The sequence below is a fragment of the Diadema antillarum genome, unplaced genomic scaffold (assembly GCF_040938485.1).
Source record: "Diadema antillarum isolate AM-2024a unplaced genomic scaffold, OU_Dant_1.0 seq00000857_RagTag, whole genome shotgun sequence".
NCBI lineage: Eukaryota > Metazoa > Echinodermata > Echinoidea > Diadematoida > Diadematidae > Diadema > Diadema antillarum.
The window spans coordinates 148,211-220,299 of NW_027271728.1; the positions used below are offsets into that span (position 1 = coordinate 148,211).

General features: G+C 39.6%; 2 pseudogenes; both read right to left on the reverse strand.

Annotated features, from left to right (window-relative positions):
- Positions 1-2,585: 2,585 nt before the first annotated feature.
- Positions 2,586-10,398, reverse strand: LOC139740519 (uncharacterized; annotated as a pseudogene).
- Positions 10,399-24,196: 13,798 nt separating this feature from the next.
- On the reverse strand, positions 24,197-30,121 carry LOC139740520 (uncharacterized; annotated as a pseudogene).
- Between the last annotated feature and the right edge of the window lie 41,968 nt (positions 30,122-72,089).

Sequence of the window (72,089 nt, forward strand, 5' to 3'; positions counted from 1 at the left end):
GCGCACCGGTTGCTATGTGAGGCTGTATCTTAGCAACCAATTGACCTTGGGGCAAAATATTTTGGGATTTTCCGTCAGACACTTTGGGGAACATTTGGTGCGATTTTAAAGAAAATTGGAGGGGGTCGGGTGACAAGCACTGGATGATTTGACATGGATTGACCCATAAAAGAAAATCATTAAGATCTAGGCTTATGTCAACAAAATGGCATACATAGCAGCTATGAAAGGCATGATGGATATGAATGACATTTACTGTATGAATTTGAAATAAAATATATCCATGCACAGATTGATTATTAGTCCACATTATCGTTGTTCTGAGTGTGATTGTTATGTGCTGAAGGCTTTGGTTGATGTAATAAGTTTAAATAATAATCAAAAGCTCTTTTTCGATCAGATTCTTTTTTTTGAACAGTGGTAAATTGTTCTTGTGCGCCCATATCAGGATTCCAGTACTTGTCCCCAGGTAAGGTGGTCATGGCACTGCCTCTCCAAAATCAAAAGAATTGAACAACAGATGGGTTGCAGTGCCAGAGTGCACATATCGTCAATGTCATTATTTGGTAGCATCAAGACATCACTCTCACATTTTATTGATAAACCTCGTGAAGAAAGTGCAACACTGGCCACACTTGACAGGATGCAGATAAAACCTCTCTTAAGACCTCCCCAGTATTGTGTTGCTTGTAATCTTGGTACTTGGAGAATATTTTCTTGAATGCTGACACTGCTTGTACCAATGAGGTGTGATCTTCTGCTTTGTAAACCATGACAATGGTGTCTAAGGTTGGAATCGTATGCTCATCTTGGCTGTTGTATTTTTCAAAGAGGGGAGAATGCACAGGGAACTGCACAGCTGCATTGATGTAGCCCAAGTTCCCAATGTATGGGATTCCCTGAATGTAAAATGTAGGATAGACAACACAAATAATAATAATTAAAAAAAAAAGATTTCTGGTCTCTTGAAGATGGCAATCATCTCCTCTTGAATATTAACACGATGAAAATAAACATTCAAATCCTCAAGACTTGATGACTGCCTCATCTGTTTTCCACCTATTTGACTGTTATTTGGAGCTGAGGATGAACTCGGTACATTCATCAGAATCTGAACAGGTTTCCTGTTGCACACGGGTGATCTGCAAAGTCTCTACAGATGAATTATCAGGATCACGATGCCCAATATTGCTCGTCGGCAATCCTGAAAGAGCATCTGAGTCTGATGACAAAGAGAGATCATCCAGGATGATGGCTTCATCAAAACTATCACATGTTGCTCCCAAACCATGAGGGTAAGGGATGGTATTGTCCAAGTGAGATGGAATGATACTACATTCCTCTATCACTTTCACTTCACTTTGGATGTCTTGTTCGTGGATCTCATTCGATACGGAGCTTTCTTGTGAACTACTGTCCTACCATTCTTCTTTCTTGTATTTCTTTGTACAGAGACACAATCTTAACATTTTCACTTTTGTGTTGTCATAGTGTTCACCAGCGGTCAATCATCCAACTTCCGCATCTGTGAAGTCTTGAATTGTCAGTTCAAATTCTTCTAGACAACCCTTCTTTGAGCTTCCCATAGGAAAGAACAATCCCTTTGACAAATTTTCTATCAGCTTATTAGCTCCATGTTATTTGTTCACTCTTAATTGGGGCTATCCCCTCTGTTCTCGCTATGGACCTATTTGAAACATTCACGTGAGTAATCATACTCCCTCTATCGTACTTCTACTCTCATACTTCTACTTTCCTGTCCTTTTTTGATGCATTCACATTTCCCTTCCAGGAAGTCGATGGTTGTTCATCAGGTTCAGGCCTCAGAAATGAGATGCTTCAGAAGACTGCTTTGCATCCCTTACAAAGATCACATAACCAATGAGGAAGTCAAAAATAGAATAAGGCCTAGCCATTGGTTCTTGTGAAGATCTTCTCACCACCATCAAGAGACGTAAACTAAAATGGTTCGGCCACGTAACTAGAAGAGATGGGCTTGTCAAGACAGTGCTCCAGGGAACAGTCAGAGGAGGAAGGAAGAGAGGAAGACAGAAGAAGAGATGGGAAGACAGAAGAAGAGATGGGAAGACAACATCACAGAATGGACAAGACTGAAGCTGAGCGAAGCGGTCACACATGCGAAGGACATGGAAGGATGGAAAGGACTGGTTGCTAGGTCATGTGTAGCGCCCCAACGGCAACCGCCATGAGGCAGCGTGAGCGTGATTTCCCTTCCAGAAAGTGGATGGTTGTTCATCAGGTTCATGCTCGACTGACTTTCCATTTCTACTTTTTCACCAATCTATTTTCATAACCCATTATTTTCTCTTTTTTATGTTTTGCTGGTAAGCTGCTGGCTTCTCAATTGCTGCAGATCCCCAGCAGACTTATTTTTCCTGAACAGTAAATCCATAGTCATCTAGTCATTTCTGCTAGATACCGAAAACAGATGAGGTGATAGCAAATGGGAGATGGTATACATAAATCATAATAAAGAGTACATGTGCCTGCTGTGTCAATGAGCTGCAGCTTCTTCCCAACTCTGGTAATCTCTTGAATTGCCAGTGGTGTCTAGTAGACATTCAGGATATCTAGTTGTTTTTTCTTAGTGGTCCATGTGTGCATAAAACAGTGCCCTGTCAGGTGGAGGTAGCTTGAGCGCGGCATACAGGGTACTCATTCTGTGCCAGTTCTTGATGGCGTTTAGTTTGTCTTTACACTCTACACCAGTATTTTTGAGCTTTCTTTTCTTCTACCACCTCCCATCTCTTTGCTGATGCTTGCAGTGCCTCCCACTTCTTTCCCTTGATTTGTTTTTTTCTCGCAGAGTATTGAGCCAGAAGCTCATCAGAGCGCTGTCGAGCAGCCTTCATATACTCGGTGCGTTGTTCTTTTGGGAGTCCATCCAACCATCGTGGTGTTTGATTATTTGTCCACATTATTGTTTCAAGAGTGATGAGTTTAGCGGATGTTTTTTTTTTTTTTTTTTTTTTCTGATGGGAAGATCCAGCTGTGCGAAATCCCTTTCTCCAATGAAATTTGTACTTTGAACATTATGGTATGCTTGCTTCACACTGTCGGCAACATCCCAATACTTCCCTCCTGGCAGTTGAGCTTTCCATTGCCTCTGAAGTATCAGTATCACTGCACATGAGATCGGCTCAAGAGCTTGGACTGTGATCATCTCAGACTGTGCATCACATGTCTCCAGAAGTTTCTGGGATATGATGTCAGTCACATCAATTGCAAATGGACTGTCACAGTGAAGAATTGAAGATGCATCTTCCTTCCAATCATTCAACTTTGTCTGCAAGATTGTAAAAGTGAACTGGCTATTTCTTCTGCAGTATCTCTTATTAATTGATCAAGGGATGGCATGAATGAAGACTGTGCCCTTGTAAAGTGTTCTTCTTTGATAAACTTGATAATGTCCTAATTTTACCCAGTTGGATGAAGTCCAGGCGACCTGCAACTCTTGGAGTTCTAGTACTCAGTAAATGTTTTGCACTCCTTAATAGCAGCTGACATTCGCTCCTTGAGTTGAAGGTGTTGTAACTGTTATGGATTGGAAGCATTAAAGTTAAAGAGCAAGTATTTGTGCACAGAAATTCAGCGGAGTGTTGATTCTCCTCTGACAGTGATGCTGGATGCCTAAATACCTAATTTCAGAGCTTTCCATGAATCCCATGTACGGGATCTTCCTTGCTCCAGTGGCAAAAGTCATTAGATCCTCCAGATGTCCAGCATCTACAAAACAAAAATGACATATTACATGATTTAAAATAAAAGATATTGCCATGAGTGACATGCTAATTTCATTTGTCCAAGCCCAGTTCTTGTGGCTTCTTACAAGGTCAATGTACAGTTGTGCTCAAAAGTTAGTGAACCCCACCATAAAATGCACTCCTTCATATTGGTTGAGCGTTGAATGCAGACAACAACACTACAATGTTCAGTGAGTCAGAAATTACAAACTTTATTGAATGAAATATAGTAGAAACTGCACATGCTGATCCTGTGTTACTCGAATTGTCAGACAACTCAAAGGAAAAAAAAATCATATTTTTCTCCATAGACTTACATACGATATTAAGTAGCTGTTTTAGCAAATTTTTTGAACATCAAATATTCGCCCAACTCGATGAAAAAACAGAACAGTTAAGTAGAAAAAAAGCATGTGATTCACATCTTATCCGTAAAATTTTGTGAACCCCCCCCCCCCGAAAGAACAAAAGGTCGAAAAACAGAAATACATAAATAATTCATAAAACAGTAGAATACAAAAATAAACACAAAACATGTGTATATCCTTTTGGATGCCAACTGGTTCATTCTGGTACTCAGTAAATGTTGTGCAGTCCTTACTAGCAGCTAGCATTCTCTCCTTGAACATGTTGTAACTGTTTAAGATTGGGAGCATCAAAGTGAGAAAACATGTATTCGCATATTATGGAAATTCAGCTGAATGTCGATTCTCTTCTTCTAATGATGCTGGATGCCTAAAACCTATTTTAGGGCTTTCCATGAATCCCAGATATGGGATCCTTCTTGCTCCAGTGACAAAAGACATTAGATCCTCTATCTCCATCATCTACAAAAGAAAAATTACATAGGATGGAAAAAAAACTAATTTAATTTGTGCAACTCCCATCTCAAGATTCTTTGTCCCCAAAAATGAAGAGACGGGGGAAAAAGGTAAAACATGTGTTTGAGGTATTCATTCATTAATTTATTTTGCTTCAACACGTTTGAATAGTCTATTATGGAAGGCTGATTATAGTTAGGAGAAATGCAAACCTATGAATCCATTATAAAATGAACACGATGTGAAACATAGTTTTATGTTTGAACATGCACACATTTATGTTCAAAGCCAAAACTACCAGATCAGGAAAGCCAAAATTTAATTCCACTACAAGATCAGCAGATCTCATTTTTTTTTTCCTGCAGTTGTGTTTTCTAAAGGATGGCCTTTCTGTGCTCTGATATTTAATTTGATTGACCAACAACAGCAAACTCATTGATCATTGAAATTTGCTCGAAATTAAAGCAATCACACACTTTTAGTAATTTCCGATGTACATAATTTTGATGTAAAAGACTGAAAAAGACGCCCTCTCCACCACCATTCTGCACCTGCTCAAAAGGTAGTTGATGTTGACCTCAGCTGATGTCAATCTCCCCGTATCTGGATATCCCTTCATTAGCCAGGACCGAAGGGGATACGCTGGGTTCCCAATGATGAATAGGGGTATGGCTACTCATGCGATCAACTGCCTTTCCTGTAGAGCAGTGAAAATTAAGAGGTAGAAAGCATACTGACTGCCATGTGTGGGATTCACTGGTGTAGATGATGCTGGTAGATTTGTCACAAGATCAGTTTCCTCCAAATCTAACAAAGGCAACAGTTCTGGTGGATCCTCATCGACAACAATAACATCCTCAATTTGAATGGCTGCATTTCTCTCATGGGAAGTACTTGCCACATCTGAAACAGCAGATATTACATCTGGTAGTTCTGATGAGGAATCAACCTTCTCTGATGAGGCTAGCAAATAGCACCTGAGATGCTTCAGGCCCAGACACTGTACTTCTTGGTGAACGGATTCGTCTTCCTTTATACGCCGAGTGCCAGTGACATCCGTGGCTAAATAAAAACCGATAGTTAAGTGGCGGCCGCCAGATAATTAAGTGGTGGCCGCCAGTTAACTCTACTGAAATTGTTATCCTTGCGTGGCACGAATGGGCTTCCGTATAACTGTCATAAATGGGGAGCATAAAAGTGAGGGAACATGTAATCGCACACAGAAATTTAGCTGAATGTCGATTCTCTTCTTCTAATTGATGCTGGATGCCTAAAACCTATTTCAGGGCTTTCCATGAATCCCAGGCATGAAGATGAAGATTGGATCATCTTTGCCCTGCACTGCTAACTTCTGATTCTATATGACGTATCTGCTCATGCCCAATTGCAGAAGAATATGATGATACTTGCCAGTGGTCATCTTCCGCCATTCCAATCTGAAGATGGGACGAAAAGTCTCAGTCAGGACGTACAAGCTGCCTCTATGTGAAGATTGTGGGGCAGTAATAATCAATTGCAGCTAGTTCGTTTTCAGTTCTTACTGTGATCCCCACGCAAATCGCATGCACCCAATAATCGTCACATCCTCTCTCATCGCATCCAATCCATTCTCCACTCAGAATTTTATTTTTTTCTTCTGAAAGCGACGTCTTTCCCAGTCGCAAAAAACAACATTGCACTTGCGACACCTGTTTCTAAGTGATTTCTTTGGAGCCGGGGATAGGGTTTTCTTTTTCCCAGGTAGATTTACGACTTTGCTCGTTGGGTATTGTTTTGTCGGGGTTCCTGAAATGGGAATGACTTGGGTAGGGGCAGGAGCAGAGGTTGGAATGGGGCGGGGGATAGGGTGAGGATGAGGTTGAGTGGCTGGTATTGTAGCAACTGTCCTTCTCTTTGTGGTATGAAATTCAGTGCATTTACCACTAGGGGATGTAATTCTGAATGCAATCTTGCACCTCGGTTGCATATAATGGAGCTCTTTCATCTAAAAATGAAGTAAGATGAAAATGAGAAATATTAATTATTGCTGCGGATCCCCAGCAAGCTTATTTTTCCTGAATGTCGGTAAATTTCTTTACAGCAGTAGTCATAGTCGTTTCTGCTAGATACCAAAAACTGAAAAGGTGATAGCAAATGGAAGATTGATATATACATTAATCATAGTATTTATACATGTGTCTGCTGTGCCAAAGAGCTGCAGATTCTTCCCAACTCTGATAATCTCTTGAATTGCCAGTGGTGTCTAGTAGACATTTAGGATATTTAGTTTTTTTCTGAGTGGTCCATGTGTGCATAAAACAGTGCCCTGTCAGGTGGAGATAGCTTGAGCGCGGCATACAGGGTACTCATTCTGTGCCAGTTCTTGATGGCATTCAGTTTGTCTTTACACTCTACACCAGTGTCGTTGCATGCTTTGGTCAAAGCATGCCAGCCACTGTTGTGTTCTTGGGAAATGCTGATGCTGGCAAACACATGGATTGTCAGGACGAACTATAGAGCAGTAGCTCTGGCTTCTGGATTGCAGAGCTTTTTCCTTGACTGCACAGTGTCCTCAGGAAACAGTACTGAGAAATGATGGTTGTTACCTTTCCTCATCTGATAACAGAAAAGTCATCTCTTGAGTGGGTCTTGCAATAGATCTTTCTCTTTGTAGATCCATGATTGCCTCTCTGATATCTTGAATCAACAAAGGTCTCCTCCATGCCTGGCATTGAATAAAGTCAATCTGTCTTCTGTTTCCATATGTCTGATAACATGTTTTTAATTGTTGGAGATGTCATCTCTTGAGTGAGTCGTGCAATAGGTCTGCTTTCTCTTTGTCGATATGTTCCCCTCTCTGCATCTTGCCTGTCTGATATCTTGAGTTAACAAGGCTCTCTCCCATGCCTGGCATTGAATAATGTAAGTCAGACACCTTTTCCCATGTCTGATAATTAATATGTTTTTAATTGTTAGAGAAGTCTCTCTCGAGTGAGTCTTGCAATAGATCTGCTTTCTCCTTGTCGATCCATGTTCCCCTCTCTGCATCTTGCCTGTCTGATATCTTGAGTTGGCAAGGCTCTCTCCCATGCCTGGCATTGAATATTGTAAGTCTGGCACACCTGTCTGTTGTCACAGCCTAGTTTGGCAAAATTATGATTGTCCCAGAATAAGAGATCGTCTTCATGGGTAGTTCCATTGGCTTCCCAAGTTCTTCTTGCCTGTTGCTATTCAGTGAGTAATCAGCATCCCCAAATAGAAAGTTCTGATTGAGTTCAAGAACACTGACAATCTGTTGATTTCATCTACCTTTTCAGCAAGGTTGTCTGAAAGGTATCTTGTCTATATGAATGTGATCTTGCAAGCCTTCTTTACCAGGTAAAAAAATGCCCTCCTTCAAACTGGGCTTTCAACTCTTTCTACAGCTATCACTGATGTATTCTCTGAAGTACTGTTACTAATGATAGTGAAATGTGTGCGACAAAACATGTTATTTACATTACCTTCTTTCAATTTCTTACCATCATGTGTAGAATGTACAAACACGCCTAATAATCTGATGGAAAGATCTGGAAAATCACACGATCCGAATGCAGTTTGATATTATCCCTCACAAGAGTCCAGTCTGGTTTATTAATTCACCTTTTCACAGTGAGTGGAGAAAAAACTGTTGGGAAAGTATGTGATCAGTGAAGACTCTTACTTCATACATCGGCATTGAGGTGAGACATTGGTTAATAATTCGTTCGCTCTTTTTAAGAAAGAAGGCGAGAGGGCTGGAGATGGCAGCCATCATCCTAGCAGAAAAGAGAGAATAAGAGGAAAGGATAGGAATAGACGATTCTAGAGTAAATGTATTGGCAACTGGGAACTCTGCAGTTGACGTAGTGCCCAGTGCCTGAATTTTAGTAATTAATTGATATTAGGATATGCCTCAAACCTGTTGCAAACATGAGCAGGTTGCCCAGGCGCTTTTCATCTGCAATGAATTCACTATGTGCATATCCGTTGAAAGTATTCAGATGTGAATCCAGGAAGGTTGTTTGTGAAGTGTGTATAGTGGTACAATGTTTTCTGGTGTGGTAATGAAAGTAAGCCAGACTCTCGTAAAAGCTTGTATGCAGATGTGGACTTAGCATGAAGCGATATCAGTGCATAATCGTAATATGGCTGGGTGCCATCTCATGCCTTTTAAATTTCTTTCATTGAAATTTATCTGCTCTTCCCAAAGGAGTCGCTGGGGGGAATTTCTGGGGAACTCCTTTTCCAAGTTCTCCTTCTGCTGACTTTTGCAAATGTTTCATTCTCCACTTCATTAACTGCTGGAGCTTCCATATTGAACTTCTTTTTATTTGTGTTTTCAATCTTCGAAGCTTTTGTTTTAGAGATTTCCCACTCTTTTTTTCCTATCTCAGACATTTGCTTAGATTTTTTTTTTTTCATGTAACGGATGTTTGCTTTCGGTACTGGAGAATGAATGGTTTCCCATCTTTTGCAGAGCTTTGCTAAGTCTAATCTGTAAATGCGGCAAGCATTGCATCGCGAATTGGTGTTGGTCAGAATGGGGCAGCTTTTGTGTCTAATTATACTCCCACCCACACACAGTGTGAAGGGGGGTATATAGGAATCACTCTGAGGTCTAGATGGCTCAATGCAAATATGTGATGGTGATCAACTGAAATGAGTTAGAATAAAGTCTATAAGTTTTTCAGATACAACTCCAAACAAGTGCAAACAAGTAAAAACAATGAAAATACATGTCACAGAAATTGATATTTTCCTCAAAAAGCAAGAAAGGAATCTTTGGTCAAGGATGTGGATAAGTTTGAAAATTCCAACAAAAGGTGCGTACAGCTGTTAGATGTATCAAGGGTTTTTCTGGCTTTCATTGCTCTCGAGATCTCATTATCAAAATATATAGGCCTAAATATCAACATCTGCAGCACCTTGGTTTTATGATGTCAGAATACATGGTGCCCTCTCGGCAAAGTTCATTATTTGCTTCAAAAAAACATCTAGAAACAAACAATATTTACTGAATGTTTTGTCAAAATATGCAAGAAATTCACAAAATCATGTTAAATTTAACTTTTAGTGAACACCATCAAAATGTTAACTGTGAGAGCAATTTTATCTACGCAGTAAAAAATAGGTTCTACCAACCTCATCAAAGCCTGACATTGTGAACTCGCGGTACCCTTGGGTAAGGTTGTGGGTGATTTTACCGCCCCCCCCCCCCCAAAAAAAAAAAAAAGAGAAATCTTAGATCACTTTGAGTACTCTTCTCCATCCGGAGGAATTGCATGGTTGTTTGGACCAAAGGTATTACCCTTCTGATTAGCCTGACAATCCTCTAATTCATTGGATGGTGTTGGGGCTCTGTTAAGTTGTACACTAGTATGTAGAATGCCATTAGTCTGGTGAAGAAGAGATGAAATGCTAGTTCCACTTATATTAGAAGCTGGGAGTATGAAGTTAGACATAGATGGGTTTGTGGTGGAGTGAGCAGGGTTAGTGACATGGGCAGGTGGGAGAAAAGATGAAGGGTTGAAGGCAGGTTGGTTGGTGGCAGGAGGGAGAAGAGATGAAGGTTTGATGGCATGTGGGTTGATGGCAGGTGGGTTGATGGCAGGTGGGTTGATGGCAGGTGGGTTGATGGCAGGTGGGTTGATGGCAGGTAGGTTGATGGCAGGTGGGTTGATGGCAAATGGGTTGATGGCAGGTGGGTTGATGGCAGGTGGGTTGATGGCAGGTGGGTTGGTGGCAGGTGGGTTGATGGCAGATGGGTTGGTGGCAGGTGGGTTGATGGCAGGAGGGAGAAGAGATGAAGGCATGTGGCATGTGGGTTGTCGGATGTCGGGTTATTGGACTGTCAGAACAAACTATAGAGCAGAAGCCCTGCTTCTGGATGGCAGAGCTTTTTCATTGACTGCACAGTGTCCTCGGGAAACAGTACTGAGAAATGATGATTGTTAGTGTCCTCGTCTGATGACAGAAAAGTCATCTCTCAAGGGGGTCTTGCTTTCTCCTTGTCGATCCATGTTCCCCTCTCAGCATCTTGCCTGTCTGATATCTTGAGGTGACAAGGCTCTTCCGCATGCTTGGCATTGAATAATATAAGTGAGACACCTTTTCCCATGTCTGATAATTAATATGTTTTTTTATTGTTAGTGAAGTCTCTCCAGCGAGTCTTGCAATAGATCTGCTTTCTCAACGCCAAGGAAATCAATCATTTATTTATTTCATTAAAATCATGTACCAGTAATCAAAAAATATTTACCTGATAGAGATGAGTGATCATGGCTTGATATCCATGAAGAAAATTCGTCATGGCACGCTCGAGGTGAGGTAGCCATCGGGTTCCACCAACATGTGTCGAGATAGCTGAACGGTCTCCATGAGCCTCGGCAGCGACTTTGAGTGAGCTCCTATTCTTTGAACTGTTCTTGTAGAAGAGGTACAGGTTTAGGAACAGTGTGTTCACAGTGTTACACAGATTTACTCGTTTCATGGCATCTTTAAATGCCAGTTCTAGGCGATGGGCAGAACAATGAACAGCCTGCAGTTCGCGGTTGAGTTCTTTCATGGGAAGAATGAAAAAAGGCAAACATACAATGGAATGAGATACGGAAGGTGAATTTTCACCATTAAACATTGTATTTTATTCCTTACATATACTCTTCCAATAAAACATTTTAGAAAATTTGAAGAATGCTAAAGCTGTCCTGAGGCTGTTTTAATTCACATATACATGTTCCTGTTCTAAAATGCAGCATCCTGTCCTACTAATCCTATTCTTCAAGATTGATGAATGTGTCGATTCTAGTTGCCAGTGAACGAAAAGTGTTTTCTTCAAATCCAAGATGTCTTGAGGACACAGGAATTGGTGGAGAGGGGAAGATGGCAAAGATCCCAGTTCTCCGAATCCAGTCTTGCTCCGGTTTGTCTGGCCAAGAGTACTTGTTATCACCCTTATTGAGTAAGAAGTTGATATGTGCATCTTCTCCTTTCAGCTCCAGGACTTCTCCGACCCACCACGTCTTACCATATACAACGGCAACAAAATCCCCAGTTTGAAGGTCCTGAGTTTGGCGATAAGCTGTATATATGAATAAAGATAAAATATCTAAAATTATAAAGTAACAATGCTTTTGCAAAATAGAAGAAAACTGTCACCAGAGCGTTTCCTACCCGATTAAGCGGAGTACCCGATTAACAGAAGAACACGTCTCACTCACAATTGACACACCGTAATAATTGTGAGTACATGCATTTTACACTGCACCAAACCTACACTGTGTGCTTAACACGCGTGCTTGCACGGCACATTACACATACCTTACTTTCTCAGTCATGAACAATAATTTACACTCTTTTTATGGATAGATAAATCTTCAGAAAACTTTGTCGTTTGACTATAGACTCTTCGCTAACATGCAGGCGTTTTCCGAAATGAACACATCTCTTTGCGTATACACTAGTCACGTAGAACGTCGGGTTTTCGAGAAGTGACCGGGGAAAAGCAAAATTATGGAGCTGGTGCATGGCCTGATTTTCGTTGCAGGCTTCTCGTATTGCGAATGTTGCTGCGGAGCTAGGGATGAGCGCAAGTGTGTTCAATTCCTGTCTGTCTATGCAGTTGTGAGTGCCAGCTACATTTGTAATGTTCGTTTAGGTGTGACAAGTCGGTATACTGGTACATGTGTTTTCATGTTTAATCACTCCCAAATTGATCGGTCTTCTCTGCAAATTGAGCAGAAAATGCGATTAGCCGCGGAAAATTTGACATTCCTAATTTCCTAAAGTGTTATTTCTGAGATAAAATGTGGGTAGAAATTAGATTAGAAGACAATTATTTACCCGTTTATGCGGAGAGGCAACCCGATTATCAGGTAGTTTTAATGTGCATTGGAACTGATTTTGAATTTACTACCCAATTAAACGGAGTACCCGTTTAAGCGATACCCGATTACGCGGAGAGTACTGTATTTTGTTATAAAAAATATCAGTAGTCAATAAACAATACAAAACAAAGGAAATAAATTTGTTGGGACCGGAAAAATTAGTTTGCTATATCAGATCTCTTTATATCGAGTTTCCACTGTACCTCAAATTTATATCGGGTTGTATATTAATGGCATTATTTGAATTGTATTTTGAAGGGTGCCCTCTGCGATTAAATGGTCATTTTTAAACTTAGAAACACTAGCGAAGTAAACTTCATGTGCAAATTTTGCCGTTTGTAAGATAGACAGAGACTAGTGTCATTAGTAGTAACTTGTATGGTTGAGGGCCCCTAGTTTCGGTAAACTAGCGATTGTCAGCCTCCTTAGTGAAATATTTTATTTTCTAAATGACCTAAAATTTAGCTCAGAATGTGCTATAAATCCTGCATATTGACATCGTGTTGTCACACTCTCGATGAGGTCATCCCATACGGAAATATCGTTGAGAATAGCGTGCGACGTTCTTCTGCATGCGCCTGTCCTTGTGGAACCTTGTTCTCAGCAAACTATCTCACCAATAAATTATGTTTGGTTTATGTGGTGATAACTCAGTAAGGAAGTCTTATACTACAGCAAGAAGTCATACTAGTCTAGACTCGATACTACTAAAGGGCGCTGATGTCGTCGTTTACCACCAGACTTCCATGTAATCAACTACATGTATTTACTGACATAAAAAGACACGAGTGGGACTAAAGATGCAATATCATTACGAATTACTTTACTCGCGCCGATTGTGGTTTTTTTTTAATGAAATATTCTTCGAGGCTCTGCCCACACAATTTCGTTAACTGTGGGTATAATCTACGAAATATCGATCATAAAGTGTAATATAAGTACGATACGATCATGTCAGAACATGAGAAAGATAGCTAGCCTACCTTGTCAAAAGCGACACGTCGTTTAACAGCGGCCCACGAAACACAAAAGCGGCTTGAGCTGTTCTAACCGGTCGTCTGCAAGCCGATCGCACTCGTCACATTCAAGTCACATCATCCGGAAACCCGGGCAATGTGACGTCAACTCGTGAGCATACGTCATTTGCCGAATGGATCGTGGAGAATTGTTCCCATCGTAACTTTTTCCACGGACACGAAGAAAATATACAAGCACCTTATTCCTCCGTATTTTCCAAAAGCAGTCAAACGCGATTGTTTCTTTTCACAGTTTTAAAGATCCATTGACAACAAACATATATAAGACATTTCTTGCCATGTTTCTCTCGTATTTCTGCAGTTTTCCACTCGCAAATATTTAATCCTCATTACCATTTCGCGGATGCGAAATGTTACGATAGTAACATGATCTCATAAGAGGTAATTTTCCAAGAAAAACCTCTTCATTGGGGAATTGTCTATTAGTGCCGACTATGAGAGTTAATAATGTGAATAAATACACAACTCATTTTTCTTTACTGTAAATTGTATTTATTTAATATTCAAACAACACAAACAATGTTTTGATGTCACAAAAGAAACACAAAAATTACAAAAAAATAGCATTTTTAATCATCAAAAAACGGGATTTTCATAAAGTCTCAACTATGCCCTTTTGATAATATATTCTATCACTCCTCATTAATCAGACAATGTGGATATTAGATTAAAATAACTTTTGTTGGGACCTCTGAAAACAGATACATAACATGATGAACAGTACTGCCCATTGTGTACCCAACTTCATGGAATGACCCTATGATATTTAAATAGAATATAATAAAATCTATACTTGCAAAAAGTGGTGCAGGTTTCTTGGCATGTCAATCAATGGTTTGCACTTAAACAGTACAAAACTTCTTAAAGGGACTGTACAGTACTGGTTGAGGTAGGGATTCATGTTTTGATCATTCCTAAGTGAGATAATGAAAAGCCTCTTATGAAATATGAAAGAGCATGTAATTTTAAGAAGGATTCAATGTTTATTTGATGAAAATTGGTTTTCAAATGGCTGAGATATCAAAAAAAGTGTCAATAATAAAAGGCGACATGCCCCAACTTTATTAGGATCTCTTTGTTTCACCTTGTTTTTGGATATCTCAGCCATTTCAAAACCGATTTTCATAAACTTCTGATACCCCTTAGAACTGCATGCTCTTTGACATCTCATAGAGTGGTTTCTGAATATCTTGCAAAATGTTAAAAGCTAAATCTACACCTCGACCAGAACTGTACACACCCTTTAAGTTACAATGTATAAAACTTTGTTTTATATGATGCTTTATCACGCTTGTCTATGCCTGCACCAAGTTCAACCTGACTATCATCGCTTCAAAGGGGACTTGCGTAAACAAACCCCCGCTGTGAAATGTCATAAAATTCAATAAGGGAAAAGTAAAGATTCTGACAGCCCTCTTGACGAGGGTTTACAGGTGGAAACCATCAACTTTCCTCGTTGAATGTCCATTTTTGTAGTAGGTCCATGGTTGTAGCCACGAGAGCTTCTGTGAGGACTGGGGCAAAGTGTTCTGTGAGGGTCCTGACTTCCTCGCTTCCGAAGTCTAGTGCAGTGATCAAAATAAATTTTACATTAAAAAATGTTGTAAAATGAAAGTTTACTTACAAAAAAAAGTAACATTATAACTACACTGTTTTGAATTCCTCCCAAATAATACACTACAGAGAGAAAGGGTATCACTTAGGCTTTAAATTTTTATTCATTGGAAATTCAGACTTTTGTCTGTCAAATAAACAAGGTGAAAGTATAGATTTTAGAGAGAGTAAGGGTCTCTCCCTTGAAAACCCCATCCTCACCGAAAGTCTGGAGATTTGGTGTCATCTTCCTGTTTCAATGGAAAGAACAAAATTTGAAGGAATGATTTGTTAATGGTTCACAATTTTAACAAAAAATAATATTTCTCCTTATAAATGTTAAACTAAGGTAAAACCAGGTCAAAGATTAAATCTGATATCCAAGAGTCACATTAGCTGCATTCAACATTGTGATGGAGTGACTTTAGGAGAAATTGAAAAACTTTCATATTTAAAGACGGTAAAACAAATATCTAATACTAGTTAAGTAGCACATCTGTTGTGGTCACTCAGTTTGATAGCTAGTGATTGAATAGGGTAGCACATATTTCTGTCTTTTCAATATTACAGCTTATTGTGATACTGATGATTGACTTATGATGTCACACATCATGATTACAATCAAAGCTTGATTTTGGATATTTTAAGGAGTAAGGCTTAGCAGATCACTCAAAAATAGGTGGAAAAATATTACAAATACAGTCAGAAATATCTAACATCCAAAAGTCATAGATCAATTAATGCATATCCTCATACATCAACAAAGAAAATTTTTTTTTAATGTCACTCAGGTTTATTTTATTGAAAGAAGGGAAAAAGAAAGAAAAAGTACCTTTTCTTGTACTTAACCAGCGTCGCTGTAGCTGCCTCAATGGAAGCCGCAATCTCAGCTACAGTGTTGTTGGCACGTTGAGCTTCCTAGGAGACTTGTGAAAGCACTACAACCAAGTCAAGCATAAAGTGGGCAAACTTCCTGCGATCATGTTGCCGCAGTTGCTTGAGAAATTGCTCCATATCAATCTCAAAGTCTGATCGAGACAGAGTCACTATCATCACACCTTTGTCGATGCTCGCACCATCAACACCAGCTTGAGCCACAAACACTGGCTCAGTATATGGCCTGGGCCCAAGGATGCCATCAAGCTCCTCAAACCAAGGGGCTGTCTTTCTTTGTACTTCACTCCATACTACTTGTAATTAATTTCATTCATCATACGGTGCAAACAGTCAAAGGTCTAAAGGCTCGCTCGAATCCAAACCACCTCACATACATACTTATTATGTTTGACCTCCCTTGCAGTTACGATGCTAAACATTGTAGTGTACTGTATGTTTTTGTATTGTTTTAGTTTTACATTATTCATTGATTGATTCTTTCTTGGATTTGTGTGGCCCTTTAAAGGGCCTTTGGTATTTATTTCTTGTGGCATAGAACCCAGAGATAATCGAAGTCGAGGTAGTGGCCCGCGGCCTCTTCGTATTCGTCGATGATGCAATCTTCCTCATCGTCGTCGTCCGCGCAGAATTGGCAATTGCAATCTGGGTTCGTGGCACATTCCATCGCGGCAATCAAGTGCCAGGGCACTGGTTCGCGGCCATCCAGGTCTTCTGAAGTCGAGCAGAGTTTGCACTGGCAGTTGGGATCTTCAGTGCAGGCCCTGATTGCCACGGCAAGGGCTGGTATAGGTTCTTCTTGTCTGTCCATTGTCGATACTATTATGACTTAATCCTTTTGGCAGCTTCGTATATGTAGAGACGCGGGCGTTCCACGGTCATTGCTTGCCCTTTGTTCCGGACCAATCAGAGACCTCGGTCGTACGCATCCGGGACGGATGTAGAGGAGAGCATCGATTAGGGGTACATGCATGCTCTGGCACGGGAGAGTGTAAGGGGGGGGGGGGGCTGGAATGGGGGTCTGGGTGTTGGTTGAGGTTTCGATGAAGTCCGGTAATACATTCTTGGTAATAATATTCTAAGACGGCAATGGCGTTCAGAGTTGATTTGTATTGCTATACGAGTATTTGATAGTTGACAATTGAATCCACTTTGCTGGTACAGTTGTTGCCATGAAGGACAAGCAAGTGTTCTTTTTAATCTTATCAAAACGTTCTTTCTGAATATATTGTAGTTCACTATTAACAGTTGATGCTACGTCGGACAAACAAGTTCAAGTTCATGTTCAAGTTCAAGTTTATTTTACCAATTCATTAAACATTTGACATTTTACAAAAGGATACAGCATTAAGAATAATGAATGGTTTGGGACCCCAAAAGAAGCAGAGCTTGTAAAAAAGGGGTCCCGGATAAACATATAAAACAACTCTTATCCAGTATGCTTTCGCATATATATGGAAATTTTCCTGCTCATAATTATCTCTGTACAAGTGTTGAAAGGAGTCTTAAAAGTTTGCGAAGGAGTAACAGTGAGGACCATGTAGGCATTTTAATTTTTACTCTTTTTTTTCATATTGATTATTGTCAGTAAAATGTGTTGTGTTGCATGCATTAAGATCGAGCGATCGTGCAATATTTGTCGTTTCCGATTAAATTTTGACTAAAAAATACCGAGGGTGTGCATAGATAGAATTCGAATAAGGCAAAAACATACTACCTGTAATTAATTTCATTCATCATACGGTGCAAACAGTCAAAGGTCTAAAGGCTAGCTTGAATCCAAACTACCTCACATACATACTTATTTGTTTGACCTCCCTTACATAATTGCATTTGCTATGCTAAACATATTGTTGTGTACTGTATGTTTTTGTATTGTTTTAGTTTTACATTATTCGTTGATTGATTTTTTCTTGGATTTGTGTGGCCCTTAAAAGGGCCTTTGGTATTTATTCCTCAGGGCATAGAACCCAGTGATAATCGAAGTCGAGGTAGTGGTCCGCGGCCTCTTCGTATTCGTCGATGATGCCATTCCCTCATCGTCGTCGTCCGCGCAGAATTGGCAATTGCAATCTGGATTCGTGGCACATTCCATCGCGGCAATCAAGTGCCAGGGCACTGGTTCGCGGCCATCCAGGTCTTCTGAAGTCGAGCAGAGTTCGCACTGGCAGTTGGGATCTTCAGTGCAGGCCCTGATTGCCACGGCAAGGGCTGGTATAGGTTCTTCTTGTCTGTCCATTGTCGATACTATTATGACTTAATCCTTTTGGCAGCTTCGTATATGTAGAGACGCGGGCGTTCCATGTTCATTGCTTGCCCTTTGTTCCGGACCAATCAGAGACCTCGGTCGTACGCATCCGGGACGGATGTAGAGGAGAGCATCGATTAGGGGTACATGCATGCTCTGGCACGGGAGAGTGTAAGGGGGGGGGGGGGCTGGAATGGGGGTCTGGGTGTTGGTTGAGGTTTCGATGAAGTCCGGTAATACATTCTTGGTAATAATATTCTAAGACGGTAATGGCATTCAGAGTTGATTTGTGTTGCTATACGAGTATTTGATAGTTGACAATGGAATCCACTTTGCTGGTACAGTTGTTGCCATGAAGGACAAGCATTTGTTCTTTTTAATCTTATCAAAACATTCTTTCTGAATATATTGTAGTTCACTATTAACAGTTAGTGCTACGTCGGACAAACAACTCTTATCCAGTATGATTTGGCATATAATATATGGAAATTTTCCTGCTCATAATTATCTCAGTACAAGTGTTGAAAGGAGTCTTAAGAGTTTGCGAAGGGGTAACAGTGAGGACCATATAGGCATTTTAATTTTTACCTTTTTTATTGATGGTTGTCAGTAAAATGTGTTGTGTTGCATGCATTAAGATCGAGCGATCGTGCAATATTTGTTGTTTCCGATTAAATTTTGACTAAAAAATACCGAGGGTGTGCATAGATAGAATTTGAGAAGGCAAAAACATACTACCTGTAATTAATTTCATTCATCATACGGTGCAAACAGTCAAAGGTCTAAAGGCTAGCTCGAATCCAAACCACCTCACATACATACTTATTTGTTTGACCTCCCTTACATAATTGCATTTGCTATGCTAAACATATTGTTGTGTACTGTATGTTTTTGTATTGTTTTAGTTTTACATTATTCGTTGATTGATTTTTTCTTGGATTTGTGTGGCCCTTAAAAGGGCCTTTGGTATTTATTCCTCGTGGCATAGAACCCAGAGATAATCGAAGTCGAGGTCGTGGTCCGCGGCCTCTTCGTATTCGTCGATGATGCCATCCTCCTCATCGTCGTTGTCTGCGCAGAATTGGCAATTGCAATCTGGGTTCGTGGCACATTCCATCGCGGCAATCAAGTGCCAGGGCACTGGTTCGCGGCCATCCAGGTCTTCTGAAGTCGAGCAGAGTTCGCACTGGCAGTTGGGATCTTCAGTGCAGGCCCTGATTGCCACGGCAAGGGCTGGTATAGGTTCTTCTTGTCTGTCCATTGTCGATACTATTATGACTTAATCCTTTTGGCAGCTTTGTATATGTAGAGACGCGGGCGTTCCACGGTCATTGCTTGCCCTTTGTTCCGGACCAATCAGAGACCTCGGTCGTACGCATCCGGGACGGACGTAGAGGAGAGCATCGATTAGGGGTACATGCATGCTCTGGCACGGGAGAGTGTAAGGGGGGGGGGGGGCTGGAATGGGGGTCTGGGTGTTGGTTGAGGTTTTGATGAAGTCCGGTAATACATTCTTGGTAATAATATTCTAAGACGGCAATGGCGTTCAGAGTTGATTTGTATTGCTATACGAGTATTTGATAGTTGACAATTGAATCCACTTTGCTGGTACAGTTGTTGCCATGAAGGACAAGCAAGTGTTCTTCTTAATCTTATCAAAACGTTCTTTCTGAATATATTGTACAGTTAAACTCGCATAAGTCGATTTTCTCGGGACTGAGCGAAACACATCGACTTAGGCGAGTTTCGACTTGTGCGTAAGTCGAAGAAAATCGACTTACAGTTACACCATGCGTACATATGTATAATGTACATGTATGTTGTCTACTCTGGAGCCGAGAGCTGGAGCGGTGTGCCCGATATTTGCCATTCAGCAAGAGACTTTATCCACATTGATCATATTCAAATGTTAAAACAAGCAACTGGCATTCATTCTAGGATCTTACGGAGCTGAATATCATCCTTATTCATTTCCGAACGTGCGAGCAAACATCCGCTTTTTATTTTATCATCTGAGCCGATATGATACCGTTAATCATTTCCAAATGTAAAAGAAACAATCTGTTACTTATTTTAGCATCGTACGGAGCAGAATATTATCGTTATTCGATCTCCAAATTCAAAAGTAAACACCCGACATTTATTTTATGATCATAAGGAGCCGAATGTTACTGCTGTCCACTTCCGAAAGTGAAATGAATCATCTGACGATTATTTCAGCATCGTAAGGAGCTGAATGTTATACCGTTTTTCATATTCGAACGTCAAGGCAGACATCCGGCATTTACTTTACCATCAAACGCAGCTGAATGTTATTGTTATTCATTTCGAAATGTTAAATAGCAAATGTCTGATATTTGTTTTAGCATCTTGATTATTGAGCAGAATGTTACTGCTATTCACTCCCGAACGTAAAAGCAATCATCTGACATTTATTTTGGCATCTTCCGGAGACGAATGTTACATGCTATTTACTTTCGAACGTAAAAAAGCGAACATTCGGCATTTATTTCATCATCGTATACGGAGTTGAATATTATTGTCATTCATTTCAGAACGTCAAAGGGATCATTCGACATATATTTTAGCATCTTCCGGAGCTGAATGTTATTGTCATTTACTTTCGAACGTAAAAGCGAACATCCAGCAATTATTTCATCATCGTTCTGAGTTGAATACTATTGTTATTCATTTCCGAACGTCAAAGCAAATATTCAACATTTATTTTAGCATCTTCCGGAGCTGAATGTTATTGCTATTTACTTTCGAACATAAACGCAAACATCAGACATTTATTTTATCATCGGACGGAGTTGAATACTATTGTTATTCATTTCCGAACGTCAAAGCAAATATCAAACATTAACTTTACCATCAAACGCAGCTAAATGTTACTGTTATTCATTCCGAAATTTAAAAGCAAACATCCGACAGTTATTCAGCATCGTATGGAGAAAAATATTACTGCTACATGATGTATTCACTTCCGAACGTAAAAACAATCATCTGACATTTATTTTAGCATCTTCTGGAGCCGAATGTTATTGCTATTTACTTTCGAAAGTAAAAACAAACATCCGACATTTGTCTCATCGTCGTACGAAGTTGATTATTGTTGTTATTCATTTCCGAACATCAAAGGGATAATTCAACATTTACTTTAGCATCTTCCGGAGCTGAATGTTATTGTTATTTACTTTCGAACGTAAAAGTAAACATCCGGCATTTATTTTATCGTCGTATGGAGTTGAATATCATTATCATTCATATCCGAACGTCAAAGCAAACATTCGACATTTATTTCAGCATCTTCCGGAGCCGTATTTTATCCTTATTCATTTCCGAACGCAAAATCAAATATCTGACATTAATTTCAGCACCGTACGGAACTGAATCTTACCATTATTCATTTCCAAAAGTATAAACAAACATCCGACATTTATTTCACTATTATACGGAGTCGAATATTACCGTTATTCATTTCCAAAATTAAGAGCAAACATCTGTCATTTATTCTAGCATCTTATGGAGCCGATTGTTACCGCTGTTCATTTCCAAAACTGAAGGCAAACATCCAGCTTTTTCGGTGGCCCGGCGTGCGTTTTTGGTGATCCCGGTCGCAAATTAACCATTCGCGAAATCGTGATTCGATTCGCGAAAAGACTCCACTAAATTTAAGGCATAGATCGCTACACTCGGCAGGGGCTACGTCGTCCTTTCACCAGCTCTCGGTAACGGAAACCAAAATCTCGCGTTCGTGCTTGCGTTACCTATCGTTAATGTCAACGAAACATCGTTAATTTGCGCTTGGGATTGTTACTCATCGTTACTACAAACGTTAATTTTCCCGATCGTTAGTTTGCGTTACTAACGATTCAGGTGAAAAAAGTTTCTTGTGGTATGTACTGCATGTAAACAAAAACTGGCGTCTCGTGATTTTGACAGTCATTTATTACACAGTAAAATCTTATTCGACTTAGGCACAGTGAATTCAATGGTTTTTCCGTGAAAGTGTTCTTGGAATTTCATCGACTTAAGCGAGTATTCGACTTAAAAAATTCGACTTGTGAGTGAATTAATACACGTAAGTCAATGGGGAAAAATCGGGACTTTTTAAAATCATCGACTTATCCGATTATTCGACATATGCGATGTCGACTTAGGCGAGTTTAACTGTAGTTCACTATTAACAGTTGATGCTACGTCGGACAAACAACTCTTATCCAGTATGCTTTCGCATATTATAGGGAAATTTTCCTGCTCATAATTATCTCTGTACAAGTGTTGAAAGGAGTCTTAAAAGTTTGCGAAGGGGTAACAGTGAGGACCATGTAGGCATTTTAATTTTTACTCTTTTTTTTTCATATTGATTATTGTCAGTAAAATGTGTTGTGTTGCATGCATTAAGATCGAGCGATCGTGCAATATTTGTCGTTTCCGATTAAATTTTGACTAAAAAATACTGAGGGTGTGCATAGATAGAATTCGAATAAGGCAAAAACATACTACCTGTAATTAATTTCATTCATCATACGGTGCAAACAGTCAAAGGTCTAAAGGCTAGCTTGAATCCAAACTACCTCACATACATACTTATTTGTTTGACCTCCCTTACATAATTGCATTTGCTATGCTAAACATATTGTTGTGTACTGTATGTTTTTGTACTGTTTTAGTTTTACATTATTCATTGATTAATTCTTTCTTGGATTTGTGTGGCCCTTAAAAGGGCCTTTGGTATTTATTCCTCGGGGCATAGAACCCAGAGATAATCGAAGTCGAGGTCGTGGTCCGCGGCCTCTTTGTATTCGTCGATGATGCCATCCTCCTCATCGTCGTCGTCCACGAAGAATTGGCAATTGCAATCTGGATTCGTGGCACATTCCATCGCGGCAATCAAGTGCCAGGGCACTGGTTCGCGGCCATCCAGGTCTTCTGAAGTCGAGCAGAGTTCGCACTGGCAGTTGGGATCTTCAGTGCAGGCCCTGATTGCCACGGCAAGGGCTGGTATAGGTTCTTCTCGTCTGTCCATTGTCGATACTATTATGACTTAATCCTTTTGGCAGCTTCGTATAGAGACGCGGGCGTTCCACGGTCATTGCTTGCCCTTTGTTCCGGACCAATCAGAGACCTCGGTCGTACGCATCCGGGACGGACGTAGAGGAGAGCATCGATTAGGGGTTCATGCTCTGGCACCGGAGAGTGTAAGGGGCGGGTGGAGGGGGGGGGGGGGGAGCTGGAATAGGGGTCTGGGTGTTGGTTGAGGTTTCGATGACGTCCGGTAATACATTCTTGGTAATAATATTCTAAGACGGGAATGGCGTTCAGAGTTGATTTGTATTGCTATACGAGTATTTCATAGTTGACAATGGAATCCACTTTGCTGGTACAGTTGTTGCCATGAAGGACAAGCAAGTGTTCTTTTTAATCTTATCAAAACATTCTTTCTGAATATATTGTAGTTCACTATTAACAGTTGATGCTACGTCGGACAAACCACTCTTATCCAGTATGCTTTTGCAGATGGAAATTTTCCTGCTCATAATTATCTCAGTAAAGTGTTGAAATGATTCGTTAGAGTTCGCAAAGGGGTAAGAGTGAGGACCATGTAGGCAATTTTTGAAACTTTTTTTTTTTTCGTTATTGACGGTTGTCAGTAAAATGTGTTGTATTGCATGCATTAAGATCGAGCGATCGTGCAATATTTGTCGTTTCCGATTAAATTTTGACTAAAAAATACTGAGGTTGTGCATAGATAGAATTCGAATAAGGCAAAAACAGGCAACCTGTAATTAATTTCATTCATCATACGGTGCAAACAGTCAAAGGTCTAAAGGCTAGCTCGAATCCAAACCACCTCACATACATACTTATTATGTTTGACCTCCCTTACATAATTTTATTTACTATGCTAAACATATTGTTGTGTACTGTATGTTTTTGTATTGTTTTAGTTTTACATTATTCGGAGGAGGATATTCTTGTGATCAAGCATGTAAAGGAAGTCCCCTATGTGACTGACATGATAGTAAAGTGAGGCCGCACCTTCAAAGAGGATGTTTGCTCTATTCCCCACGTAATCAACCAAATGGTTACTTGATCCGCAACCCAACAGGTAAGATGAAAAGACATCCTCAACACCAGATTTATCACAGCCTCTGTAGTGAAACGCTTTACTTGCTGTCCTGATTAATCTTGTCACGCCAGATTCTGAGGTCTGCAAAACATGCACATGCTTCCCAGATGTTGTGATGTCTTCAAAGGCTTTCAGGACCTTGTCGACCTCCTCAGCAAAATTCACCAGTGGATGCATTTTGCAGAAAAACTGCCCAAAGTCTTGCATGCAGTTCTTTACCTCATTGGGAAGTGATTCCCAATTATCTACAACATCAGGCAGCAAGTTTTCTCTTATGGACTTGAGTCGGTCATGGAATTGGGGCATGGTGGCGCCCTGATCAGTCATTGTTGATTTGATTGATGTGATTAATTCTTCATACACATCATTTGGATCTGTGTCTTCCAACTGAGACAACGTCCTCCCATAATACTTCATCTTCTCTGTGAAAGCGTCCAACACTGCATCTGTGTCTCCAGATGACATTTCAAGGAGTCCAATCGTGCGTGATGTGCCGTCAGGCAAGGTTACTTGGAAATTCTGATATTTCTTTTGGTGCTTTGTTGTCCCATCCCCATGGATGCAATTTCCACAAGCTTCTTCAGGTTTTCCTTCTCGCATCGCGACAGCAACCTCAATTGTTGCGAGATGATTGGCTTCCAGCATAATTTGTGTTCTGGTACCTGCTGACGGGAGGTGAGAAGCTGTTTTACCAGTTAGGTTTTTCAGAACAGTTCTGATAACTACGTTCACTTTGTTCAAGGACACATTCTGTGATATCAGTTCCATTATAGTCTGACGGACACTATGGTAAATACTTGCCATCAGCATATGTTACAATATCCTCATCTTGTGTCAGCCTCAATGTCTCCTCTAACTCGTCATTACGTCTTTCCAAGAAGTGCATGCGCTCTGTGACAGTTTTCAGCTCCTCCTCTACATCCCCAGAAGCATGTCTTTCTTTTGCCCTCTGTCTTTTGTGGTACCATGCTGTCTTGTAACTCTTTCTGCTTGTTTCTTCCTTTTCCTCCCTCTGCTTTTCAAGTGAATTAACCTTTTCCTTAGTTTCAGCAAGTTGTGCTCTTCCAACCTCTAATTCTTCCCTAAGCTCTACCACTATCTTGTCTGTTCTCTCATTCTCTATTTGCAATTTTGCGACATTTTCTTCTCTCCTCCTTATCTTCTTGTTTATATTCCTGACATTAACTTTCTGCAGTTTCTCTTGACATGCAGTCAACTTCTTTTCGAGTCTATTCACCTCTTCCACTTTCTTTGCATATATTTCCTTGTAATCTCGCAACTTGTCACATGTCGGATCAAATTCGCTGGTCAACTTGTTCATATCATGAAGAAGGTTATGGTGCAAATTTTGCAGTTTCACAAAGTCCTTTGTCAGCTGCTCAGTTTCTCTTCCTTTCTTTTCATGTTCTTCAAGTCTTTTCTCCACCTCCTCCAATTGCGCCCTTTGCTTCACTACAGTTTCACTAAGTTGGTCTGCTTCTGCTTCTCTTGCTGCCAGTTTCCTCTTGATCCCTCTTCCTTCCGCTTTATTCTCTTTCAGGCAGCACATATTTTTTTCTTTCTGGGTGTGTCCGGTGACTTCAGTTTATTATATTCTCAGTGAAAAAAAAAAATCTACCACCAAACATCCATTCTTCTCTTTTTTCTTCTTCTCCATATATTACTATAATTACCACAATCATTATTAGTATTATTACTACAAATATTATTATTATCATTATTATTATTATTCTCATTATCATTCATAAATAAACCATTATTGTTTTCCTTTACATGTACTCATCAACAACAACATAAACAACAACAAAATGAGCTACCCACCAGACTCGTCTTGTCAGTAAGACGATAAAAACCGGGACCCTCTTCGACATTGGTGGCAGTTACAAGCGCCCCGGCCGCCAAACCCATCATTCTCTCCACGACTTTCACATGTCTTGCGTCACAATAGGCCTCCACAACCGAATGACAACCTTTTCCAATAGCGGCCAGCCGACAAAACTCCGACCCACCTTGTCTTCTTCTCATTTCACCTCGCTCCACTACTTTGAACTGTTTAGTAACGCGACCACTCATCTGGAATAAAAAAAACCCCAACAAATAACAAAAACATAATCAACAGGAAGTCTCCACAATACCACCAAGCTAAATGCCATTACAATATACCACGTTCAATATTATAATTACAAACTCATTTAAATAGCCTTAACCCACTTAATAAAGAGACTGTGGGATCAACCTTGTTGCAGACAAATATCAAGATTTGAACATTCCTTAAACACATAATGAATAACTTCTTACGAAATATAATAAAGCATGTTATTCTAAAAACATTCAACATCTAATAGAAATAACTGGTTTTCGAATGGCTAACATACCAAAAAACAACATAGACATCTAACTTCGACGCCTTAATTATACTACTGGGCAATTCCATGGTAACTGACGTTACGCGTAAGGATTTTCATGAAATTGTTTATGTTGTAGTTTTGTGAATGAAAGCACCTGGGGCTTGCAATTAGCATTGATGAATGAGTTCATGAGAATGAAGAAATAGGTGGAAAGTTTTTCTCTCAAACTGCATATCTTATCAGATAGCAAGTGAAAATGTGTCGGTAACTGACATTACGGAAAAAGGACATGGAAAATTATGGTGTAGATTTAAATGGAAATATCTCATGTCCCTGACTTCTAGCCTTTATGTGTTTAATATGGCAATACACCTAGGCTCTTAGGGACAGGTGTGCAAAACAATATGCACCCTAGATATTTCCTTTTAGCACCATGCCGATTTCAGTGAGGGCATGACGGTAACTGACGTTACTTAACTGACGTTACGCTTACATTTGCCATAGGGTTTACACACGCAGAATCATGATTGGGAATAGTTTTGTGATATTTCATAATTCTGACCTTTCAGAATGATTTGTTTGATATGGAATCATACCTTGGTTCATCAATTATAAATACACAAATGAAATGAAACATTAGTCCATTTTCTTTGTGTTCTATGAAAACTTAAAGGTAAACATGTCAGTATTAAAACCATATTTGGATAGATCATTTCCAAATATGGAGTGTAACATCCAAGGAGAGCCATTGAGAAAAAGGAGGTTAGATGGTGCATTGGGGACTACTCAGCACAGTGCACCGTCAGTGGGTCAAATTCCAAAAATGTCTCCGAATATTGATTACCTGGGTTATGGTAATTCTTGCTAAGAATAAGTGATAAGTACTTTTTAGGTCAGTTTACTGTAACACACACTGTAAAGTTCTTGCTTAATTCTGATTTTATGCCACTCGCACTGGTAGGTTCTTGAAATCACATTGCCCTCTCCCAAACGAACAAGCAAAACGACCATGAAAAAAAAAAGAACAACAATTTGGTAACTGCTTGAAAACTTCATATGAACTTGCGTCGTTTCTTTGTGTAAACATGTTATGTACATCATGTATGGTTGGGGCACCACCTATCGACAGGGCACCTTCCCATCGACACCCTGCGTATCATGGCTGTTTGCGTATAGAACGAAAAAGTACGCGCGGGATTAAGTGTCATTAGCTATAAAAACAATAAAAAAGAAGAAACGAAAATCAAGCTCAAACAAACCAAGCTAAAAATTACACATCCGATCAGTAACGACGCATGGCTGTGAAATTCACGTGTATTACCTATGGCCTGTGAAATTCACGTGTACAAATGTGTATAACCTATGCTGTGAAATTCACGTGTATACCTATGGAGGAGAGGGGGTGCCGATCGCAAGGTTCCCTTTTTAGCTGCGCGAAGAAAATGGAACGCACGCACTAAAATTGCGCTATTTTAAAACGGAGATTCATAATCAACGAGACGGTCACGACATTCAAAACTGCAGTATTTATGGCATATTTGAGGTAAGAATTAGGCAGATTTGTATTATATTTTTAGGATAAACAAGCTACAGATCCTTAGGGTGACGATACGTGGTACCCCCAACCCTACTTGTATCAAACAATCCTGGCAAGAATAAAATTGATAATGTGGCAGCTAGCACATGTTTCACATACCTTGTTTTATTTTGTTATAAATATTTGTAGCAAGAAAAAATGGCAAATATTGCACCCATGAACTTATTTCCTTGAAAACTTATTTTGTTTGTGTGTTTACTGTTTTTTTGTTTTTGTTTTTTTAACTGCAGGAGCAAAAAGCAATTTAGGAACATGAAAATGAGTGAGGAACCAATATCTGAAGAAGTTGCCCAACAAGATGACCTTTGTGTGTATGAAAATACTAGAATTAAAGTTCTCATCCATGCCGTAAACAAACTCATACAGTTTGTGAAATGTGCATGTGCCAAGTAGTTGCATACATGTAGGCAGACATAATGTATAATGTATGTCGAGTTCTAAATTGTGACAGCAAATATTAAATTTCTACAGGTTTTCATATCTTGGAAGATTGTGGTATTCATGCTGAGATGGTAGTTGATTCTGAGCTTGTGGTTGTTGGCGTTGGTCCTGTAGTTGTTGGTGCTGGAGCTGTGATTTATGGTGAAGGTGCTGTGGCCGTGGTTGCGGGTGTTGTTGCCATGAATGCTGGTCCTGAAGGTCTGGATTCTGGGGGAACACAGTGTGATGATTGTGTGTGTTCGTTATAACTGCGGTCATCATATGGAACTGCTGATCCCTCTCTGTCTGCCATGCTCGTTCCCTTTGTTCTCTCTCCTCCCTCTCTGCTTGCATATTTTCCCGGTCTGCGTTAAGGATGTCCCTCATCAACTGCAACTACATGTAGATGCAAAGATGCATTATTAGAAGTAAAGGAAATAATTGCATCAGTAAATGCTGAAGATACATGTCAACAGATGAATGAGTCGTGTGATGAACTTATGGTGCCTTTGTTATAAAGAGTGTAACACCTACAATACATGCCTCACATTTTCAAAATCTGTGCCCTAATAAATCATTCAAAGAAGTCCTAGGAATTACCTCTCAAAAAAATATCTATATATATATAGCTTCATTTCAAGACAATACATATAAAGAATAACTTGAGTGATATTTCACAATTATGATGTCTGCACGAACACCCAATATGGCACCACAGTCACTGTGATGCTTATGTTATTGGCTCATGCATTTGAAACTAGTGCACTTTGCAGTTTTAAAATTAACTTGCAACTGGCCCAAACTTGACGATATATTCATGAAAATCATAGCTTCATTTTAGATATTTTAAGGGGTAAGGCTTAGCAGATCACTAAAAAATAGGTGGAAAAATATATACAGTCAGAAATATCTACCATCCAAAAGTCAGAGATCAATTATGCATATCCTCATACATCAACAAAGAACTTTTTTATGTCACTCAGGTTCATTTTATTGAAAGAAGGGAAAAAGAAAGAAAAATTACCTTTTCTTGTACTTAACCAGTGTCGCTGTAGCTGCCTCGATGGAAGCCGCAATCTCAGCTACAGTGTTGTTGGCACGTTGAGCTTCCAAGGAGACTTGTGAAAGCACTACAACCACGTCAAGCATAAAGTTGGCAAACTTCATAAGATCATGTCGCCGCAGTTGCTTGAGAAATTGCTCCGTATCAAACTCAAAGTCAGATCGAGACAGAGTCACTATCATCACACCTGTGTCGATGCTCTCACCGTCAACACCAGCTTGAGCCACAAACACTGGCTCAGTATATGGCCTGGGCCCAAGGATGCCATCAAGCTCCTCAAACAGAGGGCCTGTCTTTCTTTCTACCCCACTCCTCATATTATGGTCTTTGATATCTTTATACCGCTTCCACAAGTATTTCATCCTCTTGGTCACTGCATCTGCTGTCCGCAGTATCCCTTGTTGTTTCAGTGCCTCACTTAAATCTCAATGTGGGCAGCTGCTCTCTTAGGGCCATCAAGCATGGCCCTAGTTCATTAATCTAATTCAATTATTTCCAGAATTAACAGTACACTGTGTAAGCTCAATGTTCACTATCATAAAGAACATCTTCAAATCATTTTGAGACTATCACTTGCCCCTGAACAACAAACAATATGCTTATTCACTACTGCCCAAGGGAGGTCACTCAGTAATTAGAAGAGCCCTGACAAAATTATGACTGTCCCAGAATAAGAGATCATCTTCAATTCTAGATTGTTTTTTTTTTTTCTTCCTGGGAATAGTTAGTGCAATTTTTCAACATCACTTTCCATTAGGTGAGTAGTTCCATTGGCTTCCGAAGTTCTTCTTGCCTGTTCGTATTTAGTGAGTAAGCAGCATCCCCAAATAGTAAGTTCCGATTGACTTCAAGAACACTGATAAATCTGTTGATTTCATCTGCCTTTTCATCAAGGTTGTCTGAAAGGTAAGGTATGTTGCCTAAGTGATCTTGCAAGCCTTCTTTATCTGGTAGAAAATGCCCTCTTTCAAACTGGGATTTCAACTCTTTGTACAGTTATCACTGGTGTATTCTCTTACATACTGTCACTAAAGATATTTAAATGTGTGTGATAAAACACATCATTTGCATTACCTTCTCTCAATTCCTTACCATCACCGTGGGTAGAATGTACAAACATGCCAAATAATTTGTTGGCAAAATCTGGAAAATCATACGATCCAAATGCAGTTCGATATTGTCCCGCATGAGAGTCCAGTCTGGTTTATTAATTCATCCTTTCACAGTGAGTGGAGAAAAACTGTTAGGAAATTATGTGATCAATAAAGAATCTTACTTCATACGTTGGCATTGAGGTGAGACATTGGTTAATAATTAGTTTGCCCTATTCAAGAAAGAAGGTGAGGGGCTGGAGATGGCAGCCATCATCCTAGCAGAAAAGAGAGAATAAGAGGAAAGGATCGGAGTAGACAATTCATGTGTGCATGTGTTGGCAACTGGTAACTCTGCAGTTGTTCTATTGAGCACAGATCTGCAGAGTCAATATCATGCTTGAAGTCCTTGGTTCCAAAAAGTTCAGGTAAGAAAAACTTTTCGTCAGGTTTTCCACTTTCAAACTCTGAGTTCTTGGTGAATGGTTTATTTATTTCGTGAACAACGTTAGTTTGATACAACATAAAATAAGCACATTAGATAAAATAACACAAAAAATTGGAACACACCTAACACAATTCATTAATATACCTCCTGATTGTAATCATTACATGCTCATGAATGGAATATTGAGAGAGTAAAAGCAAATTTCAAATTTCAAGAAGAAAATTTAGAGACAGGACTTGGAGTAAAACAATTTTGAAAGAATGATTGATTGTATGAAAGAGATAGACTCTAGAGAGGGAAAACATGAAAAATTATGCTCTTGTAGATTTTTGCTCTGTCTGTTGAAACCAGAATTTATGAGATTAAATGGTGAAGTTTTCAACAGATGAGGAACATCACAAAAAAAGTATATTTTTCTGTTAGTGTCAGCAGGATTCATTGTTTAATGTCCAACACATCTCAATGCTCCATGCACATTTTGTAAGATTTTCGATTGTATGATGTGCCATCCGATGCTATTGCTCTGACTTTAAGTCCAGCTGTTTCAACTTTCAAAGCAGTTTGCATTACGCAGTCATAAATTTCCCCACTGTAAAGGGTAGATGTGGGGAAAAAAAACGCTGCAGCTTCTTTTAGTAAACAAAATAAACCGTGAACCATTATAACAAAGGCATGAGTGGCTAGTTCATTAGAAGAGTCTTTCTTTACATGTGTTTCTAATTCCTGTAACTCATTGTTTATGTCACCAACATTAATGGAGCAAAGTGATTGTCCATTTGAGGTTGAATACACAAGCCCAGACTTTAGTTTCATCTCGTCACAGACAAGGGTCACACTTCTTTGCCAGTCTTTTTCTACATTCATTTCCTCCAACATTTGCTTTATGATATCACGATGTACACCTGTCTTTGGCGTTTAGCACAAAAGTCACGGATTTGTGATCAGTGAACAGGATGAATGGCCGGCCCTCCAGTAGATGCCGGAAATGTCGGATACCGAGATAAGCCGCCAAAGGTTCTCGGCCAAATGTGCTACTCTCACGATCTTGTAATCTCTTGGAGAAGAAAGCCAACGGTTGCCATTCGCTACCCACGAGCTGATGAACGACCCCGCCGACGCCAACATCAGATGCGTCAACTGAAAGGCTGAGTGGCGTATCCGATTGAGGATAAGCGAGAAGAGTGGCGTTTACCTATTCGTCCTTAGCTTTGTTGAACGCTGAAAGTTTGCAATCATTCAACTCGATGGATTGATGTTTCTTCTTCCGCTTTTTGAGAAGATCAGTGAGAGGCTGAAGTGTATCGGCACAAAGGGGAATGAACCTCCGTTAGAAGTTAATCAGCCCAAGAAATTCTCTGAGTTTGCGAAGAGAAATTGTGCCAGGAAATCGCGGACGTGTTGTATCTTCTCGTCCAATGGTCGGATCCCGTGGTCGTCGACCACGTGGCCGAGGAAAGTAAGCGACGAAGCGCCGAACACACACTAGTGTAGATTAATGACAATGCCGTATGATTGTAGCGCGATGCAGCGATGTAAACGTGACAAAGATCGCGGTAAATGTAGCAATAAGAAATCCACTGATGGATTGTAGGAATTGAAGAGATGGATTGTAGAAATTGAAGAGAAGGCGAGTCACGGTGTAGAATGCAGTGAAGCTCGATGTATAAAATCCGATACTATTGCTCTGACTTGAAGTCGGGCTGTTTCAACTTTCAAAACAGTTTGCATTACGCAGTCATAAATTTCCCCACTGTAAAGGGTAGATGTGGGGAAAAAAATGCTACAGCTTCTTTCAGTAAACAAAATAAACCGCGAACCATTATAACAAAGGCATGAGTGGCTAGTTCATTAGAAGAGTCTTTCTTTACATGTGTTTCTAATTCCTGTAATTCATTGTTTATGTCACCAACATTAATGAAGCAAAGTAATTGTCCATTTGAGGTTGAATACACTAGCCCAGACTTTAGTTTCGTCTCGTCACAGACAATGGTCACATTTCTTTGCCAGTCTTTTTCTACTGCAATTATTCATTTCCTCCAACATTTGCTGTATGATATCACGATGTACACCTGTCTTGGCATCAGTGACATGTCTGTATCTGTGGAGTGTACCAATCACTGGTAAAATCATGAAACCGCTGTCTTTTATCAGTTTATATGCTGCAGGGGATTTACTGTGAATTGCAAAACCCCAGCGAATGATAGGTGGGTGCCATCGAATTTGCTTCCTGTCAGTGTGTTTAAGGGCTTTCATTTGTTCCTGCCATAAAAGTTGTTGTGGCTAGTCATTCTCTTGTAGTTTTTCAATTTCATCTGAAGCTTGCTCTACAACTTTTTTCAATACAGTTTACTAAATTGTCTTTCAATACAACACTCATGTTCAAATATTTGTTGTACTTTGTCCTTAAAGTCTTTTTTGTTACTGCTTCACCTTTACATGATCTTTCTGCCTTTAAAGTTTTTGTCACTCTTGATTAATTGTCTCTTCTTTGCAAAAACTTGATAATGTCATCGTTTTCCCAGTGGCATGAAGTCCAACCAATCTGCAACTGTTGGATACCAGTTCATTCTGGTACTCCGTAAATGTTGGTCACTCCTTGATAGCTGCTAGCATTCCCTCCTTGAAGATGTTGTAGTTGCTAAGAATGGGGAACATCAAAGTGAGGAATCATGCATGAAATGCATGTAATACAGAAATTCAGCCGAGTATCGATTCTCTTTTGCTAATAATGCTGGATGCCAAAAAACCTATTTCTGGGCTTTCAATGAATCCCAGATACGGAATCATCTTTGCTCCAGTGGCAAAAGTCATTAGATCCTCCAGATGATGTAAGATACAATTTTGTTTACCACAATCTTTTGCAAGAATCTTCAAAACCAATGGCCTTGAACTCAGCTTGCCCATCAAGGTATGCTCCCTCTTCTACTTGGCATGCTCCCTCTTCTACTTGGCAGGCCACTGCACCACTACTACACCGAACATCCACCTAAATGTGACCTTCCTCCTCAAAAACTACCAGTTAAGTCACAAATCTGACAAAGCAAATACAGAAGGAAAGACCATATAATTATGTAGATCTCAGGGATTGAATTTAGTTTAACCTGACCCTTACCAAACTGAAGGCCTTCGCTAAGTAGTTGTGAAGCAGTCAAAACTCTCTATTTGCAACGGGCATTTATCGATAGCATTCATATTGTAAGCCTTTGAAGGGTTATAAGCATTCGGTAAGCCTTCCCACAGCCAAGTTGATATGGAATTTAGGAGATTTGAGAAAGAACTTTAAATCCAGTTTCTACGAAACGTGCACTTTTCACAAGAGCGTTGAATTGGGCTTGATCCTGTCGTCGTAATGAAATGTATGTGATAAAACACATCATTTGCATTACCTTCTTTCAATTCCTTACCATCACCGTTGGTAGAATGTACGAACATGCCAAATAATGAGATCACAAAATCTGGAAAATCACATGATCCAACTGCAGTTTGATATTATCTGGCACAAGAGCCCAGTCTGGTTTACCCTTTTGCAGTGAGTGGAGAAAAACTGTTGGGAAATTATGTGATCAATGAAGAATCTTACTTCATACGTCGGCATTGAGGGAAGACACTGGTTAATAATTAGTTTGCCCTTTTTAAGAAAGAAGGCAAGAGGGGTGGAGATGGCAGCCATGAGAGTATACCTTGCTTTATTTTGTTATTAATATTTGTAGCAAGAAAAATATGGCAAATATTGCACCTATGAACTGATTTCCTTGAAAACTTATTTTGTTTGTGCGTTTACTGTTTTTTGTTTTTGTTTTTTTAACTGCAAGAGCAAAAAGCAATTTAGGAACATGAAAATGAGTGAGGAACCAATATCTGAAGAAGTTGCCCACCAAGATGACCTTTGTGTGTATGAGAATACTAGAATTAAAGTTCTCATCCATGCCATAAACAAACTCATACAGTTTGTGAAATGTGCATGTGCCAAGTAGTTACATACATGTAGGCGGACATAATGTATGTCGAGCTCTAAATTGTGACAGCAAATATTAATTTTCTACAGGTTTTCATATCTTGGAAGATTGTGGTATTCATGCTGAGATGGTAGTTGATTCTGAGCTTGTGGTTGTTGGCGTTGGTCCTGTAGTTGTTGGTGCTGGAGCTGTGATTGATGGTGAAGGTGCTGTGGCCGTGCGGGTGTTGTTGCCATGAATGCTGGTCCTGAAGGTCCGGATTCTGGGGGAACGCAGTGTGATGATTGCGTGTGTTAGTTAGAACTGCCTTCATCATATGGAACTGCTGATCCCTCTCTGTCTGCCGTGCTCGTTCCTTTTGTTCTCTCTCCTCCCTCTTTGCTTGCATATTTTCCCGGTCTGCGTTAAGGATGTCCATCATCAACTGCAACTACATGTAGATGCAAAGATGCATTATTAGAAGTAAAGGAAATGATTGCATCAGTAAATGCTGAAGATACATGTCAACCGATGAATGAGTCGTGTGATGGACTGATGGTACCTTTGTTATAAAGAGTGTAACACCTACAGTTATACATGCCTCACATTTTCAAAGTCTGTGCCCTAATAAATCATTCAAAGAAGTCCTAGGAATTAGCTCTCGAAAAAAAAAATATTATATATAATATAGCTTCATTTCAAGACAGTACATATAAAGAATAACTTGAGTGATATTTCACAATTATGATGTCTGCACGAACACCCAATATGGCACCACAGTCACTGTGATGCTTATGTTGTTGGCTCATGCATTTGAAACTAGTGCACTTTGCAGTTTTAAAATTAACTTGCAGCAGGCCAAAACTTGACGATATATTCATGAAAATCATAGCTTCATTTAGATATTTTATGGGGTAATGCTTAGCAGATCACTAAAAAATAGGTGGAAAAATATACACCTGTAGTCAGAAATATCTAACATCCAAAAGTCATAGATCAATTATGCATATCCTGATACATCAACAAAGAACATTTTTTTATGTCACTCGGCTTCATTTTATTGAAAGAGGGGAAAAAGAAAGAAAAAATACCTTTTCTTGCACTTAATCAGCGTTGCTGTAGCTGCCTCGATGGAAGCCGTAATCTCAGCTACAGTGTTGTTGGCATGTTGAGCTTCCAAGGAGACTTGTGAAAGCACTACAACCACGTCAAGCATGAAGTGGGCAAACTTCATGAGATCATGTCGCCGCAGTTGCTTGAGAAATTGCTCCATATCAAACTCAAAGTCTGATCGAGACAGAGTCACTATCATCACACCTGTGTTGATGCTCTCACCGTCAACACCAGCTTGAGCCACAAACACTGGCTCAGTAGATGGCCTGGGCCCAAGGATGCCATCAAGCTCCTCAATCCAAGTGCCTGTCTTTCTTTCTACTCCACTCCTCTTGTTATGGTCTTTAATATCCTTATACCGCTTCCACAAGTATTTCATCCTCTTGGTCACTGCGTCTGCTGTCCGCAGTATCCCTTGTTGTTTCAGCGCCTCACTTATCTCAATGTGGGCAGCTGCTCTCTTAGGGCCATCAAGCATGGCCCTAATTCATTAATCTAATTCAATTATTTCCAGAATTAACAGTAAACTGTGTAAGCACAATGTTCACTATCATAAAGAACATCTTCAAATCATTTTGAGACCATCACTTGCCCCTGAACAACAAACAATATGCTTATTCACTACTGCCCAAGGGAGGTCACTCAGTAGTTACGTTCAGACGGGAGCCCTTAACCTCGAAGTTAGGAAACTTCGAGGTTAGAGCTTGTAGTTAGGGACCGTGAAGACGCACTCGTAGTTAGCAAACCTCGAGGTTTGCTCGATGTTTCGAACCACGAGAAATCTTATGGTTAGCGCTCTAACCACGAGCCGCGGGGGGTCCCCACTCGTAGTTAAGCACCGTGTGGACACAAAACACAACGAACTCGAAGTTAAGAGTGACCTCGCCGTAAACTCCAGCCCCCACAATTTCCCTCTGCTTCCGGGTCAACCTCCCAAACGTACACCACAAATGCACTACACGTGAAAAACCTATGACGCACGACACAACATCATCTTTTCTTCCCATGCGCTTGATCTCTGAAACTGAACACTTCGAACTCGCTACTGTATTCTATATTCTTCTCCGACGCAAAAAAAAAAAAATGTTTTCGACGAATATCTTCATAAAGGCATAAAGTCATCAGTGCAGTGCTATCTTTGCATACCATGACAGAGAAAAAGAGTACCTGTAAGCGAGTCCGACAGGGTTCGACTAAAGAATGAGTTAATAGACGCCTTGTTAGCAGTGTGGGCTGAAACTTCCGGTTTTGTGGCTTTAACATCGAGTGGGACCCACTCGTAGTTACGGGGGGGGGGGGGGGGGGGGGGCAGAAGCTTAACTGAAACCTCGAGGTTGAGATTCGTCGTGTGGACACACGTCGTCGTAGTTAGGGGGCAAGAGCTAAACCTCGAGGTTAGGAAACCTCGAGGTTAGGGCCTGCCGTCTGAACGTAACTAGTAATTGGAAGAGCCCTGACAAAATCATGACTGTCCCAGAATAAGAGATCATCTTCAATTCTAGATTGTTTTTTTTTTTCTTCCTGGGAATAGTTAGTGTAATTTCTCAACATCACTTTCCATTAGGTTGAGTAGTTCCATTGGCTTCTGAAGTTCTTCTTGCCTGTTCGTATTCAGTGAGTAAGCAGCATCCCCAAATAGTAAGTTCCGATTGACTTCAAGAACACTGATAAATCTGTTGATTTCATCTGCCTTTTTATCAAGGTTGTCTGAATGGTAAGGTATGTTGCCTAAGTGATCTTGCAAGCCTTCTTTATCTGGTAGAAAATGCCCTCTTTCAAACTGGGATTTCAACTCTTTGTATGGCTATCACTGGTGTATTCTCTTACATACTGTCACTAAAGATTTATAGAAATGTGTGTGATAAAACACATCATTTGCATTGCCTTCTTTCAATTCCTTACCATCACCATGGGTAGAATGTACAAACATGCCAAATAATTTGTTGGCAAAATCTGGAAAATCATACGATCCAAATGCAGTTCGATATTGTCCCGCATGAGAGTCCAGTCTGGTTTATTAATTCATCCTCTCACAGTGAGTGGAGAAAAACTGTTAGGAAATTATGTGATCAATGAAGAATCTTACTTCATACGTTGGCATTGAGGTGAGACATTGGTTGATAATTAGTTTGCCCTATTCAAGAATGAAGGTGAGAGGGGTGGAGATGGCAGCCATCATCCTAGCAGAAAAGTGAGAATAAGAGGAAAGGATAGGAATCGACAATTTGTGTTGGCAACTGGGAACTCTGCAGTTGTCCTATTGAGCACAAATCTGCAGAGTCAATATCATGCTTGATTCCAAAAAGTTCAGGTAAGAAAAACATTTCATCAGGTGTTCCACTTTCAAACTCTGACTTCTTGGTGAATGGTTGATTTATTTTGTGAACAATGTTAATTTGATACAACATAGAATAAGAACATTGAATAAAATAACAAAAAAAAATTGGAACACACCTCACACAATTCATTAATATACCTCCTGATTATAATCATTACATGCTCATGAATGGAATATTGAGAGAGTAAAAGCAAATTTCAAATTTCAAGAAGAAAATTTAGAGACAGGACTTGGAGTAAAACAATTTTGAAAGAATGATTGATTGTATGAAAGAGATAGACTCTAGAGAGGGAAAACATGAAAAATTATGCTCTTGTAGATTTTTGCTCTGTCTGTTGAAACCAGAATTTATGAGATTAAATGGTGAAGTTTTCAACAGATGAGGAACATCACAAAAAAGTATATTTTTCTGTTAGTGTCAGAAGGATTCATTGTTTAATGTCCAACACATCTCAATGCTCCATGCACATTTTGTAAGATTTTCGATTGCATGATGTGCCATCCGATGCTATTGCTCTGACTTTCAGTCCAGCTGTTTCAACTTTCTAAACAGTTTGCATTACGCAGTCATAAATTTCCCCACTTTAAGTGTAAAGGGTAGATGTGGGAAAAAAAAAATGCCACAGCTACTTTCAGTGAACAAAATAAACCGTGAACCATTATAACAAAGGCATGAGTGGCTAGTTCATTAGAAGAGTCTTTCTTTACATGTGTTTCAAATTCCTGTAATTCATTGTTTATGTCACCAACATTAATGAAGCAAAGTAATTGTCCATTTGAGGTTGAATACACTAGCCCAGACTTCAGTTTCATCTCGTCACAGACAAGGGTCACATTTCTTTGCCAGTCTTTTTCTACATTCATTTCCTCCAACATTTGCTTTATGATATCACGATCACCTGTCTTTGGCATTTAGCGCAAAAGTCGGGGGTTTGTGATCAGTGAACAGGATGAATGACCGCCCCTCCAGTAGATGCCGGAAATGTCGGATACGGAGATAAGCCGCCAAAGATTCTCGACCAAATGTGCTACTCTCACGATCTTGTAATCTCTTGGAGAAGAAAGCCAGCGGTTGCCATTCGTTACCCATGAGCTGATGAACGACCCCGCCGACGCCAACATCAGATGCGTCAACTGAAAGGCTGAGTGGCGTATCCGATTGAGGATGAGCGAGAAGAGTGGCGTTTACCAATTCGTCCTTGGCTTTGTTGAATGCTGAAAGTTCGCAGTCATTCAACTCGATGGATATGATGTTTCTTCTTCCGGTTTTTGAGAAGATCAGTGAGAGGCTGAAGGGTATCGGCACAATGGGGAATGAACCTCCGATAGAAGTTAATCAGCCCAAGAAATTCTCTGAGTTTGCGAAGAGAAGTTGGTGCCGGGAAATCGCGGATGTGTTGTACCTTCTCGTCCAATGGTCGGATCCCGTGGTCGTCGACCACGTGGCCGAGGAAAGTAAGCGACGAAGCACCGAACACACACTTGAGTGGATTAATGACAATGCCGTATGATTGTAGCGCGATGCAGCGATGTAAACGTGACAAAGATCGCGGTAAATGTAGCAATAAGAAATCCACTGATGGATTGTAGGAATTGAAGAGATGGATTGTAGAAATTGAAGAGAAGGCGAGTCACGGTGTAGAATGCAGCGAAGCTCGATGTATAAAATCCGATACTATTGCTCTGACTTGAAGTCGGGCTGTTTCAACTTTCAAAACAGTTTGCATTACGCAGTCATAAATTTCCCCACTGTAAAGGGTAGATGTGGGGAAAAAAATGCTACAGCTTCTTTCAGTAAACAAAATAAACCGCGAACCATTATAACAAAGGCATGAGTGGCTAGTTCATTAGAAGAGTCTTTCTTTACATGTGTTTCTAATTCCTGTAATTCATTGTTTATGTCACCAACATTAATGAAGCAAAGTAATTGTCCATTTGAGGTTGAATACACTAGCCCAGACTTTAGTTTCATCTCGTCACAGACAAGGGTCACATTTCTTTGCCAGCCTTTTTCTACTGCAATTATTCATTTCCTCCAACATTTGCTGTATGATATCACGATGTACACCAGGTCCTGTCTTGGCATCAGTGAAATGTGTGTATCTGTGGAGTGTACCGATCACTGGTAAAATCATGGAACCGCTGTCTTTTATCAGTTTATATGCTGCAGGGGAGTTACTGTGAATTGCAAAAGCCCATCGAATGACATTTGGGTGCCATCGAATTTGCTTCCTGTCAGTGTGTTTGAGGGCTTTCATTTGTTCCGCCATAAAAATTGTTGTGGCTAGTCATTCTCTTGTAGTTTTTCAATTTCATCTGAAGCTTGCTCTACAACGTTTTTCAATACATTTTATTGAATTGTCTTTCAATGCAACACTCAAATATTTGTTGTACTTTGTCCTTAAAGTCTTTTTTGTTGCTGCTTCACTTTTACATGATCTTTCTGTCTTTAAAGTTTTTGTCACTCTTGATTTTCTTTGCAAAAACTTGATAATGTCATCGTTTTCCCAGTGGCATGAAGTCCAACCAATCTGCAACTGTTGGACACCAGTTCATTCTAGTGCTCCGTAAATGTTGGTCACTCCTTGATAGCTGCTAGCATTCGCTACTTGAAGATGTTGTAGTTGCTGAGAAAGGGGAACATCAAAGTGTCAGTAGGATTCATTGTGTAATGTCCAACACCATCTCCATGCTCCATGCACATTTTGTAAGATTTTTTATTGCATGATGCGCTATCCGATACTCTTGCTCTGACTGTTTCAACTTTCAAAACAGTTTGCATTACGCAGTCATAAATTTCCCCACTGTAAAGGGTAGATGTGGGAAAAAAAATGCTACAGCTTCTTTCAGTAAACAAAATAAACCGTGAACCATTATAACAAAGGCATGAGTGGCTAGTTCATTAGAAGAGTCTTTCTTTACATGTGATTCTAATTCCTGTAATTCATTGTTTATGTCACCAACATTAATGGAGCAAAGTAATTGTCCATTTGAGGTTGAATACACTAGCCCAGACTTCAGTTTCATCTCGTCACAGACAATGGTCACATTTCTTTGCCAGTCTTTTTCTACTGCAATTATTCATTCGCAGTCACACGGGCCTGGTCTGGCACCGTGTCTTTAATCACAGGGGCCTGGGCTGGCACTGGTTCATTTTCTTGGGCCTGAATGGGCTCAGAAGCCTCCGTAGGGGGGCGAGATTGGGCTATCGCCTGTACATTTACAAGCCAGTCTCAGATCCTCCTCATCTTCGGGCGTGCCCTGATGGTATTCTTCTGGGTGGGACTTCCGCTCGTGCTGACGTCGACCCGCGAAAGATTTGAATTTGTTGGAGCGAATCGGACAAATGGATTTGTTTAGAGGGTATTTTAAACCAAAAACTAATTAAAGTAACTACTATACCTGTCAGGAGATTCCATATTTGAAAGGCACTGCTGTTAGTTAGATAGTCCAGACTCTGCAGCATGTTCTGGGGGATTTCATCCCTGAAAATAACCCTCTTGCCATTAGGGCGAACACATCGCTGGCGAGTTTTGCTTGTTCTTTTTTAATGCCCTGTTCATTGTTCACTGGGCCAAGATCACTTCAGCGAATGAGCTTTCCACTTGAGGTGAAAAATAGACGACTTTTTAATTTCATTTCATCCATGATGACACATATATGTCGCTTAAATTCAGGCAGGTCTGTCACTTCATGTTGGCTCATTATGTGCTCAACAAACTGGGTATTGTTTCAGGGTTTTACATCAGTGAAGTGAGAATAACTGAATAATGTATTCTCATGGGGAAGCTGTAGAAAGCCAGAATTTCTTAAAAGATTGTACGCAGATGTGGACTTTGCATGGAGGGCGACGCACATCCTAGGTACAGAGGGATGCCATCTCATCCCTCTAGAAGATATTTTGGCAGCCTTTGCCTGCTGCTCCCACATGATCCTCTGAGCAGACCACTCTGGAAGTGAATTCACGAATGATTCTTCCCTTTTTAGTACATCTCGAAAGATATCATCCTGCTCTGCTGGTATCTCTTATTCCTTCTTTTTCAACGATCTTTGATATTTTTGTTTCAACTTTTCTATCTTTCTTTTATCGTCTTGAGTGGTTATTGTCGATGTAGTTAGATGCTGTTGGAGTGTTTCCCTTGATAGGTGTGCATATGGAACGGGCAGTGATGACGGCGTTGTGAAAGACTTTGTATATGAGGCCGCAAGTGTGCTCCGATATATTCTGCAGTTTGATGTAGTTTGACTTTTGCAGGAGTTTTGGCCACATCATTCCGTCCTTCAGATGCATTCAAAGTCATGGGACGACCGTCATCGTCAGGGGGGTAAAACTTCCACGATATATGGGCTCGTGTAGGCGTAAGAGACTCAAAAGAAAAGGAAAGAAAGTAAAAAGAAGAAGAGTCATCCAATTAGTGACGCGCGCAGCCAGGGGAACGAGAATACTGTTCCGTCCCCTCCGGGAAGGATGTTGCCGCACCTGGATCCTTGGCGTCCAGAATATCTCTGCATGTGCGGCCCCTATCCTTCTTCCAACTCAGCTGGGTCTGTCGGTACTTCCATCGGGATTTTCTTTTCTTTGTCCCGCCCTGCTGGTCGGCCCGAAGGGCTGCAGGGCGGTGTGGTGAGGTGGCGCTTGGGAGCCACTCCTCCGGCTTACCCATCAAGAGGTCCTGAGCTCCCTCTGGGGAGGGGATCCGAAGGCCCAACTCCCCAGAGATCCTCACAAAGGCTTCTTTAGGGGTCACCAGTGGAGCGGTCCCCTCGCTCGAAGCTTACGTTGGGCCTGAGCTGTCATCCGTATCGGCCAGGACCGCAGCGGCGGCCTCGACTGATGTCTCCACGGAAGAATTAGGGGGGGCCAGAAGTTTTTTTCCGTGGCTTGCTCGAGCCCTGGTTTGGCAGGGTTTGCTCCCACATCCGAAGCCCTTTTGCATCTCATTTCCATGAGGAGGGCTGAGTATCTGGCATTTTTGCGCTGCATGCCTTTTATAGATTCAATTGCCCGGTGCGGCAACACTTTTGATATAACTTGATTCAAATTGTATACTGTAGAAGCCGGTGCGGAGATCTCCGCACTCGCTGCCAGTCTCAGCTCCTCCTCATCTTCGGGTGTGCCCTGATGGCATCAGCCACGCCCGAATGGTATTCTTCTGGGTGGGACTTCCGCTCGTGCTGACGTCGACCCGCAAAAGATTTGAATTTCTTGGAGCAAATCGGACAAATGGATTTGTTTAGAGGGTATTTTAAACCAAAAACTAATTAAAGTAACTACTATACCTGTCAGGAGATTCCAAATTTGAAAGGCACTGCTGTTAGTTAGATAGTCCAGACTCTGCATCATGTTCTGGGGGATTTCATCCCTGAAAATAACCCTCTTGCCACCAGGGCGAACACATGGCTGGTGAGTTTTGCTTGTTCTTTTGTAATGCCCTGTTCATTGTTCACTGGGCCAATATCACTTAAGCCAATGAGCTTTCCACTTGAGGTGAAAAAGGCGATACGAGACTCAAAAGAAAAGGAAAGGAAGTAAAAAGAAGAAGAGTCATCCAATTAGTGACGCGTGCAGCCAGGGGAACGAGAATATTGTTCCATCCCCTACATCAAGCGCACTTATACCATGAAATGTCCATAAACCATGGTCTAAATCTAAACCACCTTTTGAGAATATGGGCCAATGAGTCTACTGTCTAGTGTCTAGATACTCAATAACATGAGAAATAATATCAAAGCAACTAAAACTTACTGTAGATACATGTTTTTCAGTCCAATGTGTGTCAGTCTTAGCAGGCTGGTCTTCACCTGGAATCTGCCCCAGTCCATCTCCATCCCGGCTCCCATTATCTAGGCACGCTACTTGACTGTGAATGATACACAAACAGAGTACAATATCATCAAATGTTACCTTCTTACCAAACGTTGAAATTGATGTAGCTATTTTGACATCTTCTCGTATTCCCAAATCATCACACATAGGTCTATCACTCACAGACACATTCACAGTCGAACTCATACTTACCTCAGCATCCAATGCGTACATGCTTTTAGCTTGATCTTGTGCCATCCCGCAAGATTTTGCTTCTTTTTGCGTCTCTGAAACACGAAGACCGTCAATGAGTGGGAAAGCAAATGAAATGCAAGGTTCAATATCGGAGGATGATTGAATAGTAATGTTACAGCAATCGTGATTGAAACGTCAGTATGGAGATGTATTCGCACCACGGTGTAACAAGCAAGTGATTACAATAGTGCAGTATGGGTGGTGAGGGTCATGACCGGAAGTTTGCACGAAAAGGGACGCGGAGACGCGGATGATCAATCAATTTTTTTTTCCCATCGGTTCTATAGGCTAAGTTTAACTTTATCCTAAATTATGTCAAACATTCAAGGACTGTGGAAACAGCGTGATGGGGGAGGGGTATTCGGGCACATGCACAATCTGATCATGCACATGCAAGCTTCTCGAGTTTAAGCAATGTACATTGTTATTGGAGACATTGCAATGATGGGGGTTTGTGATTAACAGATTTGGGTGTAATTTCCGATCAATTATGTGAAGAAAATGCAATGTACTAGACATGACAGGGCTAGGTATGGGCTCCCTCCAACCATTTCCATGGCCCTTACATGCATTAAAGAGAGAAAAAAAAATAACAAACAGAAAAAAAAAAACAAATGTGAAAGCATGTATGATTTTCTTTTTCATTGTTCAACATTCTTTGATGGTGATGTAGTGTGGTACATAATACACAATCATAACTCTTATGCTCTGACACTACTAAGAAATATCAAGTATAGGCCTTCACAGTTTTATATGCTATCAATATTTACTATATATTAGTTGATAGTTATGCTATCAATATTTGTCTTTTTATGAGTGAATAACATATATTTCGTTTTTTTACTATTCAAAACTAATCTGTTATTAACCAACCATTTATTCAGTTTTCTCAATTCTTCATTGAATGAGTCAATTAAAACCGTTATATCATTATTTGACATGAAAACGCTGGTGTCGCCGGCAAAAAGTATGAAACTCAATAACTGAGATGAATCACAAATATCATTAATGTATATCAAAAATAATAACGGTCCCAATATTGAACCTTGAGGCACTGCACAATGAATAGGTTTATATTAGATAAAGAACAGTGATTATCCACAGATACAAACTGATATCGATTAGACAGATAATTCTCAAACAAATGCCATAAATTCCCGGGTATTCCATAATCGTATAATTTACTTAACAAAATTGAATGATCTAACGTATCAAATGCTTTACTTAAATTAAGAAATAATCCAACAAAATGTTCTTTATTATCTAAAGCTAAAGTAGCTTTATGAATGAAATCTAGAAGGGCCATTGATGCGGAGTGGCCCTACCTGAAACCGTATAATATCTGACAATATTGCACGAAGACAAAAAATCATATAATTTGTTATAAAGACATTTCTCAAAAATCTTAGAAAACCATGACAATACAGAAATCGGGTGATATCTAACTTTCCCACCCTTATGTACTGGAACGACCTTTGCTAATTTTAGTCTATCAGGAAAAACACAATTTTTTTAGACACACAAGCGTTAGAAATAGATGAAAGTGGCGAGGCAATAAGATGAATGATTCGTTTAACAACATTGATGTCAATACCGTCATATCCTGCACTCGTTCCACTCTTGAAATCACACACAACATCAATAATCACCTTTAATACTGGTTATGGGAGTAAAATACGCAGTTCGTTTATTTACATTCAGCTGCCGTTCATAAACACTGTTAAAATATTGCACGTCATTAGTGAGATTAAAACTGATATTAACAAAATAATCATTGAATATATTATTGACCATATCATATTTATCTACAACAATATCACCATTTGAAATAATACTTTCAATACAAACTTTGTTAGACTTATTACCCAGTTTCTCTTCTCTCCCCTAGTGGAGGCTCCATCCTTTCTTTTCCTCCATCCCCACCTGTTCTCCTTGTTTCCCCTTCTATTTCCACTCCTTCCACCTCTCCTGTTCCCTGTCTTACCTCCTCTCCTGTTCCCTGTCTTACCTCCTCTCCTTACTCCCTTTCTCCCTCTTCTCTTTTTCCATCCCCCACTCTACCAGATCTGGCACTTGGAAATTGAAAGAGCGTTCGTAGGAACGCCCTTAATTTCTCTACGCCACTTCCTCTTTTAGTTTTTTTGAGCCTCCGCTCTTGATCGGCCAACCTCGCTATCTTCAAACAAAGGCAGGGCTTGTCTATCTGAGCAATGTTTACATGAAACAATGTTTGCATTAGATTGAATATTATGTTGACTTGATACTTACACCTTCTTGTCCATTTGTACAATTCTAAAACGACACCGTTAACCAAAAGTGCACCCGTCAACTTTGTCCATTCGATTGGTCTGTCGTTTGCGAGAGCCATCAAGACATCGTCTCCTATCCCCAAATCATCACACATAGGTCTATCACTCACAGACACATTCACAGTCGAACTCATACTTACCTCAGCTTCCAATGTGTACATGCTTTTACCTTGATCTTGTGCAATCCCGCAAGATTTTGCTTCTTTTTGTGTCTTTGAAACACGAAGATTGTCAATGAGTGGGAAAGCAAATGAAATGTAAGCTACAATATCGGAGGATGATTGAATAGTAATGTTACAGCAATCGTGATTCAAACGTCAGTATATCAATAACTGAGATGAATCACAAATATCATTAATGTATATCAAAAATAATAACGGTCCCAATATTGAACCTTGAGGCACTGCACAATGAATAGGTTTATATTAGATAAAGAACAGTGATTATCCACAGATACAAACTGATATCGATTAGACAGATAATTCTCAAACAAATGCCATAAATTCCCGCGTATTCCATAATCGTATAATTTACTTAACAAAATTGAATGATCTAACGTATCAAATGCTTTACTTAAATCAAGAAATAATCCAACAAAGTATTCTTTATTATCTGAAGCTAAAGTAGCTTTATGAATGAAATCAAGAAGGGACATTGATGCGGAGTACCCCTACCTGAAACCGTATAATATCTGACAATATTGCACGAAGACAAAAAATCATATAATTTGTTATAAAGACATTTCTCAAAAATCTTAGAAAACAATGACAATACAGAAATCGGGCGATAGTTTGTTACATCATCAACTTTCCCACCCTTATGTACAGGAACGACCTTTGCTAATTTTAGTCTATCAGGAAAAACACAATTTTTTCTAGACACACAAGCGTTAAAAATAGATGAAAGTGGCGAGGCAATAAGATGAATGATTCGTTTAACAACATCGATGTCAATACCGTCATATCCTGCACTCGTTCCACTCTTGAAATCACACGCAATATCAATAATCACCTTTAATACTGGTTATGGGAGTAAAATACGCAGTTCGTTCATTTACATTCAGCTGCCGTTCATAAACACTGTTAAAATATTGCACGTCATTAGTGAGATTAAAACTGATATTAACAAAATAATCATTGAATATATTATTAACCATATCATTTTTATCTACAACAATATCACCATTTGAAATAATACTTTCAATACAAACTTTGGTAGACTTATTACCCAGTTTCTCTTCTCTCCCCCAGTGGAGGCTCCATCCTTTCTTTTCCTTCATCCCCACCTGTTCTCCTTGTTTCCCCTTCTATTTCCACTCCTTCCACCTCTCCTGTTCCCTGTCTTACCTCCTCTCCTTGCTCCCTTTCTCCATCTTCTCTTTCTCCATCCCTCACTCTACCAGATCTGGTACTGGGAAATTGAAAGAGCGTTCGTAGGAACGCCCTTAATTTCTCTACGCCACTTCCTCTTTTAGTTTTTTTGAGCCTCCGCTCTTGATCAGCCAACCTCGCTATCTTCAAACGAAGGCAGGGCTTGTCTATCTGAGCAATGTTTACATGAAACAATGCTTGCATTAGATTGAATATTATGTTGACTTGATACTTCCCCTTCTTGTCCATTTGTACAATTCTAAAACGACACCATTAACCAAAAGTGCACCCGTCAACTTCGTCCATTCGATTGGTCTGTCGTTTGCGAGAGCCATCAAGACATCGTCTCCTATCCCCAAATCATCACACATAGGTCTATCACTCACAGACACATTCACAGTCGAACTCATACTTATCTCAGCTTCCAATGTGTACATGCTTTTACCTTGATCTTGTGCAATCCCGCAAGATTTTGCTTCTTTTTGTGTCTTTGAAACACGAAGATTGTCAATGAGTGGGAAAGCAAATGAAATGTAAGCTACAATATCGGAGGATCATTGAATAGTAATGTTACAGCAATCGTGATTCAAACGTCAGTATATCAATAACTGAGATGAATCACAAATATCATTAATGTATATCAAAAATAATAACGGTCCCAATATTGAACCTTGAGGCACTGCACAATGAATAGGTTTATATTAGATAAAGAACAGTGATTATCCACAGATACAGACTGATATCGATTAGACAGATAATTCTCAAACAAATGCCATAAATTCCCGCGTATTCCATAATCGTATAATTTACTTAACAAAATTGAATGATCTAACGTATCAAATGCTTTACTTAAATCAAGAAATAATCCAACAAAGTATTCTTTATTATCTGAAGCTAAAGTAGCTTTATGAATGAAATCAAGAAGGGCCATTGATGCGGAGTACCCCTACCTGAAACCGTATAATATCTGACAATATTGCACGAAGACAAAAAATCATATAATTTGTTATAAAGACATTTCTCAAAAATCTTAGAAAACAATGACAATACAGAAATCGGGCGATAGTTTGTTACATCATCAACTTTCCCACCCTTATGTACAGGAACGACCTTTGCTAATTTTAGTCTATCAGGAAAAACACAATTTTTTCTAGACACACAAGCGTTAAAAATAGATGAAAGTGGCGAGGCAATAAGATGAATGATTCGTTTAACAACATCGATGTCAATACCGTCATATCCTGCACTCGTTCCACTCTTGAAATCACACGCAATATCAATAATCACCTTTAATACTGGTTATGGGAGTAAAATACGCAGTTCGTTCATTTACATTCAGCTGCCGTTCATAAACACTGTTAAAATATTGCACGTCATTAGTGAGATTAAAACTGATATTAACAAAATAATCATTGAATATATTATTAACCATATCATTTTTATCTACAACAATATCACCATTTGAAATAATACTTTCAATACAAACTTTGGTAGACTTATTACCCAGTTTCTCTTCTCTCCCCCAGTGGAGGCTCCATCCTTTCTTTTCCTTCATCCCCACCTGTTCTCCTTGTTTCCCCTTCTATTTCCACTCCTTCCACCTCTCCTGTTCCCTGTCTTACCTCCTCTCCTTGCTCCCTTTCTCCATCTTCTCTTTCTCCATCCCTCACTCTACCAGATCTGGTACTGGGAAATTGAAAGAGCGTTCGTAGGAACGCCCTTAATTTCTCTACGCCACTTCCTCTTTTAGTTTTTTTGAGCCTCCGCTCTTGATCAGCCAACCTCGCTATCTTCAAACGAAGGCAGGGCTTGTCTATCTGAGCAATGTTTACATGAAACAATGCTTGCATTAGATTGAATATTATGTTGACTTGATACTTCCCCTTCTTGTCCATTTGTACAATTCTAAAACGACACCATTAACCAAAAGTGCACCCGTCAACTTCGTCCATTCGATTGGTCTGTCGTTTGCGAGAGCCATCAAGACATCGTCTCCTATCCCCAAATCATCACACATAGGTCTATCACTCACAGACACATTCACAGTCGAACTCATACTTATCTCAGCTTCCAATGTGTACATGCTTTTACCTTGATCTTGTGCAATCCCGCAAGATTTTGCTTCTTTTTGTGTCTTTGAAACACGAAGATTGTCAATGAGTGGGAAAGCAAATGAAATGTAAGCTACAATATCGCAGGATGATTGAATAGTAATGTTACAGCAATCGTGATTCAAACGTCAGTATATCAATAACTGAGATGAATCACAAATATCATTAATGTATATCAAAAATAATAACGGTCCCAATATTGAACCTTGAGGCACTGCACAATGAATAGGTTTATATTAGATAAAGAACAGTGATTATCCACAGATACAGACTGATATCGATTAGACAGATAATTCTCAAACAAATGCCATAAATTCCCGCATATTCCATAATCGTATAATTTACTTAACAAAATTGAATGATCTAACGTATCAAATGCTTTACTTAAATCAAGAAATAATCCAACAAAGTATTCTTTATTATCTGAAGCTAAAGTAGCTTTATGAATGAAATCAAGAAGGGACATTGATGCGGAGTACCCCTACCTGAAACCGTATAATATCTGACAATATTGCACGAAGACAAAAAATCATATAATTTGTTATAAAGACATTTCTCAAAAATCTTAGAAAACAATGACAATACAGAAATCGGGCGATAGTTTGTTACATCATCAACTTTCCCACCCTTATGTAAAGGAACGACCTTTGCTAATTTTAGTCTATCAGGAAAAATACAATTTTTTCTAGACACACAAGCGTTAAAAATAGATGAAAGTGGCGAGGCAATAAGATGAATGATTCGTTTAACAACATCGATGTCAATACCGTCATATCCTGCACTCGTTCCACTCTTGAAATCACACGCAATATCAATAATCACCTTTAATACTGGTTATGGGAGTAAAATACGCAGTTCGTTCATTTACATTCAGCTGCCGTTCATAAACACTGTTAAAATATTGCACGTCATTAGTGAGATTAAAACTGATATTAACAAAATAATCATTGAATATATTATTAACCATATCATTTTTATCTACAACAATATCACCATTTGAAATAATACTTTCAATACAAACTTTGGTAGACTTATTACCCAGTTTCTCTTCTCTCCCCCAGTGGAGGCTCCATCCTTTCTTTTCCTTCATCCCCACCTGTTCTCCTTGTTTCCCCTTCTATTTCCACTCCTTCCACCTCTCCTGTTCCCTGTCTTACCTCCTCTCCTTGCTCCCTTTCTCCATCTTCTCTTTCTCCATCCCTCACTCTACCAGATCTGGTACTGGGAAATTGAAAGAGTGTTCGTAGGAACGCCCTTAATTTCTCTACGCCACTTCCTCTTTTAGTTTTTTTGAGCCTCCGCTCTTGATCAGCCAACCTCGCTATCTTCAAACGAAGGCAGGGCTTGTCTATCTGAGCAATGTTTACATGAAACAATGCTTGCATTAGATTGAATATTATGTTGACTTGATACTTCCCCTTCTTGTCCATTTGTACAATTCTAAAACGACACCATTAACCAAAAGTGCACCCGTCAACTTCGTCCATTCGATTGGTCTGTCGTTTGCGAGAGCCATCAAGACATCGTCTCCTATCCCCAAATCATCACACATAGGTCTATCACTCACAGACACATTCACAGTCGAACTCATACTTATCTCAGCTTCCAATGTGTACATGCTTTTACCTTGATCTTGTGCAATCCCGCAAGATTTTGCTTCTTTTTGTGTCTTTGAAACACGAAGATTGTCAATGAGTGGGAAAGCAAATGAAATGTAAGCTACAATATCGGAGGATGATTGAATAGTAATGTTACAGCAATCGTGATTCAAACGTCAGTATATCAATAACTGAGATGAATCACAAATATCATTAATGTATATCAAAAATAATAACGGTCCCAATATTGAACCTTGAGGCACTGCACAATGAATAGGTTTATATTAGATAAAGAACAGTGATTATCCACAGATACAGACTGATATCGATTAGACAGATAATTCTCAAACAAATGCCATAAATTCCCGCGTATTCCATAATCGTATAATTTACTTAACAAAATTGAATGATCTAACGTATCAAATGCTTTACTTAAATCAAGAAATAATCCAACAAAGTATTCTTTATTATCTGAAGCTAAAGTAGCTTTATGAATGAAATCAAGAAGGGACATTGATGCGGAGTACCCCTACCTGAAACCGTATAATATCTGACAATATTGCACGAAGACAAAAAATCATATAATTTGTTATAAAGACATTTCTCAAAAATCTTAGAAAACAATGACAATACAGAAATCGGGCGATAGTTTGTTACATCATCAACTTTCCCACCCTTATGTAAAGGAACGACCTTTGCTAATTTTAGTCTATCAGGAAAAACACAATTTTTTCTAGACACACAAGCGTTAAAAATAGATGAAAGTGGCGAGGCAATAAGATGAATGATTCGTTTAACAACATCGATGTCAATACCGTCATATCCTGCACTCGTTCCACTCTTGAAATCACACGCAATATCAATAATCACCTTTAATACTGGTTATGGGAGTAAAATACGCAGTTCGTTCATTTACATTCAGCTGCCGTTCATAAACACTGTTAAAATATTGCACGTCATTAGTGAGATTAAAACTGATATTAACAAAATAATCATTGAATATATTATTAACCATATCATTTTTATCTACAACAATATCACCATTTGAAATAATACTTTCAATACAAACTTTGGTAGACTTATTACCCAGTTTCTCTTCTCTCCCCCAGTGGAGGCTCCATCCTTTCTTTTCCTTCATCCCCACCTGTTCTCCTTGTTTCCCCTTCTATTTCCACTCCTTCCACCTCTCCTGTTCCCTGTCTTACCTCCTCTCCTTGCTCCCTTTCTCCATCTTCTCTTTCTCCATCCCTCACTCTACCAGATCTGGTACTGGGAAATTGAAAGAGTGTTCGTAGGAACGCCCTTAATTTCTCTACGCCACTTCCTCTTTTAGTTTTTTTGAGCCTCCGCTCTTGATCGGCCAACCTCGCTATCTTCAAAGAAAGGCAGGGCTTGTCTATCTGAGCAATGTTTACATGAAACAATGCTTGCATTAGATTGAATATTATGTTGACTTGATACTTACACCTTCTTGTCCATTTGTACAACTCTAAAACGACACCGTTAACCAAAAGTGCACCCGTCAACTTCGTCCATTCGATTGGTCTGTCGTTTGCGAGAGCCATCAAGACATCGTCTCCTATCCCCAAATCATCACACATAGGTCTATCACTCACAGACACATTCACAGTCGAACTCATACTTACCTCAGCATCCAATGCGTACATGCTTTTACCTTCCTTGATCTTGTGCAATCCCGCAAGATTTTGCTTCTTTTTGTGTCTTTGAAACACGAAGATTGTCAATGAGTGGGGAAGCAAATGAAATGTAAGCTACAATATCGGAGGAGGATTGAATAGTAATGTTACAGCAATCGTGATTCAAACGTCAGTATATCAATAACTGAGATGAATCACAAATATCATTAATGTATATCAAAAATAATAATGGTCCCAATATTGAACCTTGAGGCACTCCGCAACGAATAGGTTTATATCAGATAAAGAACAGTGATTATCCACAGATACAAACTGATATCGATTAGACAGATAATTCTCAAACAAATGCCATAAATTGCCGGTATTCCATAATCGTATAATTTACTTAACAAAATTGAATGATCTAACGTATCAAATGCTTTACTTAAATCAAGAAATAATCCAACAAAGCATTCTTTATTATCTGAAGCTAAAGTAGCTTTATGAATGAAATCAAGAAGGGCCATTGATGCGGAGTGCCCCTACCTGAAACCGTATAATATCTGACAATATTGCACGAAGACAAAAAATCATATAATTTGTTATAAAGACATTTCTCAAAAATCTTAGAAAACAATGACAATACAGAAATCGGGCGATAGTTTGTTACATCATCAACTTTCCCACCCTCATGTACAGGAACGACCTTTGCTAATTTTAGTCTATCAGGAAAAACACAATTTTTTTAGACACACAAGCGTTAAAAATAGATGAAAGTGGCGAGGCAATAAGATGAATGATTCATTTAACAACATTGATGTCAATACCGTCATATCCTGCACTCGTTCCACTCTTGAAATCACACACAACATCAATAATCACCTTTAATACTGGTTATGGGAGTAAAATACGCAGTTCGTTCATTTACATTCAGCTGCCGTTCATAAACACTGTTAAAATATTGCACGTCATTAGTGAGATTAAAACCGATATTAACAAAATAATCATTGAATATATTAACCATATCATTTTTATCTACAACAATATCGCTATTTGAAATAATACTTTCAATACAAACTTTGTGAGACTTATTACCAAGTTTCTCTTCTCTCCGCCAGTGGAGGCTCCATCCTTTCTTTTCCTTCATCCCCACCTGTTCTCCTTGCTTCCCCTTCTATTTCCACTCCTTCCACCTCTCCTGTTCCCTGTCTTACCTCCTCTCCTTGCTCCCTTTCTCCCTCTTCTCTTTCTCCATCTACCACTCTACCAGATCTGGCACTTGGAAATTGAAAGAGCGTTCGTAGGAACGCCCTTAATTTCTCTACGCCACTTCCTCTTTTAGTTTTTTTGAGCCTCCGCTCTTGATCGGCCAACCTCGCTATCTTCAAACGAAGGCAGGGCTTGTCTATCTGAGCAATGTTTACATGAAACAATGCTTGCATAAGATTGAATATTATGTTGACTTGATACTTACACCTTCTTGTCCATTTGTACAATTCCAAAACGACACCGTTAACCAACATTGCACCCGTCAACTTTGTCCATTCGATTGGTCTGTCCTTTGCGAGAGCCATCAAGACATTGTCTCCTATCCCCAAATCATCACACATACGTCTATCACTCACAGACACATTCACAGTCGAACTCATACTTACCTCAGCATCCAATGTGTACATGCTTTTACCTTGATCTTGTGCCATCCCGCAAGATTTTGCTTCTTTTTGCGTCTTTGAAACACAAAGATTGTCAATGAGTGGGAAAGCAAATGAAATGTAAGCTACAATATCGGAGGATGATTGAATGGTAATGTTACAGCAATTGTGATTCAAACGTCAGTATATCAATAACTGAGATGAATCACAAATATCATTAATGTATATCAAAAATAATAACGGTCCCAATATTGAACCTTGAGGCACTCCGCAACGAATAGGTTTATATTAGATAAAGAACAGTGATTATCCACAGATACAAACTGATATCGATTAGACAGATAATTCTCAAACAAATGCCATAAATTCCCGCGTATTCCATAATCGTATAATTTACTTAACAAAATTGAATGATCTAATGTATCAAATGCTTTACTTAAATCAAGAAATAATCCAACAAAGTATTCTTTATTATCTGAAGCTAAAGTAGCTTTATGAATGAAATCAAGAAGGGCCATTGATGCGGAGTGCCCCTACCTGAAACCGTATAATATCTGACAATATTGCACGAAGACAAAAAATCATATAATTTGTTATAAAGACATTTCTCAAAAATCTTAGAAAACAATGACAATACAGAAATCGGGCGATAGTTTGTTACATCATCAACTTTCCCACCCTTATGTACAGGAACGACCTTTGCTAATTTTAGTCTATCAGGAAAAACACAATTTTTTTAGACACACAAGCGTTAGAAATAGATGAAAGTGGCGAGGCAATAAGATGAATGATTCGTTTAACAACATTGATGTCAATACCGTCATATCCTGCACTCGTTCCACTCTTGAAATCACACACAATATCAATAATCACCTTTAATACTGGTTATGGGAGTAAAATACACAGTTCGTTCATTTACATTCAGCTGCCGTTCATAAACACTGTTAAGGCGCACCTGGTAAACTAGGAACTGCGAGCGACGGAGAGCGACACTCAGCGACGGGGACATATTGCGAGAACAATGAAGTGCGTCGCAGTATGTTTTTACTCCGTCGCTAAGCGTCGGTCAAAGCAATACGCGCCATCATTTTGATGATACCGCGACGCTTGCCGACGCTTGCTGACACTTGCCGACACCCTCAAAAGAAGCTGTTGATTATTTCTATGTTGCGTGACCTCCGCTCACGCAAGTGTTCGTTTTAATAGTGCCGACGTTTCGGGACATGGCGCTTGAGATGTAGCGAGATTTTTTAATGGTCACGGCTAGTGCTTAAATTGAATAGCGAGCGACGTGTCCAGACGCACCTCTCCTGATTACAAATGATGCTCGTGATAGCCCGACGATGAGCGACGTGTCCCGACGCTTTCCTTTGTCTCAACATTGGTTATGAGTTGATTTGCGTTTCGTTTGGCTATAAGATGGTGAATAGAAAACGTAATTATGGGGTGTGATCTCACTGAACGGGGAACACTTTGAAGGTAGCGATCGAAGAGGGTTTATAAAAACACATGTAGGTCTACACTCATACGCGAATGTATGACTTAATTAGGCAGCTCCATAAATGTAAAATTTTGCATGCATGAGGTGAGATCTTTTTTTATCTGTCAAGTGACTCGAGAACTAAATACATGTACAGTGTATTACGAAGTCGTCCTATTTCTCCCGTAGGAAAAGTCAGATGTTTGCCGTTACTTTTGGAAATGAACAGCGGCAACAATCGGCTCCGCAAGATGCTAAAATTAATGTCAGATGTTTCATTTTAATTTTGGAAATGAATAATGGTAATATTCGTATGATACTAAAACGTCGGATGTTTGTTTATACTTTTGGAAATGAATAACGGTAAGGTTCAGCTCCATACGGTGCTAAAATTGATGTCAGATATTTGATTTTGCGATCGGAAATGCATAAGGATAACATTTGGCTCCGGAAGATGCTGAAATAAATGTCGAATGTTTGCTTTGACTTTCGGAAATGATTAACAATAATATTCAACTCCGTACGATGATAAAATAAACGCCGCATGTTTGCTTTTACTTTCGAAAGTAAATAGCAACATTCGGCTCCAGAAGATGCTAAAATAACTATCACATGATTGCTTTTACGTTCGGAAGCGAATAGCAGTAATATTCTGCTCCATACGATGCCAGAATAATTGTCGTATGTCTGCTTTTTAAATTTCGAAATGAATAACAGTAACATTGATTCATTAAAATTGATGTTTGATGTTTGCTTTGACGTTCGGAAATGAATAACAATTATATTCAACTCCGTATACGATGATAAAATAACTGTCTGATGTTTGCTTTTATGTTTGAAAGTAAATAGCAATAAAATTCAGCTCCGGAAGATGCTTTAAATGCCGGATGTTTACTTTAACGTTCGAAAGTAAATTAGCGATAACATTCAGCTCTGTAAGATGCTAAAGTAAATGTTGAATGATCCCTTTGACGTTTGGAAATGAATACCAATAATATTCAACTCCGTGTGATGGTGAAATAAATGCCGGATGTTTGCTTTAATGTTCGAAAGTAAATATCAATAACATTCAGCTCCGGATGATGCTAAAATAAATGTCGAATGATCCCTTTGACGTTCGGAAATGAATAACAATAATATTCAATTCCGTACTATGATCAAATGAATGTCGGGTGTTTGCTTTTACTTTCGAAAGTAAATATCAATGACATTCGGCTCTGGAAGATGCTGAAATAAATGTCAGATGATTGCTTTTACGTTCGGAAGTGAATAGAAGTAACATTCTGCTCCATACGATGCTAAAATAAATGTTGGATATTTGCTTTTACATTTCGAAATGAATAACAGTAACATTCAGCTGCGTTTGATGGGAAAGTAAATGTCTGATATCTGCATTGACGTTGAAAATGAACAACAGTAGGCCCTACTATTCGGCTCCGTACGATGCTAAAATAATATTGTCAGATGATTCATTTCACTTTCGGAAGTGGACAGCAGCATTCGGCTCCGTATGATTATGAAATAAATGTCGGATGTTTGCTTTTAAATTTGGAAATGAATACCAGTAATATTCTGCTCCGTACGATGCTAAAATAATAAGAGATTGTTGCTTTTACATTTGGAAATGATTAACGGTATCAATCGGCTCAGTTAGATGCTAAAATAGATAGCGGATGTTTGCTTTCACGTTCGGAAATGAATAAGGATAACATTCAGCTCCCTAAGATGCTAAAATGAATGTCGGTAGTTTGCTTTTACATTTGAAAATGATTAACGGTAACATTTGGCTCCGTAAGGTGATAAAATACTAGTAAATGTTGCATGATTGCTCTTACAATCGGAAATGACTAACGGTAACTTTCGGCTCTTTATAGTGCTAAAACGTTAATGTCGGATGTTTTAAATGTCTGCAAATGCTCCCATGCACTTTCTCATTTCAAACGTAAGTTTTGACCACCTAAATAGGCATCAACTTTTAACTAACTAACAGTGTGTGGGATTATCCCGAAGGTGCCTTAGTCTGAAAACTCTTAATCCGGCACGAAAATGTATTTATTTATTTATTTATCTATCTATCTATCTATCTATTTGTTTATTTATTCATTTATATTTTGAGTTTAACAACGTTGAGAATATCGACCCCCGTTTCGTTTTCGAGTCGACGATTCTTCAAAAAACGAAACTTTTTTCCCCCTTCGTCAATTTGGGATTTACGAGCCTTCGGAATGACTGTAACTTATGTTTTTGTTTTTTTTTTCTTCAGTCGATTAGGGGATGGGGGGGGTAATTCAGAAAATGAATATAGAAGGGAGTGAAAATCTTGAGGCAAGAAATACAAGTAAGTGAAATTCTCAGCTTGATATCGTTTATTTTTTTTGCGTGATGTTTGTATTCTGGAAAGAGTCATGTACTTATTCCATTGGTTCGTTCCTCCGAATCTTAGCCTTCGGAATAACGAACTTTAAGTAACGAACTGTAACCCTATGTTTTGTTTTGTTTGTTTGTTTTTCAGTCGAGCAGTGGAGGGGGAAGGGTAATTCAGAAAAGAAATATATAGACGGCATCAGGGAAAATTTTGAGGCAAGAAATCAGTTTCTCAGTTTGACATTGTTAATTTCTTTGCGTGGTGGTTATTATTCCAAAAAGAGTCAGGTATGATGATACTACATAGGTGTACTTATATTCCGATGGTTCGTTCTTCAGTATCCGAAAAACGCAAATTCCATGTTTGTTACTATAGTAATCTGAAAGTGTATAGGGTTTGTTAATCCGAACATTTTGTGACATTCCGAAGGTTCGTTAATCTGAAAATGGGAAATACGGTTCGTTTATCTGAAAACGAATAACGTGGTCAAAAATTTGTTTTGTTTTCGGATTAGCAGCATTTAGAAAACCAAACCTTCCTTCGTTTTTGAATTGACGAATCTTCAAAACAGCAACACAATTTTGTTGTTGCTTTTTTTTCGAATAACGAGACTTCGGAAATTGCAAACTTTCAAAGTAACGAACAGTTACGATCTTTTGTTAATCATTAAAGCGAGCAGTGGAGGATAATTCAGAAAAGAAATATAGACGGGAGGAATAATCTTTGATTGATGATGATGTTGGTCATGTTTCTGAATGTTTATAGAAAAAGGCTGAGTGATCTGAGTGATGGTGACGATAAGTTATTACTAATGCGAGTGTAAAAGACAGCTTGCTGAACATGCTTCTTTCCCTTCCGGCCCATGAATGATGAAAAAAAAAAAAATACATACACCTCACAACAAAAAGAACCACGTGCTAGAAACCTTCGTAAAGTTAAATCTAGACGTTCATTACCAGCAAAGGGGAAAAACACAACAGTAACTGAAGCCAAGAGATTGTGTATGCACTCTCGGGCATTACGAGAAACTTGACACCCCACCCCTCTCCCCTCCTTGTGGAAAATTTCCACAAAACCAGGTGCCAGACCCAAGGTGCCAGACGAAAGAATGCGCGCACTGGAATAAACCGCGTGTAAATAGCCTGGAAATATCGATCGAAGAACTACTAGTATAGCTCATGAGTTGTCATCGCAAAGATCATGATTCTAATTATAGCCTTTCTTTTGACCGTTAGTAGAAATATCGAACAGTTTATTATTGTGTACTTACTTGAGTATTTTAAATGTTTACTGAACTACAAATGTGACTGTGCACCTCAAAACGAACATAAAGTCGCACACACTGATTTTACGTGAGGACTGAAAGTAAGTGAAATGGGTCAACCTAGCCGAACTTGACTTTTTCATATTTTCTGAAAGAACGAGTCTTCTTTTACATTATGCTAAAATTTGGTATCATAAAACGGGCAGGAAAGTGTGTTTTTTAGCAGTTTATCTCGAACATTTTTGGTAGAATAGTGTGATTAGGTGTGTCTTTAGAATCCCTTTTTCATTTCTGAAAAACCTTGTCCACACTCTTCACTTTCAACTCTAATAACTTTTGAAAGGATAGCGCTACTGCTTTGAAAGTTGACATTAAATATTGACAGAATGTGTTATTGAGGCATGCTTAATTTCAGTTTAATTTCATAATGCCTTCATTGTTGTTACTCTGGTGGTTTACTTCCTGGTTTTTTTTGTCCCATTTCGCACAGCCAGCACGGTTTGGTAAAGATTAAGCGCTTGAATAGACACTGTACTTCAGAGCCTCTTTTCTCAGTTCACACTTTTCCTGAGTTTATGCTTTCTTTCCAATATTTAGATAGGTTAGGAGAGTCCATTTGATTTGAGTTATACATCATTTTAAAGCTTAAAGTCTGCTCTTTCAGAATATGGTCTTAACTAAAAATTCATGTCTGGCGACTTTTTGTGTGTTTTGAGGTGCAGGGTCACAAATTGTATAGGAAGGGATTGATCAGATTACTCACAGAAATATACGAAAGGCCTCGTATGCCCACACAAATTCACTACGAGTATGTGATGCAGCCACTAACCGGTTAGACAGCAAAATCCTGACAATTTCACGCTCAAAACTACGTATTACTTTGGAAAGTTTGAAGGAACTTCACCTACGAACTGTGAAGTTATTTGGCTATCAACATTCGTTCGTTTTTGTTTTTTGTTTTGTTTTTGTTTTTCCTCGTTTAAAAGACATGATTTCTTCGTATGGAACGTAAACTGTTTAGCGAACATCGTTATGGCAGACTTTGTGATATCAGTCAGGGGAAAAGAAACTCGAATAGTTAAGATGTTTAGAATCCAATAAATAACATTAAAAAGCCTGAAAAATAACACATGACTGGTTTATAGTAAACAATAACTGAATATACCCAAAAAAGTTTGCATTGAAAGAAAGATATTATTCAGAGGGGTGAAGGTTCAGATGCGAGTTTCTTCACTTTGTCTCCCTCACAAATTAAATTTGTTAGATCGCAACTGCTGATCTGTAAATCCACAAACATGTATACATCGCGTACAGTAGCTCAGTACATAAACACGTAGTACTCGAGAATCTTTATAATCGTGCTGCTGGTACACAAGCTGGACGATACTAAGGCATACTAATATGTCGTAATCATTTGTTTAGTCAATTTTTTTTGCGGACTAGCCAAAATTGAATCAGGGTTGTGATTTGACAACAGTAAGTGAATAAAGACAATCTGAACTTACTCGTTGCCCTATTGTGATGTGGAGCGAGATTTACCTTGCATTTTAAAAGGCGAGTTTTCTTTCTGTTAGAAATCATGTAACTGATCTCTGCAATATTAATGTACGAGTAGGCCCTTGAGCTTCTTCCTTAGTCTAAACACGATTTCAGTCGATTTTGCTATTAACAGTTCAATTTTTTGCGTTTGTAAACGGCATTCACTGGTGCTTGCTTGTTTGCTTGTTTGCTTGCTTGGTACATTTCTGTCATGCGGCTGGCAGTTCGTGACTTATAATCTCCACCTCTCTTTTACGGTCAGCAACGATTTGATTAAACAAATTCATAGGGTTCATCAACAAGATGGTGCACATCGTGATACAATGCGTATTCAGCACATTGGCGTGGTGGCATAGAAAATTAATGAACAAGCACTAAGCTTCTTTTTTTTTCACGCATCGCACTGTGTCTTGCAAGGAAGGTGTCTCAATGACCCCTACACCACAGACTTTCAAGTACATTGTACAGAGTAACTTTGATCAAAGACAATTAAGGCTTGTCGATTTCAAAACAGAATGTCCCCGCCACGCCTCGTGCGAACAAAAGACGGATTAGGAGGCAACTCATTCACTAACTACCCAGCCCTGTCGCTGCATAGAATTGCACAGCGTCTGGTCGGGCTTACAAGCAATTCCCTCAGAAGAAGGTGACGGGCACTCTCCACAGAACTCTAAAGAAGTTCTGTGGCACTCTCCCGTTTCGGGACAATTTTCACAACAATTTAAGATAATTTGTGACTGAAAAAACAAAAACAACAATTTTGAGAATGAACTGGATGATGACACATACTGTATTTTGCTTCTGCGATAATTGTTCTTGCATGTATTTTGTGCATGTGAAAAAGCGTTCGAACTTTGATTCCAGTGTACCGTGGAAACTCGATGTAGGCATTGGAGATCCTGATGTAACAAAATAATACCCGATATAACAAACTAATTTCTCCGGTCCCAACGAATTCACTTTCTGTTTTGTATTGTTTATTGCCTACTGATAAAGATTACAAAGAACAAAATATGTCTGTCTCAAAGATCTCGTCATAGCGAGTTGCCACGTGTTGACTTTGTATAATTTTCGCGTGGTGTTCGGTGCTGCAAACTTCGGCCAGGGCCTTTACTCATTGTTTTATTTCCGCTGTTTCTCATACCTCGTTTGGTACGATTTCTTTCGTTTAATGTCACTTTATTCGTTCCCTTTGTTTCGAAATACCGGTATGTAAAAATTCTTTCAGGTGTCTCTCTGGTTACTGCACATGCATTTTCGTAACGGCGATTTCTCCAATTTGGTGTAGTGTATCAGTATTTCGAAGGAAGTTCGCTCCCAGCCTCTTCGGCGTGCTGTGTGTTTGTGTTGTTGTCTGAGAGGTTGTTGGTACTTTTTTGATTAGTTTGCTTAGTTGTTATCTCGAGTGATGATGGTGGTCGTGTTCCTTAATTTTGATACGAAAAGGGCCAAATGATCTGAGTGATGGTAATGATAATTACTGATGCTGGTGTAAAAGACAGCTTGTTGAGCTACGTGTCCTCCGTCTGATTTCATTTCTCCCTCTTTCACTCTTCTTCTCTTCCCATGAATGATGGAAAAAAAAATACACCTCACCTTCGTTAAGTTGAAACTAAATGTTCATTACCAGCAAAGGGGAAAAAATAAGGGGAAAAACACGAACGGATTGTATGCGGTCGACACCCACCCCCCCCCCCCCCCCCCCCCCCCGCCCCCGTTGTGGGAAATTTCCAAAGAAGCATGCACCAGACCCCCAGGTGCTGGCCAGACGAAAGAATGCGCGCACTGGAATTCTGGTTGTAAACAACGTGTAAATAGCCTGGAAGTTATAGTAAATCGATGGAAGAACTAGCTCGTGATCTCATGATTCTACGCTACACACCATGGTTCTATAGCCTTTCTTTTTGGCCCATAGTAGAAATATGGAACAGTTGTCTGTATAGTGTATTAAATCAGGCATTTCAAATCTTCACTGAAATATAAAAAGGGATTTGCTAATCACTGGATTCAAAAATATTTCTTCGTATCGAACGTAAACTGTTTACCGTTATTAAGCACAGCTACTACGGCGCATTCGATCCGTGGATCCGAACTTGCAGTATACAAACCTCAAAGAAGCCAGAAGCACATAGAGCCTTCCTTTGAACTTGAAAGTAAAACCACGTGTTTCGCACACTGGCACGTCCAAACACAGCGTGGCATTTAGCGATAATTGTTATCGCAGACTTTCTGATTTCAGTCATGACAGAGGAAAAGAGACTGGATTCACGTACTTCGGAAAATGATGTTTAAAATCCAATAAATTGAAAAGTGAAAAAGCCTAACAACACATGTCTATGTTTTCTAGTAGACAATAATTGAAAACATCCTTAGAAAGTTTTGCATTCTCTCACACAAAGAGGTCTCTTGAGAAGATGAAAGCATTCCCCGTGCCCCGTAAGGCAGGGTTACAGTTCATTATTCCGAAGGTTCGTCATTCCGAAGGATCTTTAAATAGTCCGAAGGTTCGTTATTCCAAAAATGAAATAAAGCTCGTTATTCCGAAGGTTCGTTAATCCGAAAATAAAATAAGGCTCGTTATTCCAAAGGTTCGTTACGGACCCTCTTTCATTTCGGATCAACGAACCTCCGGAATAACGAACCGTATTTAATTTCGGATTAACGATCCTTCCGAATAACGAACCCTATTTCATTTTCGGATAAAGGAGCCTCCGGAATAGCGAACCCTATTTAATTTTCGAATGAACGAACCTTCGAAATAACGAACCTTCGGAATAACGCCACAAAATGTTCGATTAACAGACCCTTTTTCATTTTCGGATTAACGAACCTCTAGGCATAGGGAATTTGTGTGTTTCGGCATGTTACGACACCGAGATAACAGTCCATGTGAGCACCTCTCCAAGTTTACCGCCAAGGGACTTTGAAAGCTGTCGTGCGTGTCTGTGGGTGTTAAGGTCATCGAAGAGTCCGTCGACGTTCAATCGACGAGGGAATTGCAAACCCAACGGCTGCTTATAAGGTACCACCAAGATAGGAAAGAATGAATTTTATGAAAACAAAAACAAATGAATGAACACGAGTGTGAGCACTGGTACCAAGGTATGTTGTGATACACATCGATAATAACATTTTATTGGTGATGCAGTTATGTTCCCTATCTATATACGTTACCTTTTTGTCTTAATACTAAATGAATGATATACTGTTGATTCGTGAATGGACAGAGAAAAATAAATCGTGATGAATGAACAGTCACTGATGCCAACATGTGAATGTCCAGACCCCCTTCTTCGATGAACATTCTAAATCTTTTCGTATTTAACCAGTGGGTATATAAAGACGAAATTTAGACGAAAAGTTTAATGACATAGGTTTATACAGAATTTAAAACTGCTGTCATGAATGTGACAGCTATGTAGAGCAGATCTATATCAGCAAGATGATGTTCTCTCTTTGAAAACAATGGTTTTACCAAGAATTACAAACAACGCACCAAAGCGCGCTGGAAGATTAAATACTACGTTAGTATGCTTCATGATGATGACTACGATCGGTGTTGTTGTGTTGTTGTGTCTCTGTTCTTTGTTTTATTTTGTCTTATTTTCTGTATTATGTATTATGTACATGTACTTGTAATTATAATAAGTATTTTTGAAGATATTTTAGAGTGGTCCACAATCTACAAGCAATGCTTTTTAGTGGACCCCTCAATTCTCATTTTTTTATCCTTAAAACATAACTTTGTAATTCTAGTATGTGTGCATATCTTTGTAAGTTTGTTGTTATACCATTGATTGTTATATGATACTTTGTAATGTATATATGCTTAATGATTAAATTTGAGATTTACTTTGTGTTGTATGTTTTGTGGAATGAAAGAAAAAAATGAAAATGAAAATGAAAATGAGAATGAAATAAATCAAATCAAATCAATTCAAAATTCAGAAGGTTCGCTATTCTGAAGGTTCGTTATTCCGAAGGTTCGTTGATCCGAAACACGCAAATTCCCTATACCTAGAGGTTCGTTAATCCGAACATTTGTGGCGTTATTCCGGAGATTCGTTAATCCGAAAATAAAATTCGGGAATAACGAACCTTCGGAATAACGAGCTATAACCTACTTAGTAGCACGTAAGGGACTATCACAATTTGCTGAAGGTCTCAAAGAACGCATTTAAGAGAAGAAAACGAATCACGTTTTACTTCCAAATCCGTAGTATTTAGAGTAACTTTACACTTCATTAAGACGTTGTAAGATAATGATTAATCTTCTCTTCTTTGTCTGCCAGTACAGTGTAGCGCTTTCTATTCATTAAAAAACAGCAGTCAGAGAGGGAGAGAGAGGGACGCCTCGGGACGCATGATGACGCACATTCAAGCAGAAAGCAAAATAAAATGTGATGAAATGCGTATGCTGTGGCGACGGACATCCAGTCGCTGGTAATCCAGAATGCGTCCGGCATGCAGGCATTCTCTACTTCATTCCGGGTCCACGCATTCTGCCTGCACTGAGAATGCCCTAATAGCCGGGTTCACACGTACATCAATTAGCGGGATACAAATCTCGAGATTTGCATCGCGATCGTCATCCCGAGTTTTTTGCACGTGTGGACAGAAAAAACCCGAAAATTAGCGGGATAAGCATCGCGATGCTAATCCCAAGAAATCTTGCGCTGGTTCGTCAATTAGCGGGATAATTGGCCGCGCGCTGGTACGTGTGAACGGTCGGGATTACAATCTCGAGTTTTTACATCCCATCATGCAATGCGCACATCACAACAGCGAGGCCTCTGCGAAGAGGTCCTTCACCTCTTTGGAGCACAACAACAACAGCGCGCGAACCACACCATTGACGTGTAAAAGACAATAGACAAAGGTAAGTGCGCGCAAGCAGTGATAGAGAAGGGCGCTGTGTGACCCAGTTTGCAGGCTTTGTTGTTGTCTCTATCGGCAATTAGCGGGATAATTCGGTACGTGTGGACGCTCGCCAAATTAGCGGGATACCGATCGCGATCGCCATCCCGCTAATTTGGTACGTGTGGACGCTCGCCTAAAAACTCGGGATGAGCATCGCGATCGTCATCCCGCTAATTTGTACGTGTGAACCCGGCTATTGTTACTCCCCTCAGCCTTGTGAATAGAGGCATTCCGTTGTATTCCGTTAATGGGGATTATAAAATCCTCTATTCAAGGCGTCCGGAATGCGTCCGAGAATGCAGACGCGTTACTGAAACCATTCATTCACGAAGAATGATAGCGGCCTCGTGCACCTCTACTATTGTCTTTGACCTTCAAAAGAACGACACGCCGCCCTGTTGCGTTGTGAGAAAGAAAATTCGCGCCATATTTTATACACGTTTTGTTTTAGTGTGAAAAAAAAAATGAGTAAAAGTGTCTCTGGAAACGGATTTCTAATCTAACACAGAGATTTTATTTTTGTTCGATTTTTCTGTGTGTTGGTTAGTTTGTTTTTTTTTACGACATAATACTCGTCGCCTACAGTTGCGTTTCGTACCGCAGTTCGATACATTTGTATTTTTTCTTGCCAGATTGAGACGCCAACCCTGTTGCTAGGAGGTACCTACCATGCAGGTATACCGTCAGGTCTCGACACTAGCGGTGGCCCGGGGCCATCAAAAAACGCATGTCGGGCACCAACATTTCATATCATGAAGATTTTGGTGGACGGTGGACCGATCGGGCCACCAAGAAAAGTCGGATGTTTGCCTTTATACTTTTGGAAATGAACAGCGCTAACAATCGACTCCATAAGATGCTAAAATAAATGTCGGATATTTGTTTTTATTTTCGAGAAATGAGTAACGGTAATATTCGACTTTGTATGATACTAAAATCAACGTCGGGTGTTTGCTTATACTTTTGGAAATGAATACAGTAAGATTTAGCTTCCTAAGGTGCTAAAATTTATGTCAGATATTTGATTTTGCGTTCGGAAATGAATAAAGATAACATTCGGCTCTGGTAGATGCTGAAATAAATGTCGCATGTTTGCTTTTACGTTCGAAAGTAAATAGCAATAACAGTCAGCTCCGGAAGATGCTAAAATAAATGTCGAATGATCCCTTTGACGTTCGGAAATGAATAGCAATAATATTCAACTCCGTATACGACGATGAAATAAATGTCTGATGTTTGCTTTTATATTCGAATCTGTAGCAATAACATTTAACGCCGAAAGATGCTAAAATAGATGTCGGATATTTGTTTTTAATTCTGGGAAATTAATAACGGTAATATTTGACTTTGTATGATACTAAAATAAATGTCGGATGTTTTCTTATACTTTTGGAAATGAATAACGGTAAGATTCAGCTCCGTACGGTGCTAAAATTAATGTCGAGTATTTGATTTGCGTTGGGAAATGAATAAGGATATCATTCGGCTGTGGAAGATGCTGAAATAAATATCGCACGTTTGCTTTGACGTTGGGAAATGAATAATAATGATATTCCCCTCCGGACGACGGTAAAATAAATGCCGGGTGTTTGCTTTTATGTTCGAAAGTAAATAGCGATAACATTCGGCCCCGGAAGATGCTAAAATAAATGTGGAATGTTTCCTTTAACTTTCGGAAATTAATAACGATAATATTCAACTCCTTACGATAATAAAAATAGATGTCTGATGGTTGCTTTTACGTTCGAAAGTAAATAGCAATAACATGCAGCTCCGGAACATGCTAGAATACATGTCGAATAATTTTCCTATCTGTAATTTGCCCGTTTGCTTCATGGTTGTGAGGGTAGCTCGTTAGCCACGCTGGTTTGTAATTTCATATACAGTACAGCCCTGTCGCTTTAAAAACGCTTTGTAATACATTATAGGTCCTGCAGTATAAGATCAGTAACTTGTAATCATTCGTAGTGACGTAGAATGCGTTTGTATTGTAGCAACAGCACTGATTTTCATATTATTATTCATATCAGTTCAATTCTGTTTGATCCAAATCCGGTTAATTTCACATGATCGGCATTTGATGACAATTTAATATGGAACTGTGCAAAAGTATAGGAGACAACATGCTTAGCAGACGATTCCTCCTTTTGATTCCCCTCTCCCTGTCTCATTCCCTCTCAGCTCACTTGATCTTTCCTCTCCCCAGCCCACCCGACAAAGAAGAAGTTCGGTACAATACAAAAACAAAAACAAAACTAAACTAAAACTAAAACAAACAAAGGAACATGCGCTAGCTGAATAAATGGGAATGATACCTATGCCCCAGCCAGGCCAAGCTTGTGGAAATTTCCATGAAAGCAGAGTGGATCAATCAATAAGTTAGTGTTGCCTGCCAGCAAAGGAATGCGCGTATGCATTCCTTCACACCCCACCTGTGTTGTAAACCACGTGTAGATATCAATTAGACAGTCTGGCCTGGGAGTGGGAGTGAGCCAGGGACATGTCTCTAGCACTAGTCTTGAGTAAAAGCCCCCTTTGAGTTCCTGTAAACGTCATATGATACTGTTTTGTCTTTCTTTTCGCCTAAAAAAAAGCATATAACGAACAGACCTCACCTCCCTGATATCACAAATGTTCACGTAGAGATGCAAAAGGGTTGATTTATCCCTTCTAGGCGAAAACTGAATTAAATGTCCTTTGATAGAAAATTCGAAATCTAGCATGCCTGGATAAAGACTACCTTGGTACCTTCGCAATGTACCTGGGGGGCGTTTCATCAACGAGTTCGTCGGAGGTTTTCACCGACAAATTTGCTATCAGCCAATCAGACGCAAGGATTTACACTGACAACTGTTAAAAGCTAATGAAATCCTTGGTCTGATTGGCTGATAGCAAATTCGTCGGTGAAAACTCCGACGAACTCGTTGATGAAACGCCCCCCAGGCCAGCTAGAGCCACGTCTTCTGTTCGATCGTTGAGCTGAGAGCTAGCGAAGGAAGCAAAACGGTGAGCTAGTAGCGGCATGTACGTAATGCACCTCACTGGTGAAAGCGTGGGGCTGATCGAATGCATTCTAGAAGACAAAGGCTGTGAACCCTGGCAAATTAATCCTGTTGGTAGTGTTACCGTTAGGTTTTAACAGACAATAGAGAGATTAGACAAAGTCACCCTCATTGTTAATGATGCATTCTCAGTTTCATTCCGAAATGCCCGGCTTATTTCTAGGCCCTGTTAAGCTGAGCATTCCCAGGCGACGGCCGGAATGGGTGTAGAATGCGCGCATTCTCGAGTGCATGCCTGCGCCACTGAGATAAAAGGTATTCCGAACGCATTCTGGAATACCAACGAGTGGATGTCCGTCGTGCCTTGACAGTAACAAAATTTGTTGGGACCAGGGCTCGCTGGCCCTGTGAGAGATTTGACTTGCAACTGCAAATAAGTAATACAGTTTTGCCTGAAACTTTGCGTTGAATTAGAAACAAACGCAAATTGGCATTGGATTAGTCAAGGTTGCGTTCGATATTTTCCCTACGAAATCGAGCGTCCGCTTAGCAATGAACTTGCTTGCAATAAAATGCAAATTTGCGTACGGCTCGCTCTCGGGCGGGAACTTGCATTTGTTGATGCTTTACCTCTCACAACTACTGAAATTTCCCAAGCTCAGTGCTTAGATTATGTGCACTATACCACACGCTATAACACATAATACTTAATGCGTATCGGGGATTTTCGGATCGATATCGGGAGTTGTAGTGAACGAGTAGCGCGAAACGGTAAATTCGCGATTTTTGTAAGCATCGGGCAGCAATTCTACCTTCATACTTAATGCCGAATTTGGTTCGAAACTGCACTACTGAGGAGCTGAATCATGTCAGAATTCATTTCTGTAACCTAGAAAATCAGTAAGTGTAATTTTCAGGTCCAAACAGTGCGTGGCCCCAAACCCTGTCCTATTGCCGATGGCTTCTCCGCTTTGTCTGCTCGTAATATGTAGCACTTTCTATTCCATTTTAGTGAAGGTTGTGTTCGATATTTGCCTACGGAATCACGCTTCCTTTTAGCAATGAAATTCCTTGCGTTTGAATGAAAATTTACGTACGGTGCGGGGACTTGCATTTGTTTTAGCTCTCAGCACAAGTCACAGCTGTGCTTCATAAAATTTCAACTCAAGCCCAGGGCGCAGATTGTGTGCCCAAGTACTCGAGTATACTCGGACGCTGCACTACGTACACGCACGCGTATCGGGGATTCGGATCATGAGTAGCGAGCGAGTAGCGCGAATTAAACGGTAAACTCGCGATTTTTTTAAGCATCAAGCAATAGTATATTTATGGCATTTCCTCCTTAATACTAATTTGGTTCGCAGTTGCATTGCTGAGGAGTTGAATCATGTCACAATTCATTTCTGTAACCTAAAATACATTTGCACATGTATCAGTAAGCATAGTGTACCGTAAAGTTCCGTGTATAAGACGCACTATTTTTTCGTCGGAAAACGTTGAAAATCGGGGGTGCGTCGTATACACGGGTACAGTCGAATCACGGGAAAAAATCCGTCATGTACACCCAATTTTATAAGGCCAACTTGGGGCCATGTATGCCCATCGACGTTTGGAAGGTAAGCAATCACTAAAACTTACGGATAAATGAGCGATCTTTCAATCTGGACATACACAAAAGCTGCAAATGTATTACGAGATAAACTTACATTGGCCTTGTGCAGTAACGATGTATCAATCTGGCCATAGACAACGCTGTAACAGCACTACTGTATGCTACCGATGTCAGTCTACCAAGCTACCAACAGCCAACCTAGTAGCTGGAATATGCGATGTACAGGTATCATTACTAAATTACCGATACCGTAAAACTTATCAATGTACTAGTATCAATATGGCCATAGACAAAAGCTGTAAAATACGGAGTAGGATCGACACTATGTCACCGTAAATATGAACGATGCGTGAAGCATGCATGCATATCCATGTCGTTCGTTTGCTCTTCATTTCATGAGGCCAGCTAGGATAGCATAGCTACACTGTAGCTAGCTAGCT